The 72089-nt window shown below is 36.9% G+C and overlaps 3 protein-coding genes across 6 annotated transcripts in view; 1 reads left to right on the top strand and 2 right to left on the bottom strand.

The window, feature by feature from the left end:
* LOC21410544 (calmodulin-7) overlaps positions 1 to 526 on the top strand; it is a 2379-nt gene extending 1853 nt beyond the window's left edge. The window contains exon 2 of the mRNA XM_010112984.2: positions 1 to 526. This exon is cut by the window's left edge and continues 257 nt beyond it. Within this exon, the coding sequence (XP_010111286.1) occupies positions 1 to 117 (117 nt within the window). The 3' untranslated portion in view covers positions 118 to 526.
* Positions 527 to 8116: 7590 nt separating this feature from the next.
* LOC21410543 (ELMO domain-containing protein A) lies at positions 8117 to 14230 on the bottom strand. 3 transcript variants are annotated; one of them, XM_024175378.1, is made up of 10 exons: positions 13983 to 14230; positions 12965 to 13125; positions 12757 to 12850; positions 12313 to 12425; positions 11223 to 11291; positions 10392 to 10507; positions 10243 to 10297; positions 9133 to 9253; positions 8839 to 8981; positions 8117 to 8752 (listed from the first exon to the last, which is right to left on the bottom strand). In XM_024175378.1, exons 2-10 carry the CDS (start codon positions 13103 to 13105, stop codon positions 8651 to 8653), a joined length of 954 nt encoding a protein of 317 aa, XP_024031146.1. In that variant the 5' UTR covers positions 13106 to 13125; positions 13983 to 14230; the 3' UTR covers positions 8117 to 8650. The 3 variants fall into 3 exon arrangements, with proteins under 3 accessions (XP_024031146.1, XP_024031147.1, XP_024031145.1); XM_024175379.1 differs by lacking the exon at positions 13983 to 14230 and adding an exon at positions 13858 to 13918; XM_024175377.1 differs by lacking the exon at positions 13983 to 14230 and having other exon boundaries at positions 12965 to 13333.
* A 3856-nt stretch (positions 14231 to 18086) lies between these two features.
* Positions 18087 to 62458, bottom strand: LOC21410541 (regulation of nuclear pre-mRNA domain-containing protein 1B). 2 transcript variants are annotated; one of them, XM_024175353.1, is made up of 8 exons: positions 62287 to 62458; positions 60495 to 60597; positions 38071 to 38318; positions 37255 to 37413; positions 36999 to 37152; positions 20509 to 20648; positions 20389 to 20424; positions 18087 to 19506 (listed from the first exon to the last, which is right to left on the bottom strand). In XM_024175353.1, the coding sequence occupies exons 2-8, from the start codon at positions 60571 to 60573 to the stop codon at positions 18622 to 18624; spliced, it is 1701 nt and encodes a 566-aa protein (XP_024031121.1). In that variant the 5' UTR covers positions 60574 to 60597; positions 62287 to 62458; the 3' UTR covers positions 18087 to 18621. The 2 variants fall into 2 exon arrangements, with proteins under 2 accessions (XP_024031121.1, XP_024031120.1); XM_024175352.1 differs by having other exon boundaries at positions 62380 to 62456.
* Positions 62459 to 72089: the final 9631 nt, after the last annotated feature.

Genomic DNA, 72089 nt, shown 5'->3' with positions numbered 1-72089 from the left:
AACCTTGGGGAGAAGCTCACTGATGAAGAGGTTGATGAGATGATTCGCGAGGCTGATGTTGATGGGGATGGCCAGATAAACTATGAGGAGTTTGTTAAGGTTATGATGGCGAAGTGATAAGCTATCCATGGCAAATGAACATGACCCCCAAAAAAGAATTTGAAAAAAAAAAAAAAAAAAACACAAAAACAGGGTTGACATTCAAGGGATTCATATTTTCCTTTTTCCTCAACCTTTATGTGACGGTTTTTGTAATCAAGCCTTTATAGAAGTAGTAGTCTGTCCTGGTGGTGTTCAGTCTTGCCCTTGATGTGTCCTGTGACTAAAAGTGTCTTTGGTGGTCTAATTTTTTTCCCCCCCCTTTTCTTCATTTTGGTCTCTTGTGAATCTTAGACTACCTGAAGAATTCAATGTCCAATGTTTGATGGATGTCTTATATTTTGCAGTTATTATCCATGTTCTTCTTAATGCTGATCCAGATGATTGTTAATGTTCTATCTTGTTTAATATATTCTTGAAATGCTGATCTACGATTCTACATGATTATTGATGTCCATCTATGCTGCCTAGGAGAACCTTTGTACAATAGTATTTCTAGATATGAATGGATTTGTTTCTTAAAATACCCATCGTTTTAGAAACAAACAAACGTGTAAAACATAATCAGGCTTAAAGCAACTGTAAATAAAACATTTTCTTATGTGTAATGCTAAGGTTATTAACTTAAAAGAAAAAAAAAAAACTAAAAATACCATTCAAAATGGATAAAAAAAAATTATTTAAGCCACTTCATTATAAAAATAAAAATTTGTTATTCAATTAATAGAGAAAAAATAAAAAGTTATAATGAAACTTAATTATTTAGAAGAGATAAAATAATTTTAGTACTCTATTATAATGAAACATTTCAGTGGTATTCTGTGTTTTTAATTAGTATCTTTGGCTCTACAAAAAAAATGTTTTTTTAGTACATTAAAATTGATTTTTGAGATGATGTTCATTTTACCTTTCTTATTGACTTTATATGTCCTAAAAATCGTGTCAAGTATTAAAAAGAAGTTTTTTTTTTAAGTAAAGTTATTGTTTTAATATATAAAAAACACAGAATACAAAGAGATGTTTCGTTATAATAAATGATAATAAAATAATTTTATTTTTATTAAAAATGATATAAATAATAGACACACAAAACCATGACAAATCATCTTTTAACTTTAATCTCAATTTTGTAACTAACAACTTATTTCCAAAAAGGAAAGTTTAGATGAAAGTAGATGTTTTTAGCATTATTTTTATCTTATAAAGTAATGTTAAATCATATTTGGTACATTCATTAATATTATTTTCCCGAACAAGCCGATAAGACAGAACCTAGTTTTTTTTGTTTTTGTTTTTTTCTTGTAGTACCTGAGCGGCACACAAACTACTATAAACTGGAATTCTATAAGCAAGTGCCCTCCCAAAATAAATTCTATAAGCAAGCATCCAGTAAATCTTTTCTTTTCTCTTGAAGCTCAAATTCGAAATATTCTTGAAACAAGAAGGAAAAAGAAAAAAAAAAAAGATGGCTTATTTGTGTCGTATCTACTGAGTAATAAATATGACTAAATGAAGTCCTGATATTCCGGGTGTGAATTAAAGAAACTTGTACCAATTATATATTCGTCTTGTAACACTTTTACTGACCAAAACGGCCAAACTGGTTGGGGTAGCCAGCACTTGCGCGTGCAGTAATTGCAGCATTCTTCAATGTATTTTATCTCAGCACGATATAATATCAATCCTATGCAGTGCTTGGTAAAGCATACATAGTAGCATGGCCAACCACGCAAAAAGTCTTCATGAATTGAAGTAGGAGAGAGAGAATGAGTAGGAGGAGGAGAGAGAGGGAGATGGAGAGGGATTTGGTGCTATAAGTTCATTAGACTCCACCAGAACGAGCAGAAGCATCATGAAATTGAGCTTCATCAGTCCTTTTACCTTTAATGTGGGATTCTCTCATTTCTCCTATATATATATATCTATGCAGTGCTTGGTAAAGCATACATAGTAGCATGGCCAACCACGCAAAAAGTCTTCATGAATTGAAGTAGGAGAGAGAGAATGAGTAGGAGGAGGAGAGAGAGGGAGATGGGGAGGGATTTGGTGCTATAAGTTCATTGGACTCCACCAGAACGAGCAGAAGCATCATAAAATTGAGATCCATCAGTCCTTTTACCTTTAATGTGGGATTCTCTCATTTCTCCTATATATATATATCTATGCAGTGCTTGGTAAAGCATACATAGTAGCATGGCCAACCACGCAAAAAGTCTTCATGAATTGAAGTAGGAGAGAGAGAATGAGTAGGAGGAGGAGAGAGAGGGAGATGGGGAGGGATTTGGTGCTATAAGTTCATTGGACTCCACCAGAACGAGCAGAAGCATCATGAAATTGAGCTCCATCAGTCTTTTTACCTTTAATGTGGGATTCTCTCATTTCTCCTATATATATATATCTATGCAGTGCTTGGTAAAGCATACATAGTAGCATGGCCAACCACGCAAAAAGTCTTCATGAATTGAAGTAGGAGAGAGAGAATGAGTAGGAGGAGGAGAGAGGGAGATGGGGAGGGATTTGGTGCTATAAGTTCACTAGACTCCACCAGAACGAGCAGAAGCATCATGAAATTGAGCTCCATCAGTCTTTTTACCTTTAATGTGGGATTCTCTCATTTCTCCTATATATATATATATCTATGCAGTGCTTGGTAAAGCATACATAGTAGCATGGCCAACCACGCAAAAAGTCTTCATGAATTGAAGTAGGAGAGAGAGAATGAGTAGGAGGAGGAGAGAGAGGGAGATGGGGAGGGATTTGGTGCTATAAGTTCATTGGACTCCACCAGAACGAGCAGAAGCATCATGAAATTGAGCTCCATCAGTCTTTTTACCTTTAATGTGGGATTCTCTCATTTCTCCTATATATATATATCTATGCAGTGCTTGGTAAAGCATACATAGTAGCATGGCCAACCACGCAAAAAGTCTTCATGAATTGAAGTAGGAGAGAGAGAATGAGTAGGAGGAGGAGAGAGAGGGAGATGGGGAGGGATTTGGTGCTATAAGTTCATTGGACTCCACCAGAACGAGCAGAAGCATCATGAAATTGAGCTCCATCAGTCTTTTTACCTTTAATGTGGGATTCTCTCATTTCTCCTATATATATATATCTATGCAGTGCTTGGTAAAGCATACATAGTAGCATGGCCAACCACGCAAAAAGTCTTCATGAATTGAAGTAGGAGAGAGAGAATGAGTAGGAGGAGGAGAGAGAGGGAGATGGGGAGGGATTTGGTGCTATAAGTTCATTGGACTCCACCAGAACGAGCAGAAGCATCATGAAATTGAGCTCCATCAGTCCTTTTACCTTTAATGTGGGATTCTCTCATTTCTCCTATATATATATATCTATGCAGTGCTTGGTAAAGCATACATAGTAGCATGGCCAACCACGCAAAAAGTCTTCATGAATTGAAGTAGGAGAGAGAGAATGAGTAGGAGGAGGAGAGAGAGGGAGATGGGGAGGGATTTGGTGCTATAAGTTCATTGGACTCCACCAGAACGAGCAGAAGCATCATGAAATTGAGCTCCATCAGTCTTTTTACCTTTAATGTGGGATTCTCTCATTTCTCCTATATATATATATCTATGCAGTGCTTGGTAAAGCATACATAGTAGCATGGCCAACCACGCAAAAAGTCTTCATGAATTGAAGTAGGAGAGAGAGAATGAGTAGGAGGAGGAGAGAGAGGGAGATGGGGAGGGATTTGGTGCTATAAGTTCATTGGACTCCACCAGAACGAGCAGAAGCATCATGAAATTGAGCTCCATCAGTCTTTTTACCTTTAATGTGGGATTCTCTCATTTCTCCTATATATATATATCTATGCAGTGCTTGGTAAAGCATACATAGTAGCATGGCCAACCACGCAAAAAGTCTTCATGAATTGAAGTAGGAGAGAGAGAATGAGTAGGAGGAGGAGAGAGAGGGAGATGGGGAGGGATTTGGTGCTATAAGTTCATTGGACTCCACCAGAACGAGCAGAAGCATCATGAAATTGAGCTCCATCAGTCTTTTTACCTTTAATGTGGGATTCTCTCATTTCTCCTATATATATATATCTATGCAGTGCTTGGTAAAGCATACATAGTAGCATGGCCAACCACGCAAAAAGTCTTCATGAATTGAAGTAGGAGAGAGAGAATGAGTAGGAGGAGGAGAGAGAGGGAGATGGGGAGGGATTTGGTGCTATAAGTTCATTGGACTCCACCAGAACGAGCAGAAGCATCATGAAATTGAGCTCCATCAGTCTTTTTACCTTTAATGTGGGATTCTCTCATTTCTCCTATATATATATATCTATGCAGTGCTTGGTAAAGCATACATAGTAGCATGGCCAACCACGCAAAAAGTCTTCATGAATTGAAGTAGGAGAGAGAGAATGAGTAGGAGGAGGAGAGAGAGGGAGATGGGGAGGGATTTGGTGCTATAAGTTCATTGGACTCCACCAGAACGAGCAGAAGCATCATGAAATTGAGCTCCATCAGTCCTTTTACCTTTAATGTGGGATTCTCTCATTTCTCCTATATATATATATCTATGCAGTGCTTGGTAAAGCATACATAGTAGCATGGCCAACCACGCAAAAAGTCTTCATGAATTGAAGTAGGAGAGAGAGAATGAGTAGGAGGAGGAGAGAGAGGGAGATGGGGAGGGATTTGGTGCTATAAGTTCATTGGACTCCACCAGAACGAGCAGAAGCATCATAAAATTGAGATCCATCAGTCCTTTTACCTTTAATGTGGGATTCTCTCATTTCTATATATAATATATATCTATGCAGTGCTTGGTAAAGCATACATAGTAGCATGGCCAACCACGCAAAAAGTCTTCATGAAGTAGGAGAGGAGAGAGAGAATGAGTAGGAGGAGGAGAGAGAGGGAGATGGGGAGGGATTTGGTGCTATAAGTTCATTGGACTCCACCAGAACGAGCAGAAGCATCATGAAATTGAGCTCCATCAGTCTTTTTACCTTTAATGTGGGATTCTCTCATTTCTCCTATATATATATATCTATGCAGTGCTTGGTAAAGCATACATAGTAGCATGGCCAACCACGCAAAAAGTCTTCATGAATTGAAGTAGGAGAGAGAGAATGAGTAGGAGGAGGAGAGAGAGGGAGATGGGGAGGGATTTGGTGCTATAAGTTCATTGGACTCCACCAGAACGAGCAGAAGCATCATGAAATTGAGCTCCATCAGTCTTTTTACCTTTAATGTGGGATTCTCTCATTTCTCCTATATATATATATCTATGCAGTGCTTGGTAAAGCATACATAGTAGCATGGCCAACCACGCAAAAAGTCTTCATGAATTGAAGTAGGAGAGAGAGAATGAGTAGGAGGAGGAGAGAGAGGGAGATGGGGAGGGATTTGGTGCTATAAGTTCATTGGACTCCACCAGAACGAGCAGAAGCATCATGAAATTGAGCTCCATCAGTCCTTTTACCTTTAATGTGGGATTCTCTCATTTCTCCTATACATATATATCTATGCAGTGCTTGGTAAAACATACATAGTAGCATGGCCAACCACGCAAAAAGTCTTCATGAATTGAAGTAGGAGAGAGAGAATGAGTAGGAGGAGGAGAGAGGGAGATGGGGAGGGATTTGGTGCTATAAGTTCACTAGACTCCACCAGAACGAGCAGAAGCATCATGAAATTGAGCTTCATCAGTCCTTTTACCTTTAATGTGGGATTCTCTCATTTCTCCTATATATATATATATCTATGCAGTGCTTGGTAAAGCATACATAGTAGCATGGCCAACCACGCAAAAAGTCTTCATGAATTGAAGTAGGAGAGAGAGAATGAGTAGGAGGAGGAGAGAGAGGGAGATGGAGAGGGATTTGGTGCTATAAGTTCATTAGACTCCACCAGAACGAGCAGAAGCATCATGAAATTGAGCTTCATCAGTCCTTTTACCTTTAATGTGGGATTCTCTCATTTCTCCTATATATATATATCTATGCAGTGCTTGGTAAAGCATACATAGTAGCATGGCCAACCACGCAAAAAGTCTTCATGAATTGAAGTAGGAGAGAGAGAATGAGTAGGAGGAGGAGAGAGAGGGAGATGGGGAGGGATTTGGTGCTATAAGTTCATTGGACTCCACCAGAACGAGCAGAAGCATCATGAAATTGAGCTCCATCAGTCTTTTTACCTTTAATGTGGGATTCTCTCATTTCTCCTATATATATATATATATATATATAATATATTTGCTCTGCAAAAGACATGTCAAAATATTCACAATTTCACATATCCATAAATTATCTCGTAGAGTTTTACACGAGCCACCTTGTCCATTAAGCCTTGGGATAAATCAACCCTTAATAAAATATTTATATTGGATAGTGCTTGAAATATCGTTGTTAATATATAGTATTTTTCTTAGTACTCAATCGAAACATATGGCTTGTACAGCTCACTTAGATATACCTCATTGATTAATTTTTTTGGTGAATAAAATATGTTCTTAAGAAACTTATGTTGTTTCTTAATAATAAATAGCTCCACTGTTTTTATTTTTTATTTTTTTTATAAATATGGATATTTTGTGAAATGTTCAACATTTGCCCTCACATTAATCTAACTGTTTTTGTTGTAATTGTTTTCTTATTTTTCTTTCTCTGTATTTTCCTCTTTTCCGCTCTTGCCAGCATGCCACTTGTTCCTAATATCCACTCATTTCTCTAACTGTAACTAACCCTAGTATTTTTTTTTCTTTTGTTTTTTACACTCCTAACATTTTTATTTATTTATTTTTTTTTTTTTTTTGAGAATAGAGTACTTTGATTGTACATAGAAAAAAAAAAAATTTTAGGATATCGCAGTACTGCACTGTGCTCTTCTTTTTCTTTCTAAGAGAAAATATATGATAAAATATGAAAGGCAATACAAATACTAATCTACACAAATGATACAACCTCCTACTACAAGAAACACAATGCCAACAAATAACCAATTCTCTCGATAAATTTAAATGCCATAATTGGTAAACACCCAAAAAGGGTAGACCAAATACGTACATGACTCCTTAACAGATCCTTTATAATCGATTAAAAAATCGAATCAATTGATGTTGAGAAACACAGAACGAAAACTAAGAAACAAATAAGGGACGAAAAATACAACTAAAAAAGATAAATATGTAAACTAATCATGGTAAGAGCTACCCTAATTACAGAGGAATGAGAAAAAACAAAAAACAAAACAAAAGCAAGGACATCAAGGAGAGCGGGACCCTTCAACCCTAGTGGAAGAAAATGGCTGAAAAGGCGAGCGATTGGTAAACACCTATAGTCAGTAGCGGTAAAGACTGATGTGCGCACCTTTATTTTATCTCACTCACTCTATTCTTTAGGGTCGATGTCTTTCCTTTTTTTTTTTTTGTGGAGAGAGTGATTTAAAGAAAAAAAAATGAAAGTAGATACAAGAGAGAAAGAAGCCTACTAATTAAAATGAAACTCAACTAACTACCTAATTCTAGAAATAAAGAAAAATACCAATGAAAGAATATCCATGCCCGGAGGCTTACTGTCAATTAAAAAATCAATAAAAACACTGAAGAATGATAGATGCACACTTTTAAGGGTGCATAAATTTGATTTTTGAGGAGATAAAAACGTTTTTAAATCCTACTTACTGAAATCAAATAATAATTTTTAGATTAGTGACAAAATTAATCAATTTAAAAGGAATATATCGCCTTCTCACAAATTGATCAAAAAGTCAGCGATGAGTGCCACAGGCTCCTTTTTTATTTTGATTTTGATTGTTGTTATGCGCCCAATAGTCAGATACATAGATGGAGGCTTGTGTCATGCTTATTCTCAAACAGAGCCGTACTCACAAATGCATGCCATTGTTTTTTATCGATGTTTCTAAGCTACTTGATATGATGAAAATGAGTTCTCAATCTTTGATTGATAAAATACAATTTCTTTAATAACAATATTGCCTCAATTACTTTAACAAACTTTACCACATCCCCTCCATTGAGATCTGGCGTTCCCTGTTCGCCGGCAAGCCGCTCATTGCCTTCTGCCGGTCAGACGGAGACAGAAACAGCGGTGACTATGGTGCCATGGCCATTGGATAGACCAATAATGAGATTTATTTATTTATCCATTGTTTTCTCATAAAGAAGAAACAAAAGTTCAGTTAAAAAAGATTTACGAAATTGTGTTTCCAGGTGACATGGTCCTATTGCGGGGCAATATCTGATGGAGGCACTTGAGTGTGGGATTCACTGATCAAATAGTACTGCTCTATTAGAAAATGACAAGGGATAATCTTTTTTTTTTTTTTTTTTTTGATAATTTAATCTTCACATTTGTAAACCAAAGAGTGGATTCCCACTTTCAAATTAACAAAGGGGAAATTTTTGTTATTACCCCTGTCAAAAATACGTTTTTATATGTCTATGGCACTTCATTAAATTTTTCAAAATAGAAAGAATTATAACCATAAAACAAATGTCGTTAAAAAAATATATATATTGCAGAAAGAAAATGTGGGATATTGAACTACATGAACCGAGGAGATCATCTTTTCAACAGGTTGTACGCTGGCAAGTCTTTCACATTGGAAACATCTTCAAGCGCAAGCTCACGCTCTAACTGAGTTCTTGTAGACTTCAGAACATCCTAAAATTTTACCCCAAAAAAAAAAAAAAAAGGTTAAATCACAGAGTTATGAGTAAGAAATAAAGAACAGAATCAAACAAATCTACATTGAATTCCATATATGAAGCACGCTTTGCAAGCCACTGAGCATCCATCATTTGAAAGGCTACACAATAAAGGTTATCAAACGCCATTTCATCTTCTTGAAGCAGTTCCAGAAAACGGATTCCCGCCAAAGACGACGGCACTCCTGCCAAGAGATTTACAATGAATTAAGCATTATCATTGAGGCAAATCTTATCTGGCCGATTTGCACATTGATCAGTCTGTTTAGAGGCAGAAGCATCAATGCTGTTAACAACAGAACATTGTATCATAGATCGACTGAAAATTTATTTTACCTGATTGGAGATCTAACATCTGTGCCAACATAAAGGATATATTGATTCCAGCAACAGCAAAAGGATATTCCCACTCAGCTCTGTTTCCATCCTGTTTGTGCAACAATCTCTGGAATGATTCCTGTCAAGTGGAGGACAAATTAAGAACCATTATGAAAATATTCATATAAATGTACACACACACACACACACACACACACACATATATAGCATACATAGACTACATCCAATTAAAATGGTCCACCCAGAAAATAGTCTTGTGCAGTTGTGCTCAAGAGGAGATACAATTCAATCCAATCCAATGGGATTTAAAGACAGGCTGTCCTCGCTGCAATTCCCAACTTTGTCAAGAGCTTTCATTGCCTTGTCAAACCAAAATTACTTGGCTTTCTACAATAACCTAAATATTGGGCATAGCCTAAATTATGGTAAATAATAATAATAATAATAATAATAGCCTAAATTAGAACCTAAACTTATAAATTCCTGTTGGACAATGTGTCAGTTAAATTGTTCTTTGACGTCGGACAATTGTAGGAATGATAAGACTTACATCACGATATCTTTTTTAATTGTTCTTTGATGTTCGACAACGTGTCCCAATTATTTTTTCATTCAAAAAATGTTCTTTGGTGTGCAGTTCAACTGTTTATTTAATGTAATTTTTGCTCATTACAAACGGAAAATCGATCTACATTTAAAGCACCGAGTCATGAATTTAAGGAGAAAGAAAAAAGTACACTCAAGGCTGTGGGATTTTTTTTTCCCCCTCAAAGGATGGGTTTACATATGCTACACTGAAGAAGAGGTGACATATATATCTCGAATGACAAGTAGAAACAAAGATTATGAAAATCATATACTACTAAAAAAAAAAAAATGAAAATCATATAGATATTAGATTTTTCACAGATCTCAGGTTAAATGAAACAAGTGACTAATGAATTTCTTATCAGGAATAAAAGAAAATAGCAAACAGCATTGCTCTAAAGATTATTAAAACAAAAAAAACAACAAAAAAAAAAGAGAGAGAAATGATGTAAAAAAAAAAAACAGCATTGCTCTAAAGATTATTAAAAAAAAAAAAAAAAAGAGAAAAAAAAATCATACCGGATACTTCTGAGCAAAAAAGATAAGATTCTCCAATGATATGAATCCCCCACCCCTATAATGAAATTTAAGATAGTATTCAAAGAAGAAATCTCAGCAGAAAGCTAATCAACTCCAAAGCAGAACAGGAGATTCTATGAACTACATACCTAAAATCTGTTGAGGGATCTGTTCCCTGCCAACCCATCTCCTTCCAAAGCACCGACTTAAGAGACGGGAGCTCCCTATCAGGATATGCCAACCTCCACAATTGCTTCAGTGCACCCTGCATCCCACATTTAATCTATTCATTTCATTGACTGTAAAATGAATTAGAAAAAAAGGCATATTTATTCTACAATGCATGATCACTCCAACAGCAACAAATAAACTCCTGCCTTAGCTTTTCTCCTTCCTTTGCACATTTTGGTCACTTACGACTTCATTAAATAAAATCATGACCCACTTTTACAAGGAAATTACATAACTACTTTTCTATTTCAAATACTTTATCCCTGTTAACATGCACCATACAAACAGCATTCCAATCAGGTAAAGAATGGTTTCTATCATCTAATTCAATTTTGATGACCAGGTAATTAGTAATCAATAATGAAGCTTCAAGGTGTCATTCTGTACATCTCAGATATGACACAGACCAATCATCTCTCTCTCTCTCTCTCTCTCTCTCTCTCTCACGCACTCACAGGCACACGAACACACAATACATCAACAAATTTGGAAAAAAAACAAAGACAAACAGACACACACACACACACACGCGTGCAAACGCACAATACATCAACAAACTGGGAGAAAAAGAAAAAAACCCCAACAAGCACACACACACATGCGCTATATGTATGAACGTAATGGAACAATTCCAACGAGAAATGTTCCGAGGCCATTGAATGGATGAAAATTACCAACGCCTCTGCTTGCAAATGCTATACAACAGTTTACTTTAGAAATGGAAAGATTAAAACTGGGAAGAAACCTACTTGATGCTCCAGACAAGAACCATCAAAGGGGACTTCAAGCCTCTGCCGTATATTTCTGAGTCTTTCTTCCTAGAGACACAAATTGCAGTTTGAATAAAATTAGCAAGGTATCTACTTCTTAACAATTTATAGTGTAAGAAAAATAGATCAGGTAAACATTTAGAAAAGATGGACCCTTGAAAAGGGCCACGAGGAATAACCACTTCCAACAACAAAGTTATCAAGAACACGCTTTCAATTATCAGAAAAAGAAAAACTAGAAGATGCACTGCAGAATGATCAGAATAAATGAAAAAGGGGAAAATAAAAATAAAAAGGATTAATTTCACTAGTGCCCCCTGAACTTTGGGGTCATTCCCACTTTGCCCCTTAAACTATAAAAACTCTCACTTTGCCCCTTGACCTGTGAATTTGTCCCATTTAAGCCCTTCTATAAGAAAATCTGTTAAAATCATACGGAAATGGAGGGGGCTAAGTGTGGCCATGTGGTTATTATCTGTTTGTTTTTAATACAAATTCAAACAGAAAGACCACGTGACTGCATTGCTCTTTTTTTTTTTTTTTCTTTCTATCTGTTCTTAACAGAAAGTACAACAGGAGTTGAGTGGGAACAAATTTAAAGTTCAGGAGGCAAAGTGAGAGTTCTAAAGTTCGGTGGGCAAACTGAGAATTACCCTAAAGTTCAGGGGGCACCAGTGATAACAATCCAAATAAAAATAATATCTCTTAAAAGCAATAGGAAAACAAACATACCAAAAAACAAAAACAAAAAGAGCTTTTAAATACAATTCAACACAGAAGGATTCAATTTGCTTTATTAACAATTATAGGGCCTATTACGAGCTTTCTATTAGATTATCACTCTGAAGAGATCTATGTATTTGATATTAATAACTAAATTGAAGAAAGATAAGACGGCAGAAGCCTACAATTCCGATAGGAGCATCAAAACAGAGCGCCAAATAATAATAGTAATAAAACATCATAGACAAGAATCAATTTTGTAAGTAATTAAAAAGAAATAAAAGTTCAAGCATGTAAGGAGGGGAGGGGGGGAAGAATAGAGAATAGTATGACACAAGAGGGTAACCTGTAAAGGACTAAGGGAAGGTCTAAGTAACTTATTGCCTTCTCTATTCTGTGTAGCAGAAGGAAGGGTCAAAAGCCACCCAACAACAGATGCAGGTCCAATTACGATATTCGCTGCAAAGACCAAAAACTAAAACTTCTATCAAAGAAAAAAGAAAAAAGAAGGAAAGCATCTCACGTAAATATCCAGACAGACAATAGAAGCCATCCACCAACACTATACTATAAACATATCAAAAGTATGTTAGTTTCGTGCTACTTTTCTCTATCTTTCACTATTTGTCGATTTTATTTTTAATCAGAACCTGCCCAGTTATGATCAACATCCTATTCACAAAACTTCTACTAAGCCTTTTCCAAACCACAAACAGCGAGGGGACAAAAAAAAAAAAAAATCGCATACCATTTCAAGTAAGAAACCATACTAACTGCATTACATACATACCAAGCCACTGAGCCCATTGTGCAATCAACTGGGAAAATACTAAGGTCCAATGGCGGTGTTCTTTCCTCCGTTCATCATCCAAGAGATCTTCAAGCTGAGAACCATGGAATACAACATCATCAAAATACACAAGGCATCACAAATTTGCTTAATCAAGTTCCCATCGTCATTGAATCATTAGACCGCAGAAAATCAAAAGCAGCCTCACCTCTGAATGCCTATCGTCGTGCCTGTAATTCCCAAGTAGAGGTTCATTCAATCCATCCAAATCTGATGTTTCTAAATGCTCTTGCCTCTTTCCATCAACATCAGCATGATGAAGCCTTCTTCTCAAAGTTCTTGATGTCATCACTAAGTTTGTTATAATGCCTGAAAACAAGTTAAATCGTTTACGATGACGACCCATGAAATGTCAAGAGCATCACAATAATCCTTTAGTAGCATTATCAACTATACCGAAGCGAAACCTACGGAATATCTATCCACATTACAAGCTAAGCAATTTTGGACTAGAAATGTTGATACCTTTTTCCCATATTAATCTACATATTAACCATTCTTAACCTTTTCCTTTCACGAACACATTCTGAACACCAAGATCAATTTCTCGATCAGTACGAATTATGACGCTGAAACGACAATTAGACGCCATAATCTTTCTGGGATTGAGTTAATACAATAGGATGCCAAATTAGAAGCGCCATCAGAGAATACAAGTTAATTTCTAATCCTTGACAACTTAATAACTTTCAGACCTAAAACATACAAATTTTGCTTTTTATGTAGAAACATTGAAATGTAAACAAGCACACATAGACATAGAATTGGCCCATCAATTTAACATCATAATAACCAAAGATTCCAATTCAGGAAGGGTAAAAAAAAAAAAAGATTCTAACGAGAGAAAAAAAGAATTGAAGAATTTCAAATTTCAAATCCAAATTCGAACACAAACGGAAAACAAAATAATCTCCTATAATGCAAAAGCCCCAAAAGAAAATAAAAAACCCCACAATCGAATTATGAAGATTACAGACATTAAACCCTAAAAGCCAAAAGAATCGGGATTCATTTCAGATCCATAAGAAGAGGAAAAAAAACCTGTACGAGTTATTTTTTTTCCCTTATTGCTTTCAATTTAGACTAAAAGCGGAAAAAAAATAATCAGGAAGAACAAAAATAAATGATGATTACGACGTAGAAAGAAAAGATCGTAAGTCGTTTACCTGAGACAAGAGAACAATAAAGCCCTAAAAGAGATACTTGGAATTCAGTTTCAGGTGATCACTTCCCTTCTATATAAGCTATTTTTCCTTACTCATTAAGCAAAATTAAAAATATATTTATGCTTTTATTATTCTGTATATTATGGAAATTCCAATTCCTCTGTTTCTTTCTTCTTTGGTTGACTGTTGATCGCTGATTGATGAACGTGTTCTGAAAGGAATAGCACTTTCTTTCTTCTCTGAGGGAACTTTTTTTTTTCTTTGTTCTTTTACTATTCCGAAATTAAGTTTAAATCTATACCCCATTTAATTTATGTGTTTAAAATTATAATTTAAAGTTATTTTTAATTTATGTATAATAAATTACAAATTATAATTTAAATTATGACATAAATTCACTAACTAAATACACCAATTCCAATCTTGGCATGAATGTATTCGTTATGATCCTGTTGTTGTCATAAATGAGAACTCATTTACATAATAATGAGAACTCTACTATGAATAATCAACACTACTAATAAGTTATATTTTACAACTATATGTGTATGTAAATGGTAAAGGCACTTTGATACCTCTTTACTAAGAAGTAGGTTTTTTTTTCTTTTTAAAAAAAAAATTTTGAATACATATAAGATGATAGGTATTTTTGCCCTAACGATACCTTTTGAATTGATAATTACTGGTGAATGGTGAAAAACGAGAGTATATATATTATTAAAATAAAGGATATTTGCGTCGTTGGTCTTCAAATGTTTTAGAGGACGTTTGGTTTATGTATTCAGCATCATGATTTAAAATCATTCTCTTTTACGTGTATTTTTTTGTGAGAAAAAACACTGTAGAAAATTATGAATCATGATTCAGAATCAGAGACGAATATAGGAAACAAACGTCCCCTTAATCATTGACGTTTGATTCCCTATTTTGAGAACTTGGACACTCAGGTCCCCAAGCTCTTAATCTTGGCACCTGTTAGTGTCCATTTTAATAATTTGAACACTCAGATCCTCAAATTCTTAATTTGTTGACACCATTAGTCTCCATTTTAAAAATTTAAACACTTAGGTCCTCGTACTCTTAGGTCTCGTTCATTTCACCGATTTGAGTTTTCAATTTTAAGTTTTTACAGTAAAAAACTCTCAGAAAATGTCACATCTCAACTCGAATTTGCAAAGTGAACGATGCCTTAATCTATTAATATCCTCAGTCCCTATTTTTTTTTTTTTGGAGTTAATTAACATGATATTATAAGACTTTTTGTCCAAAAGTAATGTTAAAAATGACAACAAATTGATAATAAACGAAGAAAGAAAACAAGAAATTCATAAATATCATTGAGAAAATTGACCATCTTTTCTATTATATTTTGGATAAGTTTCTTCTTCAAAACTACACAGATGTAACCAAATAACAATAATGTAATAATCAGTTGTCCAATTACATACTGTCAAATTACATACCTTTAATTATCCTTTATAATATTAAAGATTATAAGAAAATTAAAGTATGTAAATGGATAATTAATTGTTGTGTTGCTGTTATTTAATTACATCATTATAATTTAGAACCAATTTATCCAAAATACAATTGAACAAATGATCAATTTCCTCAACGATATTTATAAAATTCTTGTTTTTTCCTCTTATAATCGATATTTTGTTGTCAATAATTCTCATAATTAATTTTATTCTAAGTCATTTTAATGTTATTTTTTAAGAACTTGAATGTTCAAATTCTTAAATTGGGGATCTAAATGCCAAAGATTAAAAAATTTAAGACCCGTAACGCAAATATCCTTTAAAATAATGTACCACGTTAGTTTCTTATTTTTGCTAATTTTTAATGGGTTCCTAACACATTTTTGATCTTGCAATTTTGATATAATGGTTTTTGTTAACATGCTCTACCGATAGGGTAAAAATACCATGTCTTACCATTTTTATGCAAATCATTTTCCCTTCTCTCACCATAAGAACTCCTTTTTTTATGCAAATCATTTTCTTTTCCCTTCTCTCTCTTTCCTTTTTTTTTATGCAAATCATTTTCCCTTGAGAACTCCTTTTTTTATCCAAATCATTTTCCCTTCCCTTCTCTCTCTCTCCCTCATCATTTTCCTTTCCAATTCAAGTTATTTCTTCCTTTTAAAGTTTAGAAGAATAGGAGGAGGAGGAAGAAGAAAGGAAATGGAGCTTGGTTTTCGACAACTATAGGCGAAACTTATCTAGTTTTTAGTTAATTCAATATTTTTATTTTCACTGGTGTCTCTCCCTTTTAGGGATGTGAACTATGAGAATCTATCATCAAACTTTTTTACTTTAAAATGTAATGTGGGTTATGTCATAACTCGTTCTTATAATTTTATTTTAAAAAAGAGTGATTTCTGCTTTTTGAAGTTTCAATTTAAGATTTTTGAGATAAAAAATAGATCCTAAAGATGTTATATAGTGTAAGGATAGTAATTTAAATCAAAATATATTAACATAACACAAACATGACATGAAGTTAGAGGGTTTAAATTTATTATAAATGAGTTTGAGTCAAAACGGGTAGAACACGGCTAACACGATTAACAAACGTGTAAGTGTTTGGGTCAAACCATTAACATGAATTGACACGCAACAACACAATTAAGTTTATATGTTATTTAAAACTTAATTATATGTAATATAATTTTTTAGTTTATATGATTGATTTAACACACAACATGAATTTTAAGATTTATAAGTAACTTTCACTAGTAATTTGAACAAATAAACTTGTTAAATGGGCTAGTGTTATAATCATGTTAAATAAATTAATACAATTATGTATTCAACATATTACTTTAAATGAGTTATACAGGTTGACACGATTAATAAATAAATTGTGTATGGATTAATATGTACTGATATATTAATAAATAGGTCATATTTGTGTTGATATTTTCTGATAAGATTACTAAACGGATTGACAACAAGGTGGCCTATATTAACACAAGTTGTCACCCATTGCTGTGATCCCTATTTTTGAGGTGACTCTTCTTTTTTTTTTTTCTTCTTCTTTTTGCTAAAACTACTTTTAGTCCCCAAGTTCAAAACAAAAACAAAAACAAAAACAAAATCAAAATCAAAATCAAAACAAAAACAAAAACCGTACTACTTTTAGGTAGTTGAGTCTAATTGCCACACTTAAATGGAATAGAATTTTTTTTTGTATTCTCTGGTTTTTTGCTCAAATTCAACAGCCAAGTTGGTTGAGTTTAATAAAGTTTGCGTATGTCTTGGTTATGAAAAATCATCTTGCAATAAAAACGCTATATAAGTATCAATTTTTTAAATGTAAAATGTTATTTCATAACATGGAAAGGAACTCCAAACATTAATCTATATACACAGCCTCTACTATAGGAAACTTCTCCGCTGGACGCCACAAATGGAAATAATCCATGAAAGGTACACTACAATTTACATATAACTCTTTAACAGATTCTCTAGAGTTAGAGAGAAAAATCCGATCAACCGAGATTGAGAAACTCATAGCATGAAGACTACACAAAAATTGCAAGGAAACATATCTTGCAGTCAAAACAAACAACCAAACACTAAACAAACAGAGGAATTAAACTAATCGGGGTAAAAATCACACCCGTTATTATGAACGAAAGATGAAAATATCCACGAGTGTGAACATCAAAACACCAACGAGAGCAAGACCCCTCATCACTAGTGAAACAAAGTAGAAAAAAAAAAAGATGAATGGTTGATAACATGTAGGCGGTAGCGACAAAGGACAACCTATGCACCACAATATATGACTTGGCTCCTCTCCCAAACCAAAACCTCCAAGTGTGGCGTCCAAAAACACCACCAAGGCGTTCAAAAACGCCTTGAAGCCAATGACGGCCCCTCCATATATCTTAGATGTAAAAACTTAAAACAAAAAATTAAAAAAACATAGGAGCGACTAGGAGCTGTCTCCGAGACCTTCCAAAATCCAATTCTCCACTTAAATTGAAATTCTAGATTTAGATTGAGAGATGACCGACAAATAACGACGGTCCAGGAATACTAAATACTTGGGTTTTTAACTTTTTATATTGAAAATTTACTTGCAACATCATTATTGCACATAGGAACAACAACATTTTCTTACTAGTAGTTGAATTTCAACCGTCAGATGGTTATGAAGACATAAAAGTGCCCTACTTGCAAAGTGAAGTCCACAAATCCCCTGAAGCTTGCCTCCAAGAATATAGATGGGAGGAATTATTTTCTGAACATTAGCATAAATTTGGAAGAAAGCTTCCTAAGTCAGCTGATAAGACCAGCATATGCAACAATTCTAAACCTCACATCAGTATGCCCACCAGTCATTCTGTGCAGAATGCAACGGTAATGTAGACTAAGCATAGTGCATTCCAAAGACGCTTAAAACATTTAAAATTAAAATACAGCTGCCAAGTAACTTCTTTACCGATGGGGAGAGATTTTCTAGTCACAATGTCCTACTAATTTACAAAAAGACAATGTGCTTACAATCCCTCCCACGGAGTACTCACCGCCAAGGTGGTAACCATCTTTGCTGGCGCTCTGACCCACATCAAATAGCCATAGGTGTTGGGGCAGATTTTCGCGCAGCGATTTTTCTTATGCAGAACTCACTGCCGATGAACTGGTGGTGTTGCCGGCTGGTGGTTTTGCCCGTAGAATCCTATCCCTGGCGGTCTGTAAAATCCTCCATTGGCAGGTTGTAGTTGTGGCTGTTGTTGCTGCTGTGGTGAAAGCTGAAGCTGCGACTGCTGTTGCTGCTGATGATTGGGTCTCGCCAATCCCATTGCAAAATGTGGTGGCAGTAGGGGTGGGGGAGGACGAGTATTTGATCCATAACCGAAAGGCATTACACCTGCCATAAGACCGGGGGATTGAACATACTGATTTGATGGAGTTGTTGGAGATTGAAGGGGCGGGGGAGGTGGCGGCAGAGGCTGGGCAAAAGTAGATTGCATCTGACTTCCTTGAGGCATTGATTGCAATCCTGTTAATGGTGCAAGTGCTACAGTGGATATCGATTGCTGTGATAAAGTAAAATAACCTGCACTGCCAACATCGGAATTGCCGACGTCAGATGAAGGCATTGACTTCTCAAGCTTCTGTCGTTTTTCTGGAGAGAACATGGGTAACCCCGATGTTAACCCAGCTGATGTCAAACCGCCATTCATGGAAGCAGCTTCTTCAGCAACAAGGGATGACAGCACAGAGGTTAGCATCTGTGCAGAAGACGTAGAGGCAGCAAGCCTAGCAGCAACAGCAGCTGCTGCTGCTTTTTTGCTCTCTTCATCAGTAGTTTTTACAGGTGCAAAAGAAGCCACTGGCTGCGCAAGAGCCTGAGACTGGGTACTGCTTGGTGGAACCACAGGCTGATTCTGCTCAACGGCCTTTGTAGTTTCTGTTGTTGGGTTAATTGCGTTGCTTGCACTAGGAGCAGGAGACAATGTAAATCTCTTTCTGACATTACTTGCTTGTTCAATGTAGAGCCGAGCAACCTGAACAGAAAAAATTTCACCATCGTTCCAGCCCATTAGAAGCTAAATATGCACTTCGGCACCAAGGATAAACACACACAGAAATTTTAAACACAAAATTACTATATTCCATTCATGTAGGTTAGCCTTTTTCTATCCTCCAGCACAATTATTTCAAAAAGGAACCATATTTGTTTTGGTGAGAGCCAACAAAAGTATGAAAGTCACAAATCACCAATGTAGAAATTACACTTCACATTCTCAGAATGAAGGAGCAGACCGCGGGCCTAACAACTCAACTAACCCCTAAAGGTTAAACCATCTTCTTCTAATACCAATTCAAGAAACTCAGGCTACCTTGAGCTTTTCAAGAGGACTCCAGTCATAAATTTAACTCTAAGTGCCTACTCTGCTCATGAAAATAGCTAAACCTTTAATTTAATGGTCGTCTTATTCTTACAGTCTTTTACAGTTGCCCCAACACCCGCAGGGCCATAACATCAAAGACTTCCCCAGCTACAACGGTTACAGATATCTGACTTGAGTCTAAAACATTCATCCAAAAGTAAAGTATCTGATGACTATAAGAAAAACAATCCAAACGCAATTAAATATTTACAAAGGGTACTGACGGTAAAACACCAAATTGTATGCTAGGTAAAGCAAAAACAAAATAAATAATAAGAAACATAAATCAATAACTCAACAACACCCGTTTGCTGAATCTAATGAGAACTGCACATCATCCACGTTCCGAACTAAAAGTTTTAAATTATTTGAATTATAAATAAATAATAAGGAAACAACCGAAATTGGAATCTTCCTAAGCCAATGGGAAAATTAAATAAGCGATCGCTACTTCTGACTGAGGTAATAAAGACAAGATAATAGTTTCGTCCTTACTTGCAACTGTGTGCGAATGTTATCCAGCTTTAATTCCTGAAAATTTTATAATGGCTGGTGAATCAATGAAAAATTGGAAACAAACCGAAAGCACAAGAGCATTAGCAATAAATTTTATACTTGGTCTTGAAGTGCTTCTTTGAGCTGCGAAACCAATGAAAGCCTAGTTGCCTCGGCACTTTCAAGTTGCCCAATACACTGATTAAGTATGCTTTCATGTTCTTGTTGCTCATCCAGAAATCCAGATCCCAGCTGATTTCCTGATAAATACAAATAAGATCATAAATAAATAACTAAAAATAAGTGATCTTCGTATACTCTGTCTTCGTTATATGTTCAAATCATAAATTTATGCCGTTTCTCATGTAATTGATTAACCATACACAAATGTCCACTGGGTGGCACCATAAAGTAAAAATCATGCCAATGAAACAGGTATGAAAGTAAGATACCTTCTAAAGATTTTTTGTTCTATTAGGAGAAATAGAAAACATATTCATAATAGAAAAAAACTTACAAAGGAGAACAAGAAGTTAACCTAATAAGTGAGACAGCCAAAAAACAGGGGGAAATAAAAGCGCTGAGCAAATTACACAACATTCTATTGGGTCAAAAAGAACATAGAGAACAGACAACCTTTGAACTCGTCATTTGATGATGAAAATGAAACTTTTCCTTCTTTCTTTTCTTTTTTTTTTTTCTTTTTTTTTTTTCTTTTTTTTTTTTTTTTGATTGATAAGAAACGAGAAATATTATTAAAAATGAATGAGAGTACAAACATCAGACGACAAGGTGTCCTCGAAGCAAACTAGGCAATCAAGAAATACAATCTTTCCGGAAAAAAATACACAAACGCAAAAGACTACAACATCAAGACTAAGACAAAATTAAATCCTATCCCCTTGAGAGATCCGAGAATGAAAAAGCCTTGAATTCTGTGTCTTGCGAAGTCCACAGCACCACCTAGTGTTGGAACTTTGGGCCGGCGGGCCAGCCCGAGGCCCGAATTTTTCGGGCTTGGCGGGCAGGCCCAAATGCCGACCCGTCCAACTTTATTTTTCGGGCTCGGGCTCGGGCTGCCCGAAAATGGACAACTCGCCAGAGCCCGACGCCGTGATATCGCCGTCAACCGCTGTCCGTCGGAATTTTTTTAATTTTTTTCAATCAGGCCCGAACGGCCTGAATTGGCCGAAGCCTAAGCCTGACCAACGGATGTATTTTTGACCGTTGGTGCCCGACCCGACCCGAAGCTCAAAATGCCCAACCCCAACGGCTATTTTTTTTTACCGTTGCCCAATTTTCAGCCCGAGCCCACCCGAACCCGACCCTCCAAGAAAAAAAATAACTGTTGGGTCCGAATTTGGGGGAAAAAAATTAATTTTTTAACCCAGAAATTTCCCTATAAATACCCCCCATCCCCCACACATTTTCCTCACCCAAACTCTCAATCCCTCTCAATTTCTCTCAATCTCTCTCAATTGTTCCAAAAACTATCACAATATCCTAAAGCTCTCTCTCTCAAATCACTCTTATTTTTTATAATGGATTCTTTTGGTTATAGTAACTCCGCCTATGCGTTTTTATAGCCGGTCCCAAGCCCGGGTAAAGGAGGAGGGTTGCGGTAGGTTGACAACCATCGTAAAAAAAGTCACTCTCACGAATTTCACTCACATAGAATCTGTTGGGGCGTTCCCTACTTGCGACGCGCTATGCCTGGCCCCGGGTATAGTGTTAAATAGGCAAGGGGGGTCTTCGCACATTCATGGACGAGTGCGGGGGGAAAAGCGAGCCCATGCGCCATGTCGGGCCCCGGATATGGTGAAAAATATGCAAGGGGGGTCCTTGCACATTCATGGACGTGTGCAAGGGGCAGAGCTAACCCATGATAGGAAAATTTATTTAGGTAGTTAGAATGTAGGTTCTTTAACTCGTAGATCTATGGAATTAGTAGATATTATGGTAAGAAGAAGAATTAACATTTTATGCTTACAGGAAACGAAATGGACAGGAGAGAAAGCAAAGGAGATTGGAAATTTAGGACACAAGTTATGGTATACAAGTTAGGAAAGGAATCGCAATGGAGTTGGTATTCTAGTGGACAAAACTGTGAAGGATGACGTATTTGAGATTAAGCGAATAGGGGATAGAATTATTATGCTCAAATTGGTATTAGAAAAAAAGTTCATCTATGCAATTAGTCCTTACGCTCCACAAATAGGATTGGATGCAGAAACTAAAGTCAAGTTCTGGGAAGACATGAATGACTTAGTGTGTCGTATAGGCAATGAGGATAGCATTTTCATTGGAGGAGATTTCAATTGGCATGTTGGTAAGGATAGGGAAAACTTTGAAAGGATCCACAGTGGTTTTGGTTTTGGAGCTCAAAACGAAGAAGGAAAATCTATTTTGGAATTTGCGTTGGGACATGATTTTATCATAACAAGCGCATTTTTCAAATAAGAGGAACTTGAGTCAGATAGATTATTTATAAAGAACGTTCTCTATGTAAGAATTGTAAAGTAATTTGTGGAGAAGTACTAGCCACCCAACATAGGTTAGTGAACTTACATGTGAGCTAATATTAAGCTTTGCTATAGAAGGACTAAGATAAACCACCTCCCACGAACTCGTTGGTGGCATTTGAAGGGAATAAAGCAATTGGCCTTTAAAGAGAAGTTGTTAGATGAAGTTACTTGGTCATATATAGGTGATGCAAATACTATGTGCGATGCCATGGCCATCTGCATTAGAAAAGTGGCAAAGGAGGTACTAGGGGAATCTAACGGTAAAGGCCCCCCTAGGAAAGAAACCTGGTGGTAGAGTGAGGAAGTTTAAAAAGCTATTAGGACCAAGAGGGATTTATATAGAGATTTACCAAAGTATAAGGATGTTGAAACTTTTAATAAGTACAAACAAGCGAAAAAAGAAGCTAAGCGAGCAGTTGGTAAGGCTCGTTCTACTTGGATGAAGTATATAGGAAACTTGGGACTAGAAAACGAGAGAAGGATATATATAAACTAGCTAGGATAAGAGAAAGGAAGTGTCGGGACCTAAATCAAGTGAGGTGTGTTAAGGATGATACAGATCAGGTTCTGACAAAAAATAAAGACATTAGGGAAAGGTGGAGGAGTTACTTTGAGAAGCTATATAACGATGACCATGCGATAGAGTTTGACAATCTTAAGTCACAACGAGAACCTAATGTGATGTATACAAGAGGAATTAAAATTTCGGAAGTTAAAGCTGCACTATGGAAGATGAAAAAGGGGAAGGCATGTGGATCAAATGATATTCCAATAGAGGTTTGGATGGCATTAGGAGATGCTGGAATTGTGTGGCTCACTAAGGCCTCGTTCACTTCGCGGATTCAAGTTTTCAATTCGAGTTGAGATGTGACATTTTCTGAGAGCTTTTTACTGTTGCAGAAAATTTTGATGTGACATTTTCTGAGAACTTTTTACTGTAGAAACCTAAAACTGAAAACTCGAATCGGTGAAATGAACGAGGCCTAAACTTTTTAATGAGATACTAAAGAAAAAGCATATGCCTGATGCATGGAGGAAAAGTATTCTTGTCCCCATCTTCAAGAATAAAGGAGATGTGCTGGATTGTAACAATTATAGGGGCATAAAGTTAATAAGCCATACTGTGAAACTTTCGGAGAGAGTTATCGAAAGGAAATTAAGGGCCACAACTACCGTCTCAGGTAACCAATTTAGCTTTATGCCAGGCAGATCAACCACAGAAGCCATTTTTCTTCTTAGGATGTTGATGGAAATGTACAAAGAAGCCAAAACGGACCTACATATGGTCTTTGTAGATTTAGAAAAGGCATATGATAGGGTGCCGAGGAAAGTTTTATAGTAGGTGCTAAAAAAGAGATGAGTGCGTGTGAGGTATATCAAGGTAATTAAAGACATGTATGATAGGGTGGTCACGAGTGTGAGAACTGTTGGATGCTACACGGCAGAGTTCCCCATTCAGATCGGCATTCATCAAGGATATGCTCTTAGTCCTTATCTTTTCACCATCGTGATGGATGAGCTGACAAAAGAAATCCAAGATAGAGTTCCTTGGTGTATGCCTTTTGCGGACGATATAGTTTTAGTTTATGAACATAGGAAAGGAGTTAACCGTAAGTTAGAACTGTGAGGAAAGACTCTCAAGACGAAGAGATTTAAGTTAAGTAGGACGAAAACTGAATACATGCATTGTAGGTTTAGTAACTCAAGTAATCAGAGTGATGAAATTTCTTTAGATGGTGTGAAAATTAAAGCTTCTAGGAAGTTTAGATACCTTGGATCTATAGTGCAGTACGAACGAGATATAGAAGAAGATATTCAACATAAGATTAAGGCATGGTGGGTTAAGTGGAAGAATGCTACAAGAATTTTATGTGATGGCAAGATACCTATTAAGTTGAAAGGAAAGTTCTATAGGACTGTAATCCGCCCAGCTATGTTATATGATAGTGAATGTTGAGCCATTAAGAGACAACATTTATCTAAAATGAGTGTGACAAAAATGCGTATGTTAAGATGGATGAGTGGCCATACGAGAATGGATCGCATAAGGAATGAAGTTATTCGTAGTAAAGTAGGTGTAGCACCAATAGAAGATAAAGTGCGCGAAAGCCGCTTAAGGTGGTACGGACATGTCCAACGTAGACCGCAAGAAGCACAAGTTCGTGCTTGGGAGGACATTCTTATACCTAATACTAGGAGAGGGAGTGGTAAACCAAGAATCACGTGAACCTAAGTAGTTAGGAAAGACATTCTAGATCTAGACCTTCATAAAAGTTTAGTTTCGAACATAACTGCGTGAAAACGTGAAATCCATATAGACCCCAATTAAGTTGAGATTAAGGCTTGTTGTTGTTTGTTGTTGTTGTTGTTGATTCTTTTGGTTATAGTGGTATTCCCGTTGATGCCCAACACAACGTGGAAGAATGGCAGTTTACCACTAATGAATTTATTACGCAGGAATCTACTAATCCGAGCCATAGTGGACGTACTGGAGGTCGTGGTCGCAATGGTAGTGGGCATGAAAAAGCAACGAGTGTAAGTGCTACTGCGTCTGCAAGTGTTGCAACCTCCAAGAGGAAATGCAAGTGCATCTCGACAGTTTAGGATCACTTCAACACAATTGAGGAGATCGACAATGAAGGTAACACTAAACATATAGTTCAGTGTAAATATTGTTTATCTAAATTACAATGTGACACTATTCACGACACAACACATTTGAGAAGACACTCCGAAAAGTGTATTCAAAAGCTTAGCCAATCCAACGGACCCGAACCCCACCAAACACAATTATCTTTTGATCGCGCAACTGATAGTCTAACCACTTGAAAATACGATCCGCAAGTAGATCATATGGAAATTGCACGAATGATAGCTGCATTAGATCAACCACTTAGTTTTGTAGAGCATTCTAATTGGCAACGATATATTAGAGTTGTACATAATCATAATGCACAGTTCACTTCAAAAACTACTCTTAGGAAAGATTTGTTAAAATTATTTAAAAAATAAAAAGAAGCATTAATAAACCTTTTACTCTCGACTAGAAGTTACGTTGCGTTAACGGCAGATATTTGATCTGTCGTTGCCAATAAAGATTATTTAGCTGTAACCCAATAAATTATGCGATCCCAAAGCTCACAAACCTCTCCCTCTACCCCATCAAAGGTTCGATTATTCCTTTCCCGCCACAACGCCCAAAGAGAAGCTAAGATTACTATGTTCCATAGCCGTTTAGATTTCTTATTCCATCCACCTGAAACATCAAGACCCATTAAATTAGGAACACTTCTTGGAAAAGCCCACTGTAAACGAAACTCCCCTGTAAACGAAACTCCCCAAAAATTTTACACTATATGTTCGAAGAAAAGGAGCAATGGAGGACCAAGTGATCCGAGGTCTCATTTTTGTTCCTACACAACACACACCAACCTCTTATCTTCTAAAGCAACACAGACCCTTACTCCCTCCAAACCGGATACCAGCTCCACCACCTCACCAAACTCCCTCTCACTAGGGTTCCTCCTAAAGTGAAAATTCCAAGAAATAGTAGAATCGTTGTCTATGGTATAAGAAGAAGAGATGGGCTAATTGTTAGGTTTGACAGTCTAAAGAGGTTTGGAAAAAGAACAGCGAGAGACTCTTCCCCAGCCAACTCATCCTCCCAAAATGTCACTCTTCTACCATAGCCTATCTTCAAAATCACATGGGACCGAAACAAAGGACGCAAGGACTAAATGGCTTTCCACGGGCATCTGAATGCCGCCGTATAACAATCTCCTGACTCCCAGCCACCAAAACCAGAACCATACTTTTAATGACACTGTGCCACAGAGTACCTTCTTATAAGACCTCCAAAGCCATTTAGTAAGTAGGCTTTTATTTTGAGATATAATGTTGCCAATCCCTAGCCCACCCTTTTCCTTAGGCTTACACGCTTCTTCCCAGGCAACAAGATGCTCAGAATTTGAAACCTCCAAAGCCATTTAGTAAGTGGGCTTTTAATTCTTGGTTTCTTCAACTGATGAATTCAAAGACACCCACAGACAATTTTCCTGCTAAAGCCAAAAGAAAAGGAAAAAAGAAGCCTAAAGCCTAAACAGTAGAGTTATGGAACTCAATAGTCTAGCTAAACCATTGTGTGCAAGGTGAACCCATAGCAATCAATAGGACTCTTGCAGACCATGATAAGAGGCCCATGGGTTCACCTTCTCATAATACTTCAGCTGGCGCATTGAGCTAAATAACTCTATTGGTAATAAGATTTAGACCCATTAGAGTTATGACCTGAGCTATATACAAGTCCAATAAACACTTGGTGTGCGAAGTGTGAGTTACGAGAGGAGAAATAGAGAAGGGAGACTAGAGTGAATCCACAATCGTCTTGCTTTATATTTAAACTGCTAAAATTTGTGCAGTTTGAATCATTGTAAGGAAATTGGTGGAGGCAACAAGGCAATTCTCTGCCTTATACAGATTACCGTTTCTCCAAAACAGCCCTATTTCCAATTTTGTTTTAGCATCAAGGGAGAGGGAGTGGGAACCATGATGGGATTTCAAGTTTCCTAGGAGTTTGACAGAAAGGGAATCAGACGAGGCATTGGATTTAGTTTCAGTTTTAGAAGTTTTTACAATTTGGGGTAGGTTGGAGGATAGTTCGGGTTTCTATTATGTCCAGTCTTATTTATTTATTTATTATTATTATGTACTTTTCTTATTGAGGACGCCAAGGCTCCAAATTCTGCTTTCACCGATCTAATATGAAAAACATGAGTTCCTTCAAAAATTCTAGTGTTTTGTTGGCTTTTCTTTCTTGATAAACTGAACACAATTTAATGGAGACAGAAACCGTACCAGCCAATGTCCCCAGGGCAGTGCATTTTGTGCAAAAATGAAGGGGAAACTTTGAATCACTTATTTCTCCACTACCCTTTAACATGTACGCTATAGTGCCTATTGTTGAATGAGTTGGGACTCATCTGGGTCGTGCCATAGAGCTGCAAGGACATTTCTGAGTTTTCTTTTTGGTCAGGATCTGGAACTAGGAGGACTTTAGAGAAGTTAGCTACTTAGCATTGTTGTGGGGAGTGTGATTAGAGAAAAATCATAGCACTTTTGAGGACCACAGGGATGAATGCACATTTTATGGGATAGATTATAAGTACAGATAGCGTTTTTGGATTCGTAGTGAGAAGGATTTTAGTAGCTTACTTTTCTCTGATCTATTAAGAGATTGGGATTCTTTTAGATAGTTTTTTTCTTGTGTTTTATTGCTTGGGAAATCTTTCCCTTTTCCATTTGTCATCCGTTGTACATAATTTTGATTATTAATAAGAGATCTAAGTTTCTTTTCCGAAAAAAAAGAAGAAGAGTTATGGGAGGCAATTTTTGCACCTGACTGGGCATGCTACATTTAGAAAACAGTTTGATGATCTCTGGATGGATTTGTGCGTTAATTTGTTCGTGATTTCTGCTTATGATGGACTTTTAAATCCAAGCTAGCACTCATTGTCACCTTCCATGTACCATATAAGCAAAGTCATGGCTTAAAAATTGAAAATTTAAGAGTGCACATAACATTCTTTTTGTTAATGATGGGATAACAGTATCTTTCAACTTGGATTCATCCACTTGCAACATTCTACATTTTAAACAAGCGTAGCAACCACCAGGCATTTTGTCGTAATTGCAGAACACAGTAATAATTTTTGCAAAAGCTAAGATAATAAGAGTTATTAATTGCAAAGTAATGACAGCAATCATACATTATTGTAAAGGTGGAAAGGGCTTTAACGAGAAACAAGGGTAAAGAGTTGGGTATAAGAATTATGTATTAATAGTATAGGTTGAGGAAAGGCAAATGTGATAAGTTACAGCATTATTTTTACTAGCTGATTACAGTTAAGGATGTACCAATAGTTGAAGGAGCAAAACAAGTAGTTCTAGCAGCCACAGAAAGAAGGTAATCCTTCACCAATCGGATTTGTATAGGAACAGCCTTCTAAATGGAAAATAATTCAGGAATAAAATCCATGGTATAATTGTTTTCTAATTTTTGGATGTTTCTTTAATTGAACCATAGAAAAGAGAGAGGAATTTTAAAATTCTATCTGAAATCTTGTGCGTCTAAAACTCATATCTACCATCCGTATGATCCAAATCCTCTGAGAAGAGTCGCAAAAAATAGGTATACCATGCTACATTGTAAGAATTTGAATGCACAGACATGTATGTATGGCACCCAAGTACCGCGTTTAAAATCAAATGTGAACAAAATCAAGTACCAGTTAAAAGAAGGATCAGGACAATAAAATCAAATGTTGTAAAAGCAAGACAGCAGAGTCAAAAGGCCATAAGCTACAGCACCACACTCGTCAGATTAGCCTTATTTCCATTCCATTGCATAAAGTCCACATATTGCTCTACGTTCACGATCACCAAGTCACACATTCTAAACTACCTGCTATTCCTTATTTCTTACACACACACACACACACAAACACAAATGCACATATACATAAATATGAGTGAATAACGTATATTATTGATATGTGTGATCAGAATACAATTGTACAAATAAATAGCTATACAAGGAACTATCCTAGGAAATAAATACCTTATTGACAACTATACACATAGCTATTCTAGGAACTAAATCAAATCATAATCAATCCTAATAACTCTATTTTTAGCACAATCTCCTCTAATTCGGATGAATATCTTGAAACACTCCCCCTCAAGCTAGCTTGTAGATGTCTTCCATAGCTAGCTTGCTGACTAGTAGTTCGAACTGTCCCTTGTGTAGCCCTTTGGTGAGTATGTCTGCTATCTGTTGTGCAGTTGGTACATAGGGAACACAGATTAGCCCACTTTCAATTTTCTCATTGATGAAATGCTTTTCAACCTTGATATGCTTAGTTCTATCATGTAGAACTGGATTGTGAGCAATTGAGATGGCGGCTTTGTTATCACAATAAATCTTCATAGGAAGAGACACCGGAATCTTCAAATCTTCGAATAATCTCTTTATCCACATTGCCTCACAAATTCCATGTGCAAGAGACCTAAATTCTGCCTCAGCACTGCTTCGAGCCACAACACTTCATTTTTTGCTCCACCACGTAGCGCTTCAAATAATCTCTTTCTCCACATTGCCTCGCAAATTCCAAGTGCAAGAGACCTAAACTCAACCTCAACACTGCTTCGAGCCACAACACTTTAGCTCCGCGACGTAATGAGATTTCCTCCAATAAAGGTGCAGTAGCCTAAAGTCGATTGTCTGTCAGTAGTGCTACCAGCCCAATCTGCATCTGTATAGACTTCAATTTGTAAGTTGTCCCGTTTCCGGAACATAAGACCCTTTTCCAGGAGTTCCCTTCAAGTATCTTAGTATTCTATAGGCTGCATCAAAATGTTCTTGTCCTGGTGAGTGCATGAACTGGCTTACCATGCTCACAGCGAAAGCTATATCAGGACGTGTATGTGACAAGTAGATCAATTTCCCCACTAGTCTCTGAAATTTCTCCCTATCAATCACATCTTCAGGTTTAGCGGGGATCAAGTTTCAAGTTGGCTTCAATGGGAGTCTCAGCAGCTTTGCAACCCAGAAGACCTATCTCTCTAAGAAGATCAAGAATGTGTTTTCTTCGGTTCACAAAGAAACTTTCTTTTGATCTTGCGAATTCCATACCAAGGAAATATTTTAACATACCCAAGTCACGCTCTTCAAAATCATCACATGTTAACTCTTCAAAATCATCACATGTTAGAATTATGTCATCCACATAGACAATTAGGATGGATATCTTACCTCTCTCCGAGCGTTTATAGAACATTGTATGATCAGCTTGGCTCTAATGATAGCCGTAACTCTTCACAGTCTTTCCAAAACGTTCAAATCACGCTCTTGGAGATTGTTTAAGGCCATACAGAGATTTTTTACGTCTGCAAACCTTGTCTTGGCCGAACACCTTCTCAAATCCTGGCGGCGGGTTCATAAACACTTCTTCTTTTAAATCCCCATTGAAGAAAGCATTCTTGAGATCTAACTGGTGTAGTGGCCCGTTATAGTTTGCTGCTAACGATAATAGTACCCGAATGGAATTTATTTTGCCAACCGGGGCAAAGTATTTCTTGGTAATCAACCCCATATGTTTGAGTAAACCCCTTAGCCACGAGTCTCGCTTTATATCTCTCTACACTTCCATCCGCCTTGCACTTCACTGTAGACACCCATTTGTACCCAATTGTTTTTTGATCCATGGGTAGGTCGACAACTTCCCATGTCCTACTTTTCCTCAGAGCATTCATCTCTTCCATCATTGCTAATTTTCAGTCAGGATCATTAAGTGCTTCCTAAATGTTTCTTGGCACAAGCAGATTAGAGATTTTAGATGTAAAGGCACTGTGTTTCTTTGAGAGTTTTCCGTAGGACGGGTATTTGGACATAGGATGAGAGGTACAAGAGCGCTTCCGTTTTCTGATTGCTATGGGAATATCGTAATCATTAGAATCGACATTAGGCATAGAATTAGGCATAGGATCAATATTAGGTTCAGATATTTCATCAGGACTAGGAACGAAATTATGTAAGGAAGTATCTAGAGTACTTGTATTTCTTTCAGATTCATTACCCATGGTGTCTAGTTGAGCTTGTGCTAAAGGGATAGTAGGCCTCTTCCTCTTTTGATGATTCTTTTTCCTCGAATACGTGAGTAACTCTGTATCTTGTTCCTTGGGAACCAAAGGTAGTATTTCTCCCCCTGTCGAGGACTCAAAAGTGTTTGGCAAAATAGTCTTAGGATCACTAGTTTCCAAAACAATATTAGGAATAGTAAGTTCCTTTTTATTCAAAGGCTCATTTTGAGATATGGGGTTAGTAATGCAATCCACGGTTTTTGGTAGGGGGTTGGAAGTAATACCCCAAAAATTTCCTTCTTCTCCTATGTTCTCCCCCTAAAGAGAAATATTTTGAAAAAAAGGTTGATTTTCCAAAAAAGTGACGTTCATAGAAACAACAATTTTCCGAGTTTTTGGGTTAAAACACTTGTATCCTTTCTTGCTTGGTGCATAACCAATAAAAATACATTTTTCGGCCCTTGGATCAAGTTTAGATCGGCCTTTACTAGGTATATGGACATAAATCGTGCATCCAAATATTTTCAGAGGGCGATTAGATTGAATACGTGATTTAGGAAAATATTTTTTTAAACATTCAAGGGGTGTAATGTAGTTTAGAACACAAGTGGGCATCCTGTTAATTAGATAGGATGCAGTTGAAACAGCTTTGCCCCAAAGATATTTAGGAGCATTCATAGAAAACAAACTAGCACGAGAAACTTCAAGTAAATGTTTATTTTTACGCTCAGCAATACCTTTTTTTTAGGTGTATCAACACAAGTAGTTTGATGATGAATACCTTTTTCTGCAAAAAAAAATCTTTCGAGAACTTCCTTAAAATATTCAGTTCCATTATCTGTATGAAGAATCCCAATTTTAGTTTGAAAAAGGTTTTCAATCATCGAGTAAAAAATTTTAAATAAGTTCTCAACCTCTGATTTTTCTTTCATTAAATAAACCTAGCATAAACGAGTATGATCGTCGATAAAAGTCAAACCATTTTTTTCCCGAAGTACTGACCCTTGAAGGACCCCAAACATCACGATGGATTAAATAAAAAGGCTTCAAGGCTTGATAAGGCCTTGAAGGATATATAGTTCTATGACTTTTTGATAAAATGCAGCTTTCACAATGAAATTTAGAACAGTCCAAACCTTTAAATAAAGTACGAAATAGTTTTTTAAGATAAGGAAAACTAGGATGCCCTAGTCTATAGTGCCAAAGCATAATTTGATCCTTAACTGGAGTAGAACTAATACTACTGAAGCCTTGAGCTCCTTTATTCTTAGAATCTTCGGATGCATTTGGAACTCATTCCAAAATGATTTTGTTTTTTGTATGAAAATGCAAATGAAAACGTTTTCAATCTCAGACATAAATCATTTTTGAAAATGCGTTTGGTAGTTTTATCAAGAGATTGTTTTCAGTAAAAAAAAACACATTAATGTCTCTCTCTCTCTCTCTCTCTCTCTCTCTGTGTGCTCGAGAGAGGAGAAAACGAAAACAAAAAATGAAAAATGACTAAAAGTCGTTTTTCATTTCTCTCCCATTTTACACTAAACTAAAAAATCGTTTTCATTTCCGTTTTTTGTCTTTAATTGTGTCAAACGCAGTTTTGAAATCGTTTTCATTTTTTCTTTCTCGAAAAACGTGAAAACAAAAACAAGAACAATTCCAAACACGGCATTCATCTTCAAAATAGTAGAGGCCATTCATCAATTTAGCACTGCCAATCATCTTCCTCGAGCTCGGTTCCTAAAAGACACAATAAGATTCAAAAAAGGTGACACGACAGTTAGAATCTCTAGATAGTTTGCTAACTAATAGCAGATTACAAGTTTAGGAACATGGAGAACATTTTTGAGAGAAATGGTTTTAGATAGATTTATCAAACCTTTGCCGACTATGGGGGATGAACCATCTGCTATACGAATTTTTTCATGACCAAAACAAGGATTGTAAGTATGAAATAAATGAGAAAAGCTTTCATATGATCAGAGGCTCCTGAATCTATAATCCAAGGAGTAGAATAAATAGGGAAATGACAAGATAAGGCATTTAATTTACTACCTGCTTGAGCAACGGAAGCATTAGGAGTACTTAACAATCCGGAGTTGGATTTCAGCAGCTTTAGGCGGTGATCCATCTGCTCTTTCTTAAAGGAAACAGATTCGGCCTCATGTGCAGTAGGAGTACAAGTGAATCAACCTTCACGAGCCCTTCCAATTTGCTGGTTTTTAGTGAATCTTCCAGCAGGTCTCACGTGTATGGTGTGGTTTATTGCAATGATCACACCAAACGCGAGGTTTTTCATCAGGTTTCTTGGCAGTGATTCCAGCATTAATACCAACAGCAAGAGCCGAGTTTTCAACGGTGTTGCCGAGACTCTTTTTGCCAAGCATGACAAGATGGCAACTCTCCTCACGGCGAAACTCAGAAAACACTTCTCCAGTAGAAGGAAGATGCTGCCTACCAATAATCCCCCCTCTAACCTCATCAAACTCCACGTTAAGACCAATAAGAAATTTGAAAATACAGTTATCCTCCACCGTTTTCTTATAATGGTTACGATCATCTGGGGATTTCCGCTCATAACCATTAAATAGGTCTAAATCCTGCCAAAGGCATTTCAAAGAATTAAAATACTTAGTGACACTATCCTCACCTTAGCGGATTTCTCCGAGTTTCAAGGTTAACTCATACACTTGAGATTGATTTCCAGAGTCCGAGTACATTTGATTGACGTTGTCCCAAAGCTCCTTTGCCGTGTGATAGCACATATAGTTGGAGCTTATGTCCTCCTCCATAGAGTTCACCAACCAAGTCATCACCATCGAGTTCTCAGCATCCCACGTTGGATAAGTTGCATCATCAGCCGCAGGCTCCTTCTCTCCGGTCAAATATCCGATCTTGCCCCTACCACAGATGTACATGCGCACAGATTGAGACCAGCGCAAAAAATTTTCTCCATTCAGTTTAATGGTAGTGATCTGAATGGAGTGAGATTCCGAGGTGGGGGCCTGGGTTGTAGTAGCAGCGGGTGTTGATAGGCTTGTAGGAGCATTCTAAGGTTGTTCTAGGGCGCTTGTAGACTCAAAAATAACGTCTAACATGGTGAAAAAACAGAACTGGTTTTGGGTAGAAGGAAAATGGGGGAACGGCTAGGTTTTCTGCGGGTAAGAAAAGAGTAGAATAGACTAGGGTTTCCAGGAATCAAAAGAATTCCTTGCTCTAATACCATATGAGTGAATAACGTATATTATTGATATGTATGATCAGAATACAATTGTACAAATAAATAGCTATACAAGGAACTATTTAAGGAAACTATCCTAGGAAATAAATAGCTGATTAACAACTATACACATAGCTATTCTAGGAAACTAAATCAAATCATAATCAATCCTAATAACTCTATTTTTGGCACAATCTCCTCTAATTCGGATGAATATCTTGCAACAACAAATATCCATATTGCTCACGTTCACGATCACTAAAAAAGAAAAAAGTTGTCCATTGTATAGTGCCTAGAAGACAAGAATAATTCTAGAAATACTCAACCCAAGCCAGGCAGAAAAGGCAGCCTCCCAATTTTCAAATCATACAAACTTTTATTGTGAAGAGCCAGATTGCCAATCTCCAAGCCGCCTTTCTCCTTGGGTTTTACAAATCTCAGCTCATGCCACAAGGTTATCTGAATTTGTTTCCTCACAACCTCCCCAAAAAAAGTCTCTCATCAACTTATCTATCGCCGTTGTAACTCCTGGAGATTCTCGTGGGAGGGTAATTCATTGGTATATCTAAGCTCTTCTCTCAAAACGGCTTTGGAGATTCTCAAGGGAGGGTAGTTTCACTGTGGTATTTCTAAAGCTCTAATGTCAAAATGGCTTTGGAGATTCCCAAGGGATGGTAATTCGCTGTAGTGCTGAGTGATAAAAGGTAAATATGGTTCGTGTTTTAGAGGTTGGAATCGGAAACACGAGCTAGAGTAACTTTTAGAAGTCCTTGGAAGGCCATTCAAGCTTTGAAGAATGAATTTAAAGCTCGTCTTAAACTGACACTGGGGGATGGGACGGGGTTTAGATTCTAGGAAGATGTGTGGTTGGGAGAATCATTTTCTAATCGATTTCCAAGTTTTCACAGAAATTTGTCCCTTCACAATTCATCAGTTTTTTTCATTTTACATTTATGGTTCCAAGAGTAGTGTTTCTTGGAATTTTCAGTTTAGGAGGAAGCCCAGCGAGAGAGAGTTAGGAGAGGTTGCGGAGTTATTGTACTGTTTAGAGGGGCCGGGTGAGATTGAGTGAGTTTATCCTTGATAGATGGCTGCAGGAACTTGAGGGATCAGAAATATTCTGCTGCAAATTTTCTTTAAACTGCTGATTGATGACCAATCCTTTCCTACTTCTAGCTTTTGTCATTTTATATAGAAAGTCTCGGTTCTTGCTAAAGTTCAAATTTTTTAAAGGCTGCTTGTGTCAAGTAAACACTCATTGCAAAGGAGATAGCCAAATCTTCATCTTTCTCCTAGATGGTGTGTCTTCATCTTTCTCCTAGATGGTGTGTCCTCTATAGAAATGCAAATGACACGGTGGATCATCTTTTCCTCCACTGTGCTTTCTCATTGAGTATTTGGCATCACGTGTTGGGGGAGTTTGGGATTGTTTCGGTTGTCCCTAATTTGTTTTTTTTTTTGGTTTAGGTTGTCCCTAATAAAATTGTGGAGCCTTTTGGCAGTGACTCTGTTTGGGAGGAATTTATTGTAAGGAGGCTGTGAAATGTAGTTGCCCTTACTGTTACATGTGCTTTGTGGCTTTAAGCAACAATCGAATCTTTAAGGACGCACAAGGAAATAGCAATGACGTTTGAGAGAGAATTATATACTGGCTAGCATTATGGATTTCACAAATTAAAGACTACTGGGTTTTCATTTTTCAGATTTGTTACCAGGCTGGGATGTTACAATCGAATCTTTAAGGGGTTTTCATGATTACCGTATATGTAGGCCGCCGTTGGTTTTGTTCCATGTTTTCATGGTTTTTGGTGGACTCCTTGTCCCCTGTTGTAACTTGTATATTTCATGTTCGTTGCTATTTAATAAAAGCTTCGTTTCTTATCCAAATATAAAAAAATAATAATAATAATAAATAAATAAATAAATACCAATTCGCATGAGAAAGTAATTTAATTTAGAAACCACAGACCTTAGGCATAAAAATTGCCATTTCTAGTAATTAGATATCAGAGCCATTGATCCAAAATTAGATTAGAAAGACAATAAAAACACTGAATCTAAAGCATGTATACGTTGTAGTTAATATATTAGTAGACTGCATATCCTAATAATGCAATTGATGAGTAAAGGTAGTAAGGGAACGAATATGCTGTACAAACTTTTTAAATTTGCACTACATTTTCTTGAAAATGTTGCATGTAGAAATCATTAACTCGAATGTAAGACCTTACCTTGAATCGACGTGTTTTCAACATCTTCAATTTTTCTCACATTTTGTAGAGCTGTGCTACACTTATTTAAAGCAGCTTCCTCATTGTGATATTCATCAAGGACAGACTGAAATGCAGTAATTATTTTTTCTGGAGGACCTCCAACAGCCAATTTCTAAGGTTAAAATGACATGTAAAACATGAGGCCCAACACCACAAACAAAAATATACCTAGAAACGTATAAAAATATCAAGTACAAAACAGAAAATTACGTACAATTCTTAAAGAGTGTGCATCCCTCTTCACTATTTTGATAGGATTTGAGCTCTTTACAACTTGGAGGGCAGACAGAGCAGGAGGATTTTTAGCCAGCATTTCATCTTTAAGACTCTGCCCTCTGGAACCAAAAACCTTTCTTTCTTCCCAAATGTCAACCTGGACAACCCACAGAATGCCAACCCAAAACCAAAATAAGATATGTCAGGGAAAAGTAAAATAAACAATAAAAACCTCCCTCCTAGATGAAGTAAACAAGACTATTTTCAGTTTCAAGCACAAAGAAAACAACGCAGTTTTCATGCAGCTAAGCTGTTAGAGACATTTACATAGACAGACACTGAACCAACTTTCTCTACTTGACTATGGCCACTTGTTGGACATATCACCAGAGATGAGATTATGTGGCTTTATGTCGAAGGTCTTCAAAACTAGGAACTGATTGGAAGAGTTCTCTCCTTTACAGGATCTCAAATATTTTCGGCACCACTACCAAATGCGTTTCAGACTGATAGAAATCTGAAATATGTTACATCATATTTTAAATTTCGTGGTGTTCCTTTCAAGGATACTAACTTGTTCTTGATTTCCACATTATATGATGCTACTGTATTTTTTTTTTTTTTAAGAAAATAAACTATATATTGATTATCAAAAGGTAAAATTAAATAATTATAAGAAAAGGAAGAGTTTTCGCCTAAAATGACATGCAACTGTATTGAACCATACGTAAACTTCTAAGTTCAATAATTCCAAATTTCTAAAGAATAAGAACACGAGTCAAGAGGACAATGTTCATAATAACAAAGGACTTACCAGTCTGGTTGCCACTTTTTTTCCGTGTTCATCACCATTTTCATAAACATGCTTGAGAGCTGCTGGAAGAACCTTCCAGAATTCATTCACAAACTCACTTCCCTTTCTTCTACTATTTTGTAAGATATCATTGGCCAAGTATAGCAAAGAAATGCGCTTCTCTCTCTGGGAAGAGTTGAAGCATTTTTCCCATGTTTCAACTATCTGCTTAGCTCTCTTTCGATGAGAAACGCACCATTTAGACAGTGCTAGTGAGATGATTAAAGAAATACACATAATGCAACCAAAAAAAAAAACCAAAAAAAAAACAAACAAAAAAATGAAAAACAGTATGAAAGATATCTCTATCTAAACAATGGGGGGAAATAAAGGGAAAACAAAAAAAAAACAAAAAAAAAAAAGAATTGACTAATAGATTTTCAATGTAAACCTTTTTGTAAAACATGTGATTACACAGCATTGAATTTTGCATTTCAAAATGCTTGAAACCTACCTTTTTAAAAGAGCTCATCTAGTTTCCAAAAATTTTTCAGGCAGATGACATTTTACAGCTCTTATGCATTACTTTTTGAAAAGGGCATTGTGTTTCAATAATCATAAATTATGTACAACCTACAAGAGGAAGACGTATCCTCACTGCACAAAACGCAAAATATGTTACAATAGTGGAGCCCAGCTTTTTCTTATTACTTGGTATTTAGATAAAAGAAATACTTTGTTAACATCCCTAATCAAATCGCACATAATAGTTTAGGATACCAATATAATGAAATCAAACACGTACAAATCAAATGTAGTACTAAGCTAAGTTTGAGTATTAGATTAGAATCATATACCCACATGAAAAAGAAAAGCATCATAAGAACATGATTAAAGTTTAGAAATTACAAAAACAGATTTGTGATCAGAAGTATAGGCAAACAAGAACTTAAGCTATATATGAATACACACACATATGATTAGAGCTTAGAAATTACAAAAACTGATTTTGGCCAAACGTAAGTTCCATCTTTTATGTTTTCATCAGGAATGTTGCATCTATTCACCAACGTTTTACAAACCGTATTAAAACTTCTCCTCTACCATGTTTTTGTTAATTGACACCTGGGAATTTTTCCTAAATGCCCAAAATACCCTAATCAGAACAACCAAGATAAAATAATATATATAAATATACATATAAACTTATAAAGTTTCTTATTAAATGAAAGAACTAACAATTTAAAGCTTCTCCAGAAACTTTTGTCGAGCAAGTGTGCCCAGCCATGAGATGCAACGAGACACCAGATAGGACATGACGAGGCTGCTCCCCTACGAAAGTATCGGAGCGAGGCCCCCACGCCCACAAGAAATGAAAGCAAGAACCTTGCCCCTTTCAAAAGTAGTACAAATATGTAACTTTAAGACACAGAAAGATTCCAAACTTAAACCTTTCCATCTACCTTTACCAATATAACCACCCACCTGATGTATTATTCTTCTACATATCATAATAAAAGCCAATAGTGTAATTAATAACTCTTTCACATCTTTAATACATTTTCATTATACATCTTTCCAACAAAATATTAATTCCTGAAACACCAATGCAGCATGCAGTACATTACAAAAATTTAATGCATAGACATCACTTATGGTATACACTGTTAGCATTGAGCTTTTTTATTTCAGAACCTTTTCTCAACTTGTTTAACATTCTAATAATTTTCTTCACTTGCTTCAAAAATAAAGCATAAACTAGTAAGTATAATCTGGGAACCGGAAGAAACTGTATCCTGAAAACGAAACTAAAATATGCAGGAATACTAATTAGTTATTCGGACTCCCGACCTCAAAAATTGAGATTGACGTGGCTACTATCAGGCTGATCTTGAGAACATAACACAAAAGACAAGGTAACGCTTTTGTTTCGATAAATGGCAGAAATACAAATAAAGGATGAAAGGATGCCTGCGAAGAACAAAGAAGGCACAATAACTATGTCAATCGATTTGGATCTATCAACAAATCTGAAAACATCTCAACATTCTCCAACATGGGTACGAAGTATCTTCTTCTTCTTTAATGTTATCCTTCACAAGGCTTTTTATGGTACATGTCTCTGTTTCTAATTAACAATAATAATCATATTTAAAATAAAATAAACTGATACAGGGCAATAACGATAAGGTAGGAAATACAAAGTTGAAACTAAGACGATTGCACCAATTTACACATTACTAAAAAACCGACAGACAACTGGCACAACAGAAGTGTATATTTTGAAATGAAACGAAGAATAAACAAAAATACAAAGAATAATTGGTACAACTCAAATTAGTCTAAATTATTATTGATGAGAGCAGAGGTGATCAAAATAATTTGATTATACTCATTTTTATAGGCTTTTAAGGCTAAGAATAGGAAACAAAATCAAATATGAGACTCCTAAAAAAAAGAAAAAGAAGAGAAAAAAACCTAACTAAATAGGGAACAAAAAATTAGGAAACTCCAAAATAGAGTAGGAAATCTAAAATAGGAAATTGTTGGCTATTGCTAGTGTCATACATCAATCCCCTCCACTGAATAGAACTCGTACCCGAGTTGCTAGTTGCAAAGAGAATTCATCGAGTCAGAAATACTCAAAAAGATCAGCAACAGTAAAGGTTGGAGAAATCTTCAAACCAGTAGGAAGATCACGCTTGTAAGTATTATGACCAATCTTCTTCAGGATGCAAAAAGGACCAATCTTTTTGTCTTTGAGCTTATTATAAGTACCAATAGGTGACCGGTTCTTTCGCGAGTGCACCCTAACTATATTGCCACAGTAAATAATTTTTACCTCCTATGTTGGTCAGCAACAACCTTATACTTTGAATTGGCATCTTTTGTGAACCTCATTATGCACCCTATGAATTTGCTCATTGAACTCAATAGCCATGAGATAAAGGTCAATGGAATAAGCAACCGAATCAAGTCAACAGCACGCTTTGGGGCTCTTTACCACTGTCTAGACTTATCCTTACACACACAATGAATCATATTTTCCAAGGATATGATTAGCAACTTCAGTCCTCGTTTGAGGATGGCTAGTGCTATTGTAGCTCAAAGAAGTATCAAATTTCTTCCAAAGGTCCTCCAAAAATGACTAAGCATTGGACGACTTCTTACAAGGGTAAAGCGAACAATCTTGGAAAACCAATGTATTACCACAAAAACCGAATCAATGCCCTACTCCATTCTTGGAAATCCAAGCACAAAATCCGTAGTTGTCTTCCCAAATGCTCTCTAGAATGGACATAGGCATATAAAAGCATGTGTTTTGAGATTTGACCTTTAGCTCTAACGCATTGAGCAACGTTACGTTGGACAAAACACCCAATGTCACAGTTACTTTGACGCCAAATGAAACCTGTAGTTTTTAGAGAGGGAAAAAAATATTCTTTCTTATTATTCGTCTGGTAAAAGACTACTAGTATTTATAGATAAGCATGACAATACTCCTGCCACTTAATCCCATAATTCTAGTAATAGATAAATCCTAACTGAAGAGATAAGTACTAGCTATTATGGAGATTTAGGATATCTCCTTATTTAAAAAACAACTAATCCTAACTGGATAACAATAACTAGAAGTTATCCTAATTTTAATTTCTCTAATTCGACACTCCCCCTCAAGCTAGTGCATAGATATCTATCATGCCCAGCTTGGTCATAAGAAATTCATAGTTGGTTCTGAACAATCCCTTAGTAAGAAAATCAGCTATTTGTTGTGATGTTGGAACAAACGGCAGACAAAATAGCTCCTGCTTCTATCTTCTCTTTTATGAAGTGCATGTCGATCTCAACGTGTTTTGTTCTATCATGCTGCACCGGGCTATGGGCAATACTAATAGCAGCCTTGTTGTCACAGTATAGTTTCATAAGCATCTCCATCGGTCGTTTTAATTCTTCAAGGATCTTTTTTAACCACAACATCTCACATACTCCTTGAGCCATTGCCCGGTACTCAGCCTCTGTGCTACTTCGTGCTACCACGTTCTGTTTCTTGCTTCTCCAAGTGACTAGATTTCCCCATACATAAGTACAGTACCCTGATGTAGATCTTCTGTCTGTAACTGAGCCTGCCCAGTCTGCATCTGTGTATGCTTCAATCGTCATCTGCTCATTCTTCTTGAAGAAAAGTCCTTTCCCTGGAGTACTTTTTAAATATCTCAGAATTCGGTATACTGCCTCAAGGTGTTCTTCATATGGTGAGTGCATAAACTGACTTACCATACTAACTGCGAATGCAATGTCCAGTCGGGTGTGGGATAAATAAATAAATTTTCCTACCAACTTCTGGTACCGAGTTGTATCTACAGGATTTCCATCCTTAGTATCTCCCAGCTTCTAATTAGGATCCATTGGAGTATCAGCCGGTCTACACCCCCTCATTCCGGTTTCTTTGAGAAGATCAAGAATGTATTTTCTCTGCGAGACAACAATACACTTTTTTGAACGAGCCACTTCCATTCCAAGGAAGTATCTTAGAGATCCCAAGTCTTTAATCTCGAACTCTGAAGCCAGTCTTTCCTTTAGCTGATTCATTTCAGTAACATCATCCCTAGTAAGAATAATATCGTCCACATATACTATCAAAACTGCGATCTTTCCATCATTGGAGTCCTTCATGAACATAGTGTGATCACTGTGAGCTTGAACATAGCCTTGATTCTTTATAGATCGAGTGAATCGTTCGAACCAAGCTCTTGGAGATTGCTTGAGCCCGTAAAGTGATTTCTTTAGCTAACATACCTTGGATCCAAAGTGTTTGTCAAATCCCGGTGGTGGATCCATATACACTTCCTCCTCCAACTCTCCATTTAGAAACGCATTCTTCACATCTAATTGTTGAAGCCGCCAATCGAGGTTTGCTGCAATTGAAAGGAGTACCCTTACGGTATTTAACTTTGCTACTGGAGCGAAGGTCTCAAGATAATCGATGCCGTAGGTTTGAGTAAAACCTTTAGCCACCAACCGTGCCTTATACCTTTTGAGGGATCCATTTGAGTTATACTTGATGGTAAACACCCAATTGCACGCCATGCTGTGTTCCCTCTCGGCAAATCCATCACCTCCCACGTGTGATTTTTCTCAAGAGCACTCATCTCTTCAGAAATAGCCTTTCTCCACTCAGGAACCTGTAAAGCCTCCTGTACACTCTTTGGTATTTCCACAGAAGATATATGTGAAGTAAATGCAAAAAACAAAGGAGAAAGATTTTTATAAGATACATAGATAGACATGGGATGTTTTGTACAAGACCATACACCCTTGCGAGTAGCAATAGGGACATTAAGATCATCAAAGGACTCGGGACTAGGATTAGAGATAGACTGAACAGGTTGACACTGATCATATTGATTGGTACCTAGATACTCAGATGAGTTTGGTTCTTCACTTGGTTTGGACTCATGGCCTTGTAGAGGATTGAGACCCTGTTCCTTTGATCTTTGTTTCCTCCTCGAGTAAACCAAAAGTTCTGGACTCTTAGTACTTGTTTTGTCTCTATTGCCTGTGCTACTGCAATCCGGGTTTTCAGTATTTAAAACATCTATTGTTTCATTCAAAGAATCAGCATTATTTCCATCCTTATTTTCAGGTTGTAAATCCGAGTTTGTTGTAGTCTTATTATTAGGATTATTCGGATGGAAAAAATGGAATGAATCAGTTGATTCTATTTCAAACACATCATTAACTTCTCTTGCATCTTCTCTTGTGTTCTCCCCCTGAAGATGAGTAGCAAAATATGGTTTGGATTCAAAAAACGTTACTGATAGAGCCTTTGGTGTTTGGAATCAAGTCAATGTATGAGTGAATTCAAGAATCGCAAGAATCTAGAAAGAATCAACGTAGGAACTTTATTAATCGATAGAATCTATACATTGATACGCAGATCTTCGAGGGTCTGCTTCCTCCCCTTGCTTGGAATGATTCCAAGTCTTGACTACTTCCTGAGTATTTCTCCCGTAACCTTTCCACTCCTCTTCCCTCTCCTTTTATACATTCCACCTAATTTCCCCTCCCACTGCCAGCTATCACAGTAAGTAAACTTCTAATACTACGAGTTCCCACTTAAGGCTAAAAACAACTCTCCCACGATCAAGCCCTGCCCGTTCCTAAGCCTTTGCTCTTCCTAATGTACACTTGCCTAAGTAAAGGCTTATCAATTACACCCCCCCTCAAAAAAGTCACCTTGTCCTCAAGGTGGAAGGCTGGAAACTGGCGCTACATATCCTCGAACAATTCCCATGAAGACTCAAAATCCGGAAGATGGCGCCATTTGATCAAAACCTCCAGAGAACCAGTAATCAGAGAGTAACGTGTATCCAAAACCTGCTCCGGTTCAACCTGCAATGTCAAATCCTCCAACAAGTTGGGAGGTAGAGATTGAGGACTATCCACCGAGCCAAGAGCCTTCTTCAATCGCGACACATGGAATACCGGGTGAATCCGAGCATGAACGGGAAGTTGCAGCCTGTAGGCCACGAGACCAACCCGAGCAAGAATCGGAAACGGACCATAATAGCGTGGCGCGAGCTTTTCATTCACTACCTTAGCTAGTGCCCGATGACGGTACGGCTAAAGTTTCAGATAAATCATGTCTCCAACCTCCAGAGTCACCAAACGGTATTTCTTGTTGGCGTGGTCCCTCATGGACTGTTGGGCGCGGCCCAAATGGTCCTTCAAATCTGCCAAAAGTGCATCGCGATCACATAATTGCCGCTCTAACTCCGAGGTAGCCGTAGATCCGACCTCATAAGGAACCAACCGCGGAGGATCTCGACCATAGAGAGCCTTGAAAGGCGTCATGGCAGCTGAAACGTGAAAGCTTGTATTGTACCAATTCTCGGCCCGCGGAAGGTGCGTAAACCACTGTCGAGGGTGGCTGGAAACAAAACAGCGCAGGTAAGCCTCCAAACAGCGGTTGACAACCTCAGTTTGTCCATCCGTTTGCGGGTGATAGGCCGTACTCCGACACAAAGTAGTCCCCTGCAACCGGAAAAGTTCCTTCTAAAAATGGCTCATCATAAAGACCTTGTCGCGATCTGAGATTATACTCCGCGGAAAACCATGAAGACGCACTATGTCACGCACAAAGGCAGCAGCCACTATATTGGCCGAGAATGGATGTTTAAAGCCAATGAAATGACCATACTTACTGAGTCGATCAACTACAACCAAAATCGAATTGTAGCTGGCTGATTTGGGAAGACCTTCAATGAAATCCATTGAAATGTCGTCCCACACACGATTCGGAATTTGCAGTGGCTGTAGCAAACCTGTCGGAGACAAGGTAAAAGACTTGTGCTGCTGACAAGTGACACAGGCAGCCACAAACGACTCAACATCCCGTCGCATTCCCCTCCAATAGAACTCCCTAGCTAACCGCTTGTAAGACTTGAGAACCCCCGAGTGTCCGCCAATCTTACTACTATGAAATTCCCGTAACAAGGTTGGAATAAGAGGCGATTGCGAAGGAACGACCAGCCTGTCCTTGTACAACAAGTGCCCCCGATGCAAGGAATACCCCGGCAAAGAAGGATTTCCAGCCGTTAACTCCGTCACTATCTTGCTGAGCTCGGGGTCCGATCCACCCTGCCGCTGCAACACCTCCATATCCAGCACCATCGGAGTTGTCAGGACCATTAAAAACAGCCTCATCTGCTGCCTCGAAAGGGCATCAGCCACTTTATTTTCCTTCCCCGGCTTGTAGTGAATCTCAAAGTCATAGCCAAGTAGTTTACATAACCACCGTTGATGCTCCACACTCACCAATCGCTGTTCCAAGAGAAATTTCAAGCTTTTCTGGTCCGTGCGCACCACAAAGCGTCTACCCAACAAATAGGGTGGTCGCCACTTCTGAATGGCTAACACAATTGCCATCAATTCCCGCTCATATACCGACTCGGCACGAGCGCGGTTGGATAGGACTTGACTGAAATAAGCAATGGGACGCTGCCGTTGCATCAAGACCGCGCCTATGCCAAAACCCGAAGCGTCGGATTCCAACACAAAGGGTTGAGAGAAATCCGGCAAAGCCAACACGGGAATCTCTGTCATAGCCTTTTTTAGGCATTGAAAAGCGTCTTCGGCCTCAGAATTCCAATGAATGGCGTCTTTCTTTAGTTGTTGTGTCAAGGGCCACGAAATGCGTCCATAACCTTCCACAAAACGGCGGTAATAACTTGTAAGGCCCAAGAATCCCCGTAACTCTTTAAGGGCCTGCGGAGTTGGACAATCTAACATGGCCTGTATCTTACTGGCATCCGCTGACACTCCCTCCTTCGAGACAATATGCCCCAAGTATTCCAACCGTTCTTGTGCAAACAGGCATTTCTTTTGGTTAACATACAGCTGATTACTCCTCAAAACCGATAGGACCTTGTCCAAATGCCCCATAAGGTCCTCCCAAGAGCGGCTGTAAATCAGGATATCATCAAAAAAGACCAACACAAAGTGACGCAAGAATGGCTTTAACACCTCATTCATCAAGGATTGAAATGTGGCCGGTGCATTTGTCAACCCGAACGGCATAACAAGGAACTCATAGTGCCCTTCGGGGGTGCGAAAAGCGGTCTTTGGTACGTCCGCATCACACATACGGATTTGGTGGTATCCCGCTTTCAAATCCAACTTGGTGAAAATAGTGGCGCCACACAACTCGTCTAGTAACTCCTCGATCACCGGAATTGGAAACTTATCCGAGACCGTGGCTTTGTTTAACGCCCGATAATCCACACAGAATCTCCAACTGCTGTCCTTCCTCTTAACTAACAAGACCGGGCTAGAGAAAGGACTCGTGCTTGGTTGTATGATCCCTGCAGCCAACATCTCTTTTACTAATTTTTCGATTTCATTCTTTTGAAAATGTGGGTACCAGTAGGGTCGAACGCTAATTGGCCTCGTGCCTTCCTCTAAGATTATGCGATGATCCCTCACCCTATGTGGTGGTAATCCGGCTGGCATGTCCAAAACAGCCGCATGTTTATGCAATAACCCTCGCAGCTGCTCATTGCCTCCCTCCTCAACTTCAATGATTTGCTCCACCCCCAATTGGCTCATCTCTATATAAATTCCCTAGCCTTCATGACGTATGGTACGCATCATGGCCTTAAGGGAAATTAACGACCTAGTGAGGCTAGCATCCCCTTTCAACATTACACTTTCCCCTTGCACCTTGAACCTCATGGCTTGAGTCTTCCAATTGACATGCATACTACCCAAAGTCTCAAGCCATTGCATCCCTAAAATCACGTCTATTCCCCCCAACTCAAGCGGCAAGAAATTCTCAATAATAGTTAAGTTTTGCATGGTTAACACCACCTCCTTGCATAGTCCATGCCCTTGTACCGACTCCCCCGTGCCCGTTTGGACACCACAACCGGTTGTAGGAGTTATTGGCAATGATAGATCGAAAACCAATGTAAGGGAAATAAAATTGTGCGTAGCACCGGAATCTATTAAAACAATTACCTCACGGTGGCCAATCTCCCCTTTTATCTTCATGGTCTTTGGTGTGGTCAATCCTACTACGGAATTCAACGACAACTCAATCACCTCCGTCCGTAGCAAATCTTCCGGCTCCCCCTTTGTCTCCTCCAAATCGCTTTCCTGGTTTTCCCAATCATCCTCATCGCTAACTAACATGATTCGCAACTCTTTTTTTTTACAACGATGCCCAACCGTAAACTTTTCGTCGCAACGAAAACAAAGCCCTCGATTCCTCTTCTCTTGCCACTCCGAGTCGGACAACTTCCGAAACGGAAAGTCCTTTCTCGGTCTCTCAACGATCGGAATGCTTTGGGACAGAATTGCCTTGGGGCTGATTTGCCGTGCTTCCCACAGACGGATTGGCTGTGAAGCCCGCCGCTGGAGAACGCCAAACCCGAGGCCCTCCCATCTCCCTTCGCAGCAACATATTTTTCTCCTTAATCCTCTGCGCCATGTCCATGATTTCCGAGAGTCCCTCCGGCTTGAGTAAACGCAATTCAGCCCGGATGTCAGCCCTCAACCCATTTATAAAAATGCCTTCAAGAATCTCCTCTGGCACCTCTTGTAAAGGAGCGGCCGATACCTCGAAGTTCCGTCGATACTCGGCCACCGTTCCTGTTTGCTTAATCGCTAAAAAACGCTCACACAAATTCCCTTCCTGTGACGAATGAAAGCGTTGTAAAAGAGCCACCTTAAAATCAATCCACGTGATGAAAGGTCGACGTTGGTTCTGCCATTGGAACCACGATAAAGCATCTCCTTCCAAAGCTATTCCCGCTATGATTAGCTTCTCTTTCTCAGAAAATCTATTGATAGAAAAGTACTGGTTCATCCTAAACAACCAGCCATCCGGGTCCATTCCACTGAATAATGGACAATCCAACTGCTTCCTCCTAACTGGGGAAAATTCTTCACCTCCCCACGGTTCCCCGTAGGTCCCCAAGAAATCCATGGACTCTCCAGCCTCATTCTCTTCCCAGCGTCGTCGGTTATCTCTGCCACCATTCCCGAATCGACCTCCCTCGTGTCGACCGTCCATCCTCAGCCTGGGTCCACGTGTCCGGCGCGATTACCACCTCCTCCTTCAACATCTCGACCGCCGTGCCAGTCCCGAGCGTCCTCGGTGGTTCCTCCGACGTGATAATCGCCGCGCCGCCCTTCTCGGAGATTTCTGTCTCCATCGCTGGTCTCGCCATCCCTGGGTCGACCATTACGGCTGTCGCGATGGAAGTCCGGTCGGATTCCGTTCGCCTCCCGAGCCCTAACACGCGCGATTTCTCCGTCCTCTAATCGACCCGTGATTTCACGATTTACACCTTAGGCCACCCCTACTTCATCCTCCCGAGTTCTCACGGCTCCAGATCGTGAGCCCTCCGCCGGTGGAACCGCCATCGCCGCCGCGGTTAGCAGTCGCATTTGCTCCTCCACGAGTCGTCGCAATTCCGACACATTCTGGCTCACCTCCGCCACGTTATGGTTGATTTCGGCCCTTACCTCTCCGATTTCCTTCTCCACCGAAGCCCTAACCTGCTGGATCTCCTTTTCCATTGCGTCGAACTTCTCCTCGGTTTTCCTGGCCGCCATTAACTCCCAAAAAAAAATTATGCTCTGATACCAAATGATAGAGCCTTTGGTGTTTGGAATCAAGTCAATGTATGAGTGAATTCAAGAATCGCAAGAATCTAGAAAGAATCAACGTAGGAACTTTATTAATCGATAGAATCTATACATTGATACGCAGATCTTCGAGGGTCTGCTTCCTCCCCTTGCTTGGAATGATTCCAAGTCTTGTCTACTTCCTGATTATTTCTCCCGTAACCTTTCCACTCCTCTTCCCTCTCCTTTTATACATTCCACCTAATTTTCCCTCCCACTGCCAGCTATCACAGTAAGTATACTTCTAATACTACGAGTCCCCACTTAAGGCTAAAAACAACTCTCCCACAATCAAGCCCTGCCCGTTCCTAAGCCTTTGCTCTTCCTAATGTACACTTGCCTGAGTAAAGGCTTATCAGTTACATCCATGGTGACAAACATTTTTTTTTGAAATTGGATCAAAGCATTTATATCCTTTTTGAGTAGAAGCATATCCTACAAAAACACATTTTTTAGCCCTAGGACCAAGTTTTCCCCGGTTATGATCATGAATATGGACAAAGGCAGTGCACCCAAATATCTTTAAAGGTAACGTAGATGACAGCCTAGATGTAGGATAGCAACTTAGGAACACTTGTAAAGGAGTTTTGAATTTTAATATCCTAGTGGGCATCTTGTTTATGAGATATGTAGCCATTAGAATAGCTTCACCCCAAAGGTATTTAGGAACTTTATTTGTGAAATGTAAAGCCTTAGCTACTTCCAATAGATGTTTATTTTTGCGTTCGGCTATTCCATTTTGTTGAGGGGTATCATTACAAGAGCTTTGGTGAACTATGCCCTTTTCTAAGAAAAATTTTCCTAAGACTTTATTAAAATACTCTTTTCCATTATCACTATGAAAAATTTGAATTTTAGTTTGAAATTGTGTCAACACCATGGTATAAAAATTTTTAAAGACTTCTTCCACATCCGATTTTTCTTTTAGTAGATAAACCCAGCTTACCCTTGTGTGGTCATCTATAAAGGTGACAAACCATTTTTTCCCATTGGGTGTTGTGATTCGTGAAGGCCCCCAGACATCACTGTGTATTAATGAGAATGGTTTTGAAACTTTATATGGCTGTGATGGGAATGAGGTACGATGATGTTTAGCTAACTCACAAAATTCACACTGAAATGACGACATATTTTTATTTCTAAATAAAGTAAGAAATAAATATTTTAAATATTGAAAACTTGGATGGCCTAATCTATAATGCCATAGTATTATTTCATCACTACTAGCAACCGAAATAGATTCAAGACAAGTACTATGTGCTGGCTTTCTAGACTCAGTTCTGCCTTCAAAGAAATAGAGTCCATCAATCTCTCTAGCATTGCCAATCGTCCTCCCCGAAGTTAGTTCCTGAAACTCACAATAAGAAGGATAGAAATTAGCTCGACATTCATGATCATGAGTTATTTTGCTTATGGATAGGAGGTTACAAGATAAATTGGGAACATGAAGAACATTATAAAGTGTGATGAGAGGAGATATTATGACTGATCATGTCCCAGCTATAGCTGAAAGGGATCTGTCTGCAATTTTGATTTTTTTGTTTCTTGCACACGATTTATAGGTAGAGAAAAGTTTTGAAGAACCAGTGATCTGTGGCTCCTGAGTCAATGATCTATGGGCATGACAAATTTGATTTTATACTAGAAAGAGCTGCAGTGAGAAAATTACCCATTTGAGCAAAAGAACAAGAAGGGTTTGAGAATTGTGGAGATTGAAAGAGTTTGTACAGGTGATCTAGTTGTTCCTTTGTGAATTGGGGTATCTCTAAATTGATTTGTTGTTTCTGAGAATCTTCACTCACGGTCGGGAATGCCTTGCGATAACCTGCATTCTTCTTCTTGAAATTCTGGGGCTTGCCATAGTTTCCAACATGTCTCTTTTGTATGCCGCGGTTTTCTACAGTGATCACACCATGGTTTTTTCTTCTTTTCTCCATCCGAATCAGGTCCTCTAGAGGTCAAAGCCGAGTTTTCTGCTTCCAGGTTGGGCCTCGGTTCTTGATTAGTCAACATCACCTTTCGCCTAGCCTCCTCCCTCCTAACTTCCGAGAATACCTCTCTGATGGATGATAAAGGCTTTCTGCCCAGCACCCTTCCTCTTACCTCATCCAAGTCCTGATTAAGTCCTGCTAAGAACACAAAAACTCGATCATTCTCCTCTCTTTTTTTGTGTCATACACTATCAGTAGGGCAGTCCCATTCATCTTCATAGCACAAGTCCAACTCTTGCCATAATGTCACCATCTCATTGTAGTATGCTGTAACATCCCAATCTCCTTGTTTTGATCACCATAGCTTCGATTTTAACTCGAAGTCTTGTGAGGAGTTTTCCAGATCTGAGTACATATCACGCACTGCTTCCCATACGTCTTTGGCAGTAGGTAAGAAAAGATGCGGCTTTCCAATTGCTGGCTCCTTTGAGTTGATAAGCCACGCAATTACCAGTGAATTCTCCGATCGCCATTTTTTCAAGTTAGGGTCGTCTACGGCTGGTTTGCTTACTTCTCCAGTCAGGTGTCCGAGTTTGCCTCTGCCATCAATTGCAAGTTTTACGGACTGAGCCCACTCTAGGTAATTTTTACCATTTAATTTGTGAACGGTAATTTGAAGGAAAGAATTCGATGTGGAAAAATCCATACCACTGTTTATGACAATGGTCTCGGATTGCACACTCTCTGCTGTGACTCCCGAGGAAGACGACTTGCTTGCTCCGGTCATGGCTGTGTTAGCCATTAGGGTTTAACGTAGAAGGATACCCTGGGCTCTGATACCATGTAGTTTTTAGAGAGGAAAAAAAATATTCTTTCTTATTATTCGTCTAGTAAAAGACTACTAGTATTTATAGGTAAGCATGACAATACTCCTGCCACTTAATCCCATAATTCTAGTAATAGATAAATCCTAACTTAAGAGATAAGTACTAGCTATTATGGAGATTTAGGATATCTCCTTATTTAAAAAACAAATAATCCTAACTGGATAACAATAACTGGAAGTTATCCTAATTTTAATCTCTAATTCGACAAAACACTAACAAGCCAATGGTCTTGTCTCCACCAACATGTCCACCAAGTCCTCTAGCAAGTAATTAATTCTTAAATCAACCGTGCTTTTAGAGAAGAACCAAGGATGCATAAATTGGTTGCCTAAAAAAAATAAAAAATAAAAAATAAAACCATCTTAAATAAGAAAGCCATCAGTACCTTCCCAATTGTTGCACTTGAGCCAAATCTACCCAAAGTTGTCGTCTTCGGTATATGTGCCTTTTTCAAACTTTCAAATCCCTCTACTTTAGTGCTAATAGCGGCAAGTAAAAAGGCACATCTATTCAATGCGTCTCCACCACATTGTTCTGCTGCATGGACTTATGCTTGGTTGTAAAAGTAGATTTTTGGAGGAAAGTAATCCACCTAACACGCATAAGGTTCATGGACTTGGGAATTAATAGATTTACGAGCCTGATGCTCACTAAATATCACAAACTCCCTTTGAAACAAATAAGGCTCCGAATGTTGCAAAGCTCGGGCTATTTCACAAAGCTCGAGCTCGTAAGTGGTCCACTTCTTTGAACTCATAAGTGGTCTACTTCTTTTGGGCTTAGCGTAACGTCTCCCTAAAACCCTCGATCAGCCACCCCTTGACTTTTGAGACAAGACTTCCCTAATGCCTTGCACAGAAGCATCACATTCAACTTCAAACATCAATTCAAAATTTGGCAAAGCTCAAAACATAACTTCTCTTTTAATGCAAAGCTTGCTTCTTGTGCTTGGCCCCATTAGAACCCACCTTTCTTCAAGCAACTAGTGATACTGAAGACTCGAATGAAATGTGAATAGAAAGTACCAATGCCATGGAAACTTGACGCCAGTAGGACAATATAGAGGTTGGCCATTCACGAATAATTTTTACCTTGAATTCATGCACTCGGATGCAATAATCTCTTACCACAAAACCAAGATATAAACGCTTATTAGTCATAGAGCTACAAATTTTCAAGTTGATAAATAGTTTCTTAGCTTGTAAAAGAACATCAAATGATTTAGCTCAATTAGGCTAAATAAGGCTATTGTCGCAGAAAATTACCACAAATTTTCAAATAAAAGATCGAAGAACCTTATTCATCAATCTCATGAACTTGTTAGGGGCATTCAACAAACCAAACGACATTACTAGACATTAATACAAGTCATCATTGGTCTTAAATGTCGTCTTCCATTCATCTCCAGGCACATGCCAATATGATGGTAGCCACTGCTTAAATCAAGCTTGGAGCAAATCCTAGCTCCTCCTAGGCAGTCCCACGTACGAACCTGCCCCTATCTTATTGTTTGCTAAATTGCAACTGTTCCCACCATGCCAAAGCTCCACGCTTAAACTTGTAAGCAACCAGTGTAATTTGCTGATCTTCGAGAACCAAATATTCAAGAAATTCTTGGCACTACGAAACCAGTCTAGAAAATCCCCAATGTGCACATTGCCATCAAAACTGGGCAAGTAATTCATCTTGAACTCTTGTTGGTTCTAACCTCGCGTACAAGTTACATTAGCGATGTTAAAATCGCCTTCTTCAACCCATGAGTCTCTTTTTTTTTTTTTTTGAAAAGAAACAGAGAACTATTATTAATGAGAGAATAATTTTATAAGAAAATACAAATGGAAAAGCGAATAGGTTTCCCAAACTAGAATGACCAAGCCCAGGTAAATAAAACAAAATGAGGGTGAATTACAAAAATGGTACCCAGATTCTAACCAACACTAAAAAAACTGGCTACCAAACTCTTTATCTCTATAAACCCACGTTGAGACCCAATATTTACTTTATCCCATGGCACAAAACTATCTTCCCAACTCTCCTAAAAAATTCTGTTATTCCTTTCTAACCAAATACTCCAAAGAAAAGCTAGTAGGGCAACCTTACACAAAATCCAACCCTTAAAACTAAAGCTACTCGGAGGTGGAAATTCGAGCAACTCCAAGCAATTCCTCAATGTGACCCAAGAAAGATCAAATTCCTTCAGCAACAAAGACCAGACTTGATGAGGGAATGAGCAGCATAAAACAGGTGATTAGCAGATTCTCCGTCTTCCCTGCATAAAACGCACCAACCTGGGGATAATGAAAGAAAAGGGCTCCTACACTGCATCAAACGTGAGTGTTCATACCTCCATGGTGATTAGCAATTCCTCGTCCGATGAGTCTTCATACCTCCAATGGTACCTACTGCCTATAACTAGCATCCCTTGGGTTAGGAAATCCACTCCCAAAACAACTTTCCCTATGGACTCACACAAAATCAAGCTAAAACATGTCACCAAAGTCTCGCTAGAACTCTCGCCAGAATTCATCGTCGTCACCCTGTCAAAACTCGCACCACTCCTCCCCAACAACCCCTCACTATCAATACACCATGAACATTAAGGGCTGGGTGTCACACACTAAATCCCTAGGGCTCATATCTGCGTGATCTGTCCAAGGCAGCACAACGCACACATTGTTACCTCCTGGCCGTGGTCGCCAACCATCGTCAATGTCTACGTCTTCATCACCTGAGTTGTCATTCGTCATCGACCATTGGTCCTCTATGTACCGTCCTCAGCCATAAATCCAAGTAAATTCCTCGCTCAAATACCAATTTTGGAGCAGTAGAAGTGTATGTTTCAAAAAGAAATGAAGAACAAACAAAAACACATAATAGATAAAACACAAATAAGCCTAAAATTTCATTGATGAGAGGTGATCAAAATAATTTATAATCTGATGACACTTATATTCATGGGACTTTTTTAGTCTAAGAATAGGACAGTAAATTAGACAGGATATTTGCAAATTACAAAAGAAAATACAAAATAGGAAACATTGAATTAGGAAACTCTAAAATAAAAACTCTAGAATAGGTAAAGATTTTCAGAAGAAATGAATTCTTATTTCCTTGATTTGGTTTACAGTCAAGGCTCTCTTTAAATAGAGAGAACAAAAAAATACAAATATGGTAATTTCTTATTACCACGTTTATTCACCTAGAAACTACCAAAAATACTACAAAGAAATTAGGAAATAAACATAAAGTCAAAATACTAAATTGAGACAAAATCCATGGGAATCACTCGGATATCCCCATGGAATCACATGGATTTCCTACACTCCCCCTCAAGCTGGTGAATATATGCTGATCATTCCCAGCTTGTCTACTAGAGCTTCAAAACTTTGTCTTGGTAATCCTTTGGTCAGAACATCTGCAACTTGTTGGGACGAAGGCACATACGAAAGTTCTATTACTCCCTCATCAATCTTCTCCTTAATAAAGTGCCTATCAATTTCCACATGCTTGGTACGATCATGGTGAACAGGATTCTGAGCTATACACAAGACAGCTTGATTGTCACAATAGACCTTTAGAGGAGTCTTGTGTTCGGCTTGCAATTCTTCCAGAACTCTTCTAATCCAAATTGTCTCGCAAATTCCATGTGATAGTGCTATGAACTCGGCTTCTGCACTACTGCGAGCAACAACACTCTGTTTCTTACTTCTCCAAGTAACAAGATTTCCCCAGACCATAGTATAATAGCTAGAAGTTGATCACCTATCTTCGACTGAACCCGCCCAATCAGCATCTGTAAAAGCTTCAATCTGCCTTTCATTAGTTTTTCCAAAGAACAGACCCTTCCCTTGTGTCATTTTGAGGTATCTAAGAATCCGATACACAGCAGCTAGGTGTTCTTCATAAGGAGAATGCATATACTGACTCACAACACTTATTGCAAATGCTATGTCAGGCCTGGTGTGGGATAGATAGATTAGTCTCCCTACTAACCTGTGATATCTCCCCCTATCTACTGGAGCTCCTAACTCCTTCACTTTTCCATTCACTTCCACGGGGTTCTCATATGGTCTACTACCAATCATACCAATTTCCTTCAAGAGATCAATCGTATACTTTCTTTGGGAAATCGAAATGCCTTTTCTTGTACGAGCAACTTCCATTCCTAAAAAGTATCTCAGTTGCCCCAAATCTTTGACTTCAAATTCTCTAGCCAACACTTTCTTCAAGTCTGACAATTCTTCAAGGTTATCCCAAGTTAAGATAATATCATCCACATATACTATCAAAATCGAGACCTTACCATCTGAGTGTTTGTAGAACAATGCGTGATCAGCCGGTCCCTGAGTGAAGCCAAAACTCCTGACTGTCTTAGTGAAACGATCGAACCATGCTCGAGGAGATTGCTTAAGTCCATAGAGTGACTTCAACAATTTGCACACCTTATTGTCTCCAAGTTCCCCTTCAAAACCAAGCGGTAAATCCATATACACATCTTCTTCAAGTGTTCCATTAAGAAATGCATTTTTTACATCCATCTGGTGTAGAGGCCGGCCTAGATTAGCTGCCAACGAGAGTAGTATCCTGATTGTGTTAAGTTTAGCAACTGGGGCAAAGGTCTCATTATAATCCACTCCAAAGGTTTGTGTAAAACCTTTAGCTACTAACCGAGCTTTATATCTTTCCACTGACCCATCTGAGTTGTATTTTACTATGAAGACCCATTTACAACCCACTGGGCATTTTCCTTTGGGTAGATCTACAATCGCCCACGTACCATTCTTTTCAAAGCTTCCATTTCTTCCAAAACTGCCTTCCTCCACTATGGCTTTTCAAGTGCCTCATGTATACTTCCAGGAACCACCTCAGCAGAAATCTTCTCGGTTACAGCTCGGAAAGCAGGTGACAAATGTTTGAAGGACATAAAGTTATACAACGGATGTTGGGTGCAGTTCCAAGTGCCTTTTCGAAGTGCAATAGGAACATCAAGATCACTAGCTGGCAGTTCTTCCTCTACTGTCTGAACCTCCTTCTCGTTGGATTCTTCAACAACAATACATGCTTCATTCAGTTGTGTGTTTACCTCCGGTTCAAGCTCTTGACAGTGCTCCGGAGTTGTACTAGGCTTGTGTTGCTTTCGAGATTGCCCAGCTCACCTAGAATAAACACGAAGTTCTCGTGATTCTTTTTGTGTGCTGCTTTGCACATGTGATTCTCCCCATGTTTCAGATCATTAGACAACATAATAGGTAACACTGGACTCTTAGAAGGTAAACTAGGGGGCTCTGACTCTGTTTCGGATTGAATGGAGAAATCCCAGAGCTGCCCTGCATGTCTCACATTCTCCCCCTAAAGGGTAGGTTTGAAGTAAGGTTGATTTTCGAAGAATGAGACATCCATGGATACGTATACCTTTTTTGTGACAGGACAGTAGCATTTAAAGCCTTTCTGACTTGGAGAGTAGCCTAAGAAAATACACTTAATGGCCCTAGGATCAAGTTTGTTGTGTTGAGGTGAATTCGAGTGTACAAATGCAGTACATCCGAATGTTTTGAGTGGAAGATCATGAAGTAGACGAATTTGGGGATAAGACTTACGAAGGATAGACAATGGTGTTTGGTACTGAAGTACTCGAGACGGAAGACGGTTAATCAGATAGCAGGATGTAAGAACTGCTTTCCCCCAAAAAAACGTAGGAACATTGTTAGCAAACAAGAGTGCACGGGCCACTTCGAGTAAGTGCCTGTTTTTACGTTCAGCGACACCATTTTGTTGGGGGGTATCGACACAAGAGCTTTGATGGAATATTCCATTCTCTGCTAGATATGAACCCAAAGTGTTATTAAAATACTCTCGTCCATTATCCGTACGAAGAATTTGAATTTTGTCTGAAACTGTGTTTCCACCATTTTATGGAAGTTTTGAAAAATATTGGCAACATTTGATTTTTCTTTTAAGAGAAATACCCAACTGACTCGAGTATGATCATCAATAAAAGTTATGAACCAACATGCACCCGATATGTTATTTATTCTTGAGGGACCCCACATATCACTATGAATAAGTGAGAAAGGTTTGGAAATTTTATAAGGTTGCAAAGGATAGGGAACAAGAGTATGTTTAGCAAACTGACATGTTTCACAGGCAAATGAGTGAACATCTTTATTGACAAATAATGAGGGAAACAACTTTGTCAAATATAAAAAACTAGGATGGCCTAACCTATTATGCCATAACATAATTTCACTGGAAGTAAAAACAGAATCACAACTCAAAGCCTGAACTTGTTTATTCTTTGCAAGCCAAGAACCTTCAAATAGATATAGCTCATCACACTCCTCAGCACTGCCAATCGTCTTCCTTGAAAGTAAATCCTGAAACTCACACAAAGAATGGGAGAACTTAGTGGTGCAGTTCATATCTTTTGTTAACTTTGTAACTGACAAAAGATTGCAGACAATGGTTGGTATATACAATACAGAGTGTAAAGTTATATAATCAGAAATTCTCACTGTCCCTTTTCCTGTTACTGGTGCCAAAGAGCCATCTACAATTTTAATTTTCAAATCATTATCACAGCATGATTCGAAACTTGAAAAAACACTCCCACTGTTTGTCATATGATTTGAGGCTCTTGAGTCAACAATCCAACAAACTTTGTTAGTAGTTTTTAGTTGTTAGGACAGAAAGAAAATTACCCTTCTGTGCAACTACTGCTGTCGGACCTGAGGATGATGAAGTTGAGGATGGAAGCTGGGACAGGATAAACTGAAGTTGTTCAGTTGTTCCCTGCCGAATGCCGAACCAGAACTGGGTTCTGGAATTTTTTCTCCTTCTCCAGATGAGGCTGTGAAGCCTCGGCTTTCTCTTGAATTCTGTTGGCGCCAGCGTTCACGTACTGAGTTCCAGTCTGGTGGTTTTCCATGGATTTCCTAGCATGTGTCTTTGGTGTGTCCATGACGCTGGCAGGGATCACACCAAGGTCTATCACTCCTCTTTTGATTTCGGTTCTCTCCACCAGGTCCGAACTTTTTCTTGACAACCAAAGCTGATTCTTGGTGCAGCAGTTCAGCAATGGGTGTAGGGTTGATCTTCTTTTTCCCAAGCATTACTCTCTACCGAGCTTCTTCACGTCTCACTTCAGCAAATGCTTCTTTAATTTCAAGAAATAGTTTGAAACCAAGCACGCGACCTCGGACTTCATCCAATTCTTTATTAAGACCGAGTAAGAAATCAAATACTTGTTCTTTGTCAAGCATCTTCTTGAATTTAAGCACTATCCGTAGAGCAGCTCCAATTGAAATCCTGATATAGATCTAATTCCTACCATAAGACTTGTAATTCGTTATAATACTCTGTTACACTTAGATTACCTTGCCTCTTTTCTCTTAGGGCAGATTTCAATTCAAAAATCTGGGCTGAATTCCCTAAGTCGGAGTACATCTCTTCTACCATCTCCCAAATCGCGTTTGTTGTTTTGTAGTAGAGGTAAACACGGCTGATTGCTAGTTCCATCGAGTTCAACAGCAATGCCTTCACCATGGAATCTTCAGATTTCCACTTTTTGTAGGCCGGAGTTCCAACCTCAGGTGGTACGGCTTCTCATGTCAAGTAGTCCAACCGTCCTTTTCCATCAATCACAAGGACAATCGACTAAGACCACTCTACATGATTCGCACCATTCAACTTATACTGTGTAATCTGCAGTTAATGGTTGTCGTTGATGTTGTGGATGATTTGTTGGGGTGTGGCTGTAGTTGACATTGAGGTTTGCTCGCTTGTGGCGTCGGAGGCAGCTTCCCAAGAGGCCCCAGTTATGGCCCCAGTCATGGCGGTTTTCGCCATTAGAAAGAGTAAGGGAAAAACTCAGTCCCGCTCTGATACCATAAAGATTTTCAGAGGAAATGATTTCTTATTTCCTTGATTTGGTTTACAGTGAAGACTCTCTTTAAATAGAGAGAACAAAATAATACAAATATGGTAAATTACCAAAAATACTACAAAGAAATTAGGAAATAAACATAAAGTCAGAATACTAAATTGAGACAAAATCCATGGGAATCACTCGGATATCCCCATGGAATCACACAGATTTCCTACAATAGGAAATCAAAAATGGGAAACTGTTGACTATTGCTTCTATCCTACATCAAAAACCTACAAGCATCACATAGAATACAACGACTACCACATCCCAAAAAAAAAAAAAAAAAAAAAAAATCCAGTAAAATACACAATAACACACAACACTTACTACATATAATAATCCAGCCACTTGTCAGTGTGCAGATTATATTATGTAATAACACTAGCTCAAAACTAAAAGGTATGCAACTCTAAAGAAATTCCATATACGGAATCAGCAAATATCCAAACATTAATAGTTACCATAACCACATATGAGATAAAGTATGGAGAACTTTATCAAGGATACATTCAATGCTTTGCTGTGAATTGTTAAGCTTTGATAACTTCTCAGCTAATGACTGTCCATCAAATGCCTCGTTGCTCATACTGCTATAACCTTTTTACATTCCCTGCATCAATTCAGATACACGAGAAAGAGTTATTCCAATTCCATTAAAATATTAAAAGAATTGATTATATACATATATGCTTCATTTTTATTTTTTTATTTTAATAAGAAACAAACCTTTATTGATATGAAAGTCAATATAAGAGAAGGAGAATGATATATCCTCCAAAAAATACAAAAAAATACATGAAAATGAAGAATGAACAAAACTCCAACTTAGACAATCTAAAACCTGAAGTATATGCTTCATTTTTATTGAATAAAATTTAATGGAATGAAACTCAAAACACAGAGGAAAGGACACCAAACAAAAAATGCAAATCATACAAAGAAGCTGACATTACAACAGATTCTAACAGACGTTGCCAATCGTATCAAGAAGTTAATAAGAATGCTAAGTCAGTATAAGTCGCAAGTTCCTCTTAACAATTTACTGAGGCACAATGTGGCCTACCTTTTTTTTTTTTTTTCTGTGTTGCTATTGTTTGGTGGAGGCTTTCTCCCCCTCTCTCCTTTACATGTTACTTATTTCTATTCCTCTTACTTTCTTTGTATAAAGGAAGAGAAAAAGACATGTATCAAGGAAAAAAGAAAAGAAAAGGGATTCACACAAAATAAATACACCTACGTTTTCTTCATTGTATTCTTTTTTATCATGCAAAAAATTTACTTCAAAGATTGCATGTTCAAGCCGTTATACGTTCTTTCTTTTTTGTATCAAACGAGATACTCAATTTAAACAAATGGAATGAATATTACAAGACTAGAGGAAAAGATTTCCTCACAAAAAGTACCTAGAATAAAAAAAATAATGTCACACGACTCGCCCAATTAGAGACTCAGTATTTAAGGCCTCGATCCGAAAATATGCACACATACATACATTTATACATATATACCATAATCCAAAAAATAATCTTCAAATTCAATCCAAATAATTCAACCTAATACCAGCACAGCGACACTCCATGATCCAAATATGCTCAAGTAATACTCAAGCTTCGTTGTCATCTAATTGGCATTTGCCTCAAATGGTCTACTTCTCATCTTGGGAAGGCACCTTCTACAAACTCTAAAACTCGAGTTATGAGTTCCTACTCTAATTGAAAGCTGAACCCTTTTCCTTTTTTTTTCTTTTTTTTTCCCCTTTTTTTTTATTGTTACCTTTCTTTTGATAAGAAGAAAAAACCTATACTAATGTTAGAAAGCAACAAAGTTCAAGCTTAATTATTCTACTCGGAAGAAATTGATCACATTTTCCTACTTCAAAGCTGTAAAGTGCGAAAGTGGTCAATTACAAGATTTTCCAAAAAAAAAATAAAAAAAAAATCTTTCCACGCACATTTGAAAACACAAGGACAACTAAAACAAAAAAAGATCAAACATTGCCAGAAAAAATGAACTATTTTCCGTCAAGGCAAGCAAGAAATGTCCGATAAAACAATTTATTTCGAAGTTCTCATTGCTTAGATCGGAAACAAGAGAAGTGGCCCAAATACTTGGCTTGATGATAACAGTGTTCTTTGGGAATAGCTTAAATAGAAAAAGCGAGAAACTAGAAATTGGGAAGCTTTTCACTTTCTCGGCGACCAAACAGAGGCTTAACGAACAAGACGGGTCTAAAATAGCGAGTGTAATCAAATTTGATAAACGACGAAGAAATCAGAATTAGAGAAGCTCGTATGTTTACCTTGCAGAAAGGAATGTCAAAAGACCCAAAGTTCTGATAGAGAAAACCCTAGAAGAAGAAGAAGAAGAAGAAGAAGAAGAAGAAGAGCTCTACCTCGCAGCACGGCAGAGAGATGCGGAGCCTGTCGTGGACACAGAGACCGGAAGACCTTTTTCTTTTTTCTTTTTTTTTTTTTTCCCCTTTCAAATTTTGTTTTGACAAGAAAAATGAATTAATGTTAGGGAAATGAAGGGTCGGGATGAAGTATGGCATGATTGGCACCGTTGGATCTGTTGTGGCCGGAATTATTAAATTTGGTGCATAATTATCCGCTAGGGTATTTATTGGTACAAGGTGGCAGCTCTATCCGTGCTGATATTTTCACAATTCAAACTTTTTAAGTCTTTCGTAAAAATTTAAATTTAATTTTTATATTGTAATATTTTCTCTCATATAAATTTATTTTAAAATTTAAATTCTTAAATTGAGTTTATGAAAAAAATACACACAAATAATTTATGAGTTATTAACAAACTCTTATTTATGAAATTATATTTTTTGATATATTTAGTATGAATTTTGAGTTTAACAAATCTTATTTCTTGTATATTATAAATATGATGAAATAAGTAACCATAAATGTTAATATATGAGATAAAATATATTTCTTTTTTTATAAAGAAGTAGATAAATAATTATTTTGAGTGTTGATTAGGTTTGAAATAGCAAGAGCCCTCAATTCGTGATTAAGTTTATAAATTTATTATTTATTAAAGAATAAATAGTGCTCAAGAATAAAGATGTAATCAAAGAAATTAACGAGTTATACTAATTCTAATTATGAATTATCTATGAAAAAATAATCTATGTGTAGTAACTACATCAAACGAACGCTTCATGTTCTTAGAAATAATTAAACATCTCTAATTTTAAGAGTGTAATTCTAGGTTTATAGTGGAGTAATTTTTTAAATTAATACAAATAATTATTATATTAAAGTGTTTAATTAATTATTAAATTTATTGGAGTCTGAAATTATTGGTTTATATATAGCTTCTCCCATCATCTTGTATTAATTGTTAGACGAGATGCATTTATGGGAATTAATGTCAGCCAATATAATTGATTATAAGATTAATTTGATTCTTAAATAATGAAATCATTTAAAAATTAATTTTTAAAACACACATATAGTGGAATCACATATATTGCATGCCAAAGCATAGGGAAGAATCCATTTGTGATTCAGTTATTTACTTTGCAAATTATTTAGTTACTTGTTGGACAAGCTATCAAATTTAAATTTAAATATGTTTACAGTTTGAATTTAATGGGTATTTTAGTTTTGGTGTCTTCTTTTGTACTTTTTTCCTTCTTTAATATATTCTCTCGTTTCTTATAAAAAAAAAATTATATGGGTTTTTAATTTGAGTCAAAATTAAATAATAGGATAAAGTTGAAATTTATCTCATCCTATATATATATATATATATATATTTTTTTTTTTTTTGTGAATAATCATAAAGTCCGCATGTGATTACTTGGTATGAATGTGATTTTACTATCAACGATCTCCGATAGTTTTTATGTTAGTGGCCACATTATTTATCTTCTTTAGATGTATCCCTCTCTAGGTCTGCCAAAAATACGCTATAACAGTAGAGCCTGCATTGGTTACAGTAGACAAAATAGCGTCTCAACTTGTGTCAAATCACAATATATGAATCTGTTTAATTCGTGTGTTTAAGTTAGGCCTCGTTCATTTCGCTGATTCGAGTTTTGCTACAGTAAAAAGCTCTCACAAACAATCACATCTAACTTTTTTGCTACAGTAAAAAGCTCTCACATAAAATCAAATCTCAACTCAAATTAAAAACTCGAATCAACGAACTAAACAGACCAATGATCTGAACACTTCCTGGCTATATATTTCTTCTTTCGATAATTCATTTCCTTACAATGGTTGCAGCTTGGCAGAGATTTACACTCGTCAACAAACAATCAAAGGGAAATGTTCTCGAGTATGCTTCCCGTTTTGCATGTTCGCTGTGGATGTTGAACACTGCTAATATGCTTTTTCTTCTTTGTTTCAACCTCATTATTGCTATCACTTTGTTAAACCCTTTGTAGTCCCAATTCTGCTTGCTTAAGAAGTAGATACAGTCCTTCAACCTCGTTTCTCTTAATTTATTTCACAGAGCAATACAACCTTATTCATCAAATCTTTTGTATAATATAATTATCACCAAATCTGTTTCTTTTTTTTCAAACAAAAAAACTTCTACTTTTAAACAAGCGAGAAAAACAAACTATACTTAAAATACACATACAATTCATAAGAAGAACAAGCACGTGCTCCACACATGCGGAGCACGTGCTCCTCCGCACGTCTCCCAACTAGTATATATAGGTGTGTATATATTATCAATGTCTTTCACATGTTTGCTGATTATTGTTTTTGCAGCTGTTGAGCTCAACGTTTAGAAGTTTTTTCCAAACATACATATGCATCTATAATCAAATCAAATGTAAACATACTTCCTCATTATTTTTTTTGAGAAATAAAAAATGAAAATGAAAACGAAACAATATTTATTTACTAAATGTTTAAAAAATAAAAATAGTGAGAATGATTTTTTAGAATGAATTAGAAAACAGTTAAAAGTTATTCTCACTTTTCTGTTTTCATTTTTTAGTACTTATCAATAATATTATAATATATTAATTAATAAACAATATTTTATTTTTTTATTATACTCAAAATAATCTGTTAAAAAATTAACCAAACGCAATTTCAGAATCGGTCCCTGAATGATTCTCAAAATCAATCTCATTTTTACTTTTTATTAAAAATAAAATCATTTTAAACCCAATTCCAAATGCACCCACAGTTTTGTTTTATTTTTCTGAATTTAATTCACCAATATTCTAATCATCTAATGTAAAATACTTTGATAACTCAACAAATACTTGGACAACTGGACTTTTTCATGTTCAGTAACCTCTTATCATGTTACTTGTTGGTTTACGCCGTGGATTCGAATTCTGATTGAGATTCATGTTCTCAAGGCGTAGTTCTCAGAAAAGAGAATAACCCATAATCGGCCTGATCTAGTCACCCATATATATTCACACCAGAAATAACCCACCAGAAATTTTTTCGTTTACGTCTTTTTTTCTTTCACTTTCTTCACTCACTTCCCTCTCTCTGATCCTTGAGTTTTTTTCTTTTCTTTTTCTTTTCAAGAAGATGAAGAAGACAGAGGAATGGTCGTGTCCTGACAAGTTTGAAAGCGAGGCCGATTACAGCATTAATTTCACTGGGAATACGAGGTCACCCCGATTCTTCAACCATATCATATACTACCAGTTTGAAGATGAAGTTCTTGATAATCAACAACTTTCCTTGAAAGAAGATTATCTTCGCAACAATATTCATGACTTCTCTAACCAGAATGTTGAGTACTTCTCCGAATCAGATGATCATGAGCAGCCATTGGCCGGGACGCGGAAATGGGTGAGACAGGTGGTTCAAGAAACGGGTGGACATGGCGAGAGGCTTCTTCTATGGAAGAGACTTTCCGAGAGCGACCTCGAGAACCGGATTTCGATGCCGGTCATCTACTTGCTCGACGAATCGGATGAGTTCTTGAAGGAGGAGGATATCAATGCTCTTTTGAGATGGAAGCATCATCATGACGATTTGAAGGGCTTTCAAGATGTCGACGTAACGTTCTTTGAGCCGTACGTGTTTGAACAAGTCCATTCTGCCTATCAGAAAGTGTTGTTATGGCACAAGCTTTAGCCTCTATGAGTTTACTATCGTCAAGAAGAAATGGCGCGAGATCGCCGAGAGGAATGGCTTCAAGAAAGATGATATTCTGCAGATTTGGTTCTTCTGGAGCCGAAATTGAAATCCATGCTTTGCTCTCGCCAATCTCACAAGCGCAGAAGATAATCTACCAACAACGTCCGATGCGGCCAATACTACCGAAACTAGCTAAATATAATAGCTTTCTAATTTTCTAGGCTGCCAAACAGAAGTAATTTTCCATTTTAACGGTACTTCTTTAATACTACTTTCTTTTAATCTTATCTTTTCTTTGTTAATTCTAGACATTAATTCTTGATGATATTCCACTATAAATGATGCATTCTTGATGATATTTCCGTATAAATTTCTATATTAATTGATCACACTGTCACATTGTCTTTATAAGTTAAGTTCATCTTCTTTTTTTTGTCATTAAGCCAACACAGAAGTAAAATATGAACGGTGTATTGTTAGTGTATACATACTAGTAATTTTCTTTTCATTTTTTCTTTGCATTCGATATTCTTGATGATATACAGATCATATTTTTTGTTCATTGATCAGTGATCACATTGTCACAGCCACTACTAAGTACGTAGTTCTCAGTTTCTTTTTTTTTTTTTTTCATGAAGCGAAACTCAACAGTTTTTGCATGGTGCTTAGTCTATACTAATTACTTTAATTTCTTTAATTTTATTCTCTATCACTAAATGTTAATCTTTGCGATCATATTTGATCAGGTACTATATAATGTATTCGTTTTGAAAAAGACGCATTCCGTCCATAAATATTTAATTGAATAACTACTAGATCGTTATTATTGTGTACTCTTTTTTTTTTTTTTTTTTGAAAAAATGAGAAATGAAATAGAACTAACATGCCCAAAAAAAAAAAAAAAAAAAAAAAATTTTAAAAAAAAAAAAAAAATCCCAAAAAAAAAAAAAAAAAAAAAAAAAAAAAACTTCGTACAGCACTAGTATTGAATATCACAATAATATAGGACTCAATTTATATTCATGTGTACCGTGGGTGCCATTAAGTATTGTTCTAAAAAGTAGGTAACATCTCAATTTTTACCGCATTTTACAAGCGCATCAAAACGAAGATAGATGCGGTCAAAATCACTCGTAATCTACTACGTACTGAACAAAAATTTTACAATGTCTTTGTGGCTAAAATGGACAAATTAGACAGAGCGCAATTGTAAAAAATTTGAAAAATTCACCATAATTGTAATAATCTACTCTTAGGTAGTTCTCTCATTCTTAGGGATTTGATTGATATTCCCATTTATTGTACCAGCTCACAGATGTCTCTTTTATTTGTATATATAGCTAATCATAATCAATGGAATATACATCATTCTTCCGCAAACATTTTTATGTTCCATAACGTCCAACTTGCAAATGACAAAAAGTTAAGGTTATTTTTGCAATTTCAATCGTCACTTTTATGACTAGGGGACCAAAATCCAGAGCTGCCAAAAAAATATTAAAGTACAATATCAAACATCAATGGGTGTGTTTTTCCCATCTAACCAATGGGATTAACTACAGTATCGACAGCTCTTAATTTCAGATATCGTTCATTTTATCGATTTAAATTTAAAATTTGAGTTTTGTTATGGTAAAAGCTCTCAGAAACAATCACATCTAATTTTTTTACTATAATAAAAAATTCTCACATAAAATTACATCTCAACTTAAATTAAAAACCCGAATCAACTTAAAGATCCCTCAATTAAACTTTTAATCTCCTTTACCCGGGCAGTGCCTATGGCCCAGTGGGCACCATTCACATTTACCCAAATATTATTTTATAATATTTTTTTCTGAGTTTTTCCCTTGAAAATTTCAAGACAAAAATCAATCTATGGTGGAAAGACTGTGACTCAATTTCTTCTTTTCTACAACTTGGGCTATGTATACTACAACTTTGTTATAGCAATGTTGTCAGTTGATCTGAAATGAAAATTTACACAAGAGTCTTCTGATCTACTTATGACTTCACCTCTTTATTTCAATTTCAACGTATTCCTATGAAAAATTAAAATAGAGAAGTTGCATTAAGCTAGGGTTTTAATTGGGCTATATGAGGCAAGTGTATATTCCTATACTACCTGCAAGTTAGCTAGATCTATGCATGAAATTAAGCTAAACTCAAACTGCTTAATATTAGTCTAATTCCAATCAACTTTTCAACAAATTGCAATCACGGTATTTTGTTCAAAATGACCAGTCAATAAATAAAAACTAACATAGGAGATTATATTGAATAAATCAAATTAGCATGAATATAATAAAGTGAGCATACACAACTTCAATTATAGATCCAAGTACTTTATCATCCTAGCCAAGTAAATCTAGCTCATAATTAGATTTACAAAAACCAAATAATCAGCATGTATCATTGTTCAACAAAATTGTAAACTAAAGGAGAATTGAAATACAACATATGAGAGAAAGGGAGATTCAGTTGGATTTGTTAAAGTATAAAACTATTGTTAGCCCACCTCCCAAAAGCTTAAGCTGTTAGGAGGTGGGCTAACAATAGTTTTATACTTTAACACTCCCCCTCACGTGTGGGCTAGATAATGAGTATATATTAAAAACCCAACACATGTCAATTTTTAAATGGGGATAAAGAGTGCAATTACGAGGGTTTGAACTTAGGACCTCCCGCTCTGATACCATGTTAGTTTACCAATCCATCCCAAAAGCTTAAGCTGTTAGGAGGTGGGCTAACAATAGTTTTATACTTTAACATGATTGAGCCTTCAAGCTTTCTTTTCTCTCATGTCCTTCTTCAACGAGCTTCCACAAGCTGAGAATGACTGGAAAAATCGACTCCTCCAAGTACTACTTTCCTTTTTCTCTTCTCTGGTGCTATTTTCTCCTCTCTGGTCTATGCTCTCTTAGCTCACTCGGTACTCCTCTTCTTTTTTTTCTTTCCTTCCTCTTTCTCTTCTCTGCGGCGCTCCTACTAAGGAAAAATGAGTGTACTACTCATTAGGAAAACCAAGGACGCTGAGGTGGCTCCTACTGAGTAATTGGGTCCAGCTGACTAAGCTCTAATTCCACCTTCTGTGTACTTTGTTCTATTTCTCTTGCATAATCATGTGCTGACGTCATCCACTAACTGTCTGCTGTCATATTTTTGCTGTAGCATTTTTCTTCACAACTCCTGCAGTTCACACCAACGCTCTTTAGGCACAAATCAACCTTCTTTAATTCAATTTTCTTCATAAACACCATAGAGATAGCACACAAATAAATCTTAGCAGAGTGCATTACAAGAACCAAAAATTGAACAAATAAAACATAAACATAAACCACTAAAGCCTTTGGATGAGCCAACTATAAGCCTAAAAATGTCTAAAATAACTCTAATTTCTAGAGTTATCAACACATTTGAGAATAAATTAATTTAATAAGGTAATTAAAAATATATTTTAAAAAACCGTAAAAAAGTATTTAAATGAGATATATTTGAAACTATATAAAAATTAAAAGTTAAAAGATACAATTACAAAATAAGAGAGGAAAAAGAAGAAAAGGAGAAGATTGAAGTTTCACTCAACTAACAAATAAAAAAATAAGAGAGAAAAAAAGAAAAAAAGAGAAAAGGAAAAAGATACAATTAACTTCAATCTATATACTCAACTCAAATCACAAGTAAAAACGCTTAAAAAGAGGAGAAAGGAAAAAAAAATTGGGGGGCACAAAATTGGCGGCAACGAATCCCCATGTGGAACAAATAACTTCACAATTCTTTTAAAGTTTTAACTATATATAAAAGGTAAAAGAGATATAGAGAATTTTCTTTCGTTCTTTTTAAAAGAGATAATGGCACTGCTATTTTATTTCTAATCTTTCGTTAAAATCAAGGCCTCTATATTAAAAATAAAAAAAATAAAAAAACCTTTCTCATGCCACGACTTTCTGGTTTTGAGATAAAATAAATTGTGTTGCATTTCATGTATGATAGAACAAAAATATTGAGCACATTTATAACTCGTTCTAAAATAATTTTATTTTTTATATACAAATAGAAATGAAAACGTTTTTAATCTCAGACAGTAATTATTTTTTAAAATGCGTTTGATAATTTTATCAAGAGATTGTTTTCAGTATAAAAAAATTCACTAATGTCTCTTTCTGTTTGAGAGAGGAAAAAACGATAACAAAAAATAAAAAATGACTAAAAGTCATTTTTCATTTATCTCTCATTTTACACTAAACTAAAATTGTTTTCATTTACGTTTTTTGTCTTTAATTGTGTCAAACGTCATTTTAGAATCATTTTCATTTTTTTTTAAAACGTTAAAAATAAAAACAAAATCAATTTCAAACACAGCAATTATGTCTCATCTAAATACTTAACAGTAGAGTGTAGTCCAAGTTTGCTAAAGTTCAAAAGCTAGGCAGCCAGCCACCCACAACTTAAAATTAGCACATGAATAGTCATGATCAAATTCCCTTCATAGTATATGTCACTTAACTTCTTAGATATCTTTTTTTGCTTTCGTTTATTTTAGGGTGAAAGGCAAGGCTTTAAATAATAATACAAACCTTCTACGTCATATATAGGTACTCGAGCAATTCTTGGACGCTTTAGCTTTAAATAGTGTAAACGCGCATCATTCAGTTTTGATTTTTATTGCAATTGTGACTTGGAACTTTTATTCTTATCACAATTGCGACTTGATAATTTTCGCCTATAATTTTGTCTTCATCTTTTAATTAACGTGCAAAATGGATATAATTAGTCAAACACGTGTGGCAACATCCAACTAATTATTGCTTTCTTTTCTTTTCTTTTCTTTTTTTTTTTTGATAAACAAGATTAATCAGTCTTTTCTTTTTTTCTTTTTTTTTTTTTTTTTTTGATAAAGAAGATTATCCCAAGTCTATGTCAAGCACTTCATGTGTCACTTTTTTTTTTTGGCATATTATCTTGATATTTGGCATCCAGAATTATTGCTTCTTTTTCTGGAATATACTTATTCGTAGAAGTCTTTGCAGCGTGAACAACAAACAAAAGCTTGACTATTTGTAGGAGCTGCATGATGTTTATTCTAGTTATACATGATTTACTAGAACTTAGAAAATGCGGCGGGCAAACCACGGTTTTAGGAGTTGAAAATGAATAATATGGCTCCTATTTATTTAATTAGTTTAGTTCAATTCAATTCAGTTTGAATAGTGAGTATAATTTAAATTTATGTTTAGTAAGCACGTAGTCTGAATTATATTTTTCGTTTGAACGGAGTTAAACTGTTTAATTTAAAATTTAGGTAACTCCTTAAATTTAACCGTTTAAATTATTTTTAAACGGTAAAAAGGTATTCGCTCTCTTTGCTTTTCACACTTAGTAAACACAAATTCGAATTATTTTCTCTGTTCAAATTAAAATTTTAATTGTACATTTCGAACTACAATTTAAACCATATAATTTGAATTAAAGTTTATATCAATAAAATTTGAACCAACGAATCAATTGCATTAATAAGCTTCCATTGACAAAAACAGTTCAGCAAGCTAGACCATTTTTTTTTAAGCTAGACCAAGTTAAAAAGATTGGTGGTCTTGTATAACAAGTGTGTCCCAATATTCCTAATTCAGATCTTAACAGCCCTAATATATAAGCTCTTGTGCGATCAATAGATTGTGCAGTGTTAGATTTATGGTGGTTCGCCTGAATCTATGATCATCTTTTCGTTTTTGTCCTACGGGTGGGCTCCAAAATTTCTGTTATAGATGATAGGAGGGTGTAATGACAAAAATGATCCCTTTGGCTAAAAAAAGGGTCTTTGTTATTCATTCACTAGTTTTGCATACGTGTGTCCAAAAAATTTTATTTTTTGTTTATTTGTTTATTTTATTTATTGTTATTGTTGTTGTTATAATGATAATTTAGCGGGTAAAAAAAGAGCACTCCAGCCACCACACTAGGATACAATTTTTAAAAATACAAAAATTTAATTTTCTTTACAAAGGTTATAGATCTT

This window comes from Morus notabilis, unplaced genomic scaffold (assembly GCF_000414095.1).
Source record: "Morus notabilis unplaced genomic scaffold, ASM41409v2 Scaffold78, whole genome shotgun sequence".
Taxonomy (NCBI): domain Eukaryota; kingdom Viridiplantae; phylum Streptophyta; class Magnoliopsida; order Rosales; family Moraceae; genus Morus; species Morus notabilis.
Note: the sequence above shows the minus strand (reverse complement) of the source record. Positions and strands in the feature narration are given on the sequence as shown.

Bases quoted from the DNA above. Each gene is read 5' to 3' on its own strand.
- LOC21410543 (XM_024175377.1), bottom strand. From the start codon at position 13,162: ATGGGTCGTCATCGTAAACGATTTAACTTGTTTTCAGGCATTATAACA. The intron at 12,851-12,964 runs GTGAGGCTGCTT...CATGGTTCTCAG, and splicing joins ACGACGATAGGCATTCAGAG to CTTGAAGATCTCTTGGATGA. The intron at 11,292-12,312 runs GTTACCCTCTTG...TTGTGTCTCTAG, and splicing joins CTTCCCTTAGTCCTTTACAG to GAAGAAAGACTCAGAAATAT.
- LOC21410541 (XM_024175353.1), bottom strand. From the start codon at position 60,573: ATGAGCAACGAGGCATTTGATGGACAGTCATTAGCTGAGAAGTTATCA. The intron at 38,319-60,494 runs GTATCCTTGATA...TCATCTCACTAG, and splicing joins TTCACAGCAAAGCATTGAAT to CACTGTCTAAATGGTGCGTT. The intron at 19,507-20,388 runs GTAAGGACGAAA...TTTTCTGTTCAG, and splicing joins ACATTCGCACACAGTTGCAA to GTTGCTCGGCTCTACATTGA.